Source organism: Scyliorhinus torazame, chromosome 1 (assembly GCF_047496885.1).
Source record: "Scyliorhinus torazame isolate Kashiwa2021f chromosome 1, sScyTor2.1, whole genome shotgun sequence".
Classification (NCBI taxonomy): Eukaryota; Metazoa; Chordata; class Chondrichthyes; order Carcharhiniformes; family Scyliorhinidae; genus Scyliorhinus; species Scyliorhinus torazame.
Window position 1 is genome coordinate 118,155,568 of NC_092707.1, and position 71,568 is coordinate 118,227,135.

The 71,568-nt window shown below is 48.1% G+C and overlaps 2 protein-coding genes and 1 long non-coding RNA gene across 4 annotated transcripts; 1 reads left to right on the forward strand and 2 right to left on the reverse strand.

Annotated features, from left to right (window-relative positions):
* Positions 1-3,523: 3,523 nt before the first annotated feature.
* On the forward strand, positions 3,524-19,055 carry LOC140411317 (CD276 antigen-like). Of its 2 annotated transcripts, none has more exons than XM_072500441.1 (5): positions 3,524-3,652; positions 8,561-8,676; positions 12,006-12,359; positions 13,665-13,949; positions 15,824-19,055. In XM_072500441.1, exons 2-5 carry the CDS (start codon positions 8,604-8,606, stop codon positions 15,931-15,933), a joined length of 822 nt encoding a protein of 273 aa, XP_072356542.1. In that variant the 5' UTR covers positions 3,524-3,652; positions 8,561-8,603; the 3' UTR covers positions 15,934-19,055. The 2 variants fall into 2 exon arrangements, with proteins under 2 accessions (XP_072356542.1, XP_072356550.1); XM_072500449.1 differs by lacking the exon at positions 3,524-3,652 and adding an exon at positions 3,941-4,185.
* On the reverse strand, positions 8,743-10,389 carry LOC140429643 (uncharacterized). The gene is made up of 2 exons (XR_011949152.1): positions 10,355-10,389; positions 8,743-9,028 (listed from the first exon to the last, which is right to left on the reverse strand). It is a non-coding gene; the product is annotated as an uncharacterized lncRNA (long non-coding RNA).
* Positions 19,056-39,657: 20,602 nt separating the features above from the next.
* Positions 39,658-51,792, reverse strand: LOC140411335 (CD276 antigen-like). The gene is made up of 5 exons (XM_072500460.1): positions 51,422-51,792; positions 50,031-50,121; positions 47,913-48,266; positions 45,722-46,006; positions 39,658-42,510 (listed from the first exon to the last, which is right to left on the reverse strand). The coding sequence occupies exons 2-5, from the start codon at positions 50,092-50,094 to the stop codon at positions 42,359-42,361; spliced, it is 855 nt and encodes a 284-aa protein (XP_072356561.1). The 5' UTR covers positions 50,095-50,121; positions 51,422-51,792; the 3' UTR covers positions 39,658-42,358.
* Between the last annotated feature and the right edge of the window lie 19,776 nt (positions 51,793-71,568).

Below are 71,568 nucleotides of genomic sequence, written 5' to 3' on the forward strand. Positions count from 1 at the left end.
GCTTAGCCATCCTCGGCTATGTGGTCCAGAACAGAGTTCTGGGGCCCAATCCCGACCGCATGCGCCCCCTCATGGAGCTCCCCCTCCGAACTGCCCCAAGGCCCTCAAACGCTGCCTGGGGTTCTTTTCGTACTATGCTCAGTGGGTCCCAAACTATGCGGACAAGGCCCGCCCACTCATACAGTCAACCCATTTTCCCCTGACGGCCGAGGCTCAACAGGCCTTCGCCCGTATCAGAGCTGATATCGCCAGGGCCGGGATGCACGCAGTAGACGAGACACTGCCCTTTAAAGTAGAGAGCGACGCATCAGACGTCGCCCTAGCTGCCACCCTCAATCAGGCAGGCAGACCCGTGGCATTCTTTTCCCGCACCCTTCATGCCTCAGAAATTTGGCACTCATCCGTCGAAAAAGAGGCCCAAGCTATCGTTGAAGCGGTGCGGCATTGGAGGCATTACCTGGCCGGCAGGAGATTCACTCTCCTCACTGACCAACGGTCGGTAGTCTTCATGTTCAATAACACACAGCGGGGCAAGATCAAGAATGATAAGATCTTGAGGTGGAGGATCAAGCTCTCCACCTACAATTCCGAGATTTTGTATCGCCCCGGTAAGCTCAACAAGCCCCCAGACGCCCTATCCCAAGGTGTTATGCCAGAGCACAGGTGGACCGAGTCCGGACCCTGCACTGTTAGACGTTTTAGTTGCTGTGATATGAAGAGTCCAAAGTTCTGTTCCTTTTTCACAAACACACATTTATTTCATTCCAACAGCCTTTGCACAAAACTCTAACTATACATCACCTGACAGAGGCCACCTGAAGCCCCTTTACATATCAGTGTCAATTAATGGATACTTAAACATAAATGAGACAACTAATTGCAATGTCTCTTAACCCATTACTTAACAGCCTTTGTCACCCGGGAGTCACACGGTTGTACCATTTCATAAAGGCCCGCAATCTACCCTACTCCGTCGAGCAATTACGGACAATCACCAGGGACTGCCCGGTCTGTGCGGAGTGCAAGCCGCACTTCTACCGGCCAGACTGTGCGTGCCTGGTGAAGGCCTCCCGCCCCTTTGAACGCCTCAGCATGGATTTCAAAGGGCCCCTCCCCTCCACCGACCGTAACACGTATTTTCTCAGTGTGGTCGATGAGTACTCCAGATTTCCCTTCGCCATCCCATGCCCCGATATGACGTCTGCCACCGGCATCAAAGCCCTCAACACAATCTTCGCTCTGTTCGGTTTCCCCGCCTACATCCTCAGTGACAGGGGATCCTCCTTCATGATGAGCTGCGTCAGTTCCTGTTCAGCAGGGATATCGCCTCCAGCAGAACGACAAGCTACAACCCCCGGGGAAACGGGCAGGTAGCGAGGGAGAATGGGATGGTGTGGAGGGCCGTCCAACTGGCCCTACGGTCCAGGAACCTCCCGGCATCCCGCTGGCAGGAGGTCCTCCCTGATGTACTACACTCCATTCGGTCACTACTCTGCACCGCCACTAACAACACACCCCATGAACGCCTTTTTACCTTCCCCAGGAAGTCCACATCCCGAGTGTCGCTCCCGACTTGGCTCGCACCTCCAGGACCCGTCCTGCTCCGTAGGCACGTCCGACTCCACAAGGCGGACCCGTTGGTGGAAAGGGTGCAACTGCTCCATGCAAACCCCCAGTATGCCTACCCCCACAGCCGCCAGGATACTGTCTCCCTCAGGGACCTGGCACACCCCCGGCCAGGCACCACCCTCCCCTCCCCTGGCGCTCCCAGCAGCAACCCCCCCCCCGGGACCATCCGTCCTCCCCCTGCCCACGCCTGAGAATGAAGAGGATTTTGGCATGTTCCCGGAGCCTCCGGACATCAGACCAGCATCGGCATCGCCGCCACCACTACGTCGCTCCCAGCGGCACACCAAGGCCCCGGACCGGTTAAACCTCTAACTGGTCCACTGGACTTCAAAATACTTTTTTTTCTCTCTTTTTTTTTCTCTCTATCAAATGTCAGTGTAAATGTAAAAAGGAAACCATTTGTTATATATAGTTCTCCACCACCCCCGCCAGACTCAATTTTAACAGGGGGTGAATGTGGTAAACCACTGTTGCATCTCTATTAGGTGATGGATGGTAGGGCCTGTACTACAGGTACGTTGGTAGTCCCTGCCTACTGGCCCTGCACAGTAGGCGGAGTATAAATATATGTGTCCTCCATGCTGCAGCCATTTTGCCAGTTGCTGTGGGAGGCCACACATCTTAGAGCAATAAAGCCTCAGTTGTACCCAACTTGGTCTTTGTGCAATTGATCGTGCATCATTCTGCATATTGCGCACATAATGGGGGGCACGGTAATACAGTGGTAGCACTGTTGCTTCACTTTCTCCTCATGTTTGCATGGGTTTCCTCCGGGTGCTCCGGTTTCCTCCTACAGTCCAAAGATGCGCAGGTTAGGTGGATTGGCCATAATTAATTTCCCTTAGTGTCCAAAAAGGTTAGGAGGGGTCCATAAGACTTAGGAGCAGAATTAGGCCACTCCGCCCATTTAGTCTGCTCCGCCATTCAATCATGGCTGATATTTTTCTCATCTCCCATTCTCCTGCCTTCTCCCCATAACCCGATTAATCAAGAACCTATTTATCTCTGTCTTAAAGACACTCAGTGATTTGACCTCCAGTCTTCTGCGGCAAAGAGTTCCACAGATTCACCACCCTTTGGCTGAAGAAATTCCTCCTCATCTGTTTTAAAGGATCGTCCCTTTAGTCTGAGATGGTGTCCTCTGGTTCTAATTTTTCCTACAAGTGAAAACATCCTCTCCACGTCCACTCTCCCCAGGCCTCGCAGTATCCTGTGAGTTTCAATAAGATCCCCCCTCATCCTTCTAAACTCTTTGTTTTAAAGGATCGTTACGGGAATAGGGTGGAGGTGTGGGCTTAGGTAGGTGCTCTTTCCAAGAGCCGGTGCAGACACGATGGGCCAAATGGCCTCCTTCTGCACTGTAGATTCTCTGATTTGCTGCTCAGTTTCCCGCTGACTATCTGGGGGTCTAGAATAAACACCTATTCCTTTTTTGTTCCTAAGTTCTACCCACAAAGCTTCATTTGATGCCACCCCCAAGATATCCTCTCTCCTTGCTGCAGTAATTGACTCCTTAACTAATAGTGCAATGCCTCCCCCTCTTTTGCCCCTTTCCCTCCTGAAGATTCTGTATCCCGGGATGTTAAGCTGCCAATCCTGCCCTTCCCTCAACCACGTCTCTGTGATGGTGACTATATCATAATTACACATGTCAACACTCGCGCTTAACTCATCTGTTTTGCCTGTAATACTCTGGGAATTAGAGGCCATTCAGCCTTGTCTTACTCTCCTGAAACTTACTACCGCTGTATTTCCCTCTGACTTGATTACTTTTCTATGTTATACTGTGTCCCTATTCTCCTAACAGTCTGCGTCCCCAGAATATGTTGTACCATTAGCTGGTACAGGAAAATCACACCAAAACCTTGGCAGTAAACATGAAGAGTAAAATATTTTCCTGTTGCTAAGGAAGCTGCGAAACAAGTGACGCATTCTCTGGATCCGCCCCCCACAATTCTATCAGCTCAGGATCTTGTTGAGTTGTGGCACTTGGAGAAGAGGTGGCGCGGTGATCGCACGTGAGGTGAGGCAGCGGCTGGGTCGCTCAATCATGTCCCCGGGCCGCGGGAACCCCCGGCTTCAGTTGTCAACGGCTCCCATTCAAGCGGAGCCACCGTTGGACTCACACCGTGCCGGCGGCACAGAGCCTGCGCAATGCCGGCGGTGGCGGGACAGAGCCTGCGCAATGCCGGCAGTGGCGGGACAGAGCCTGCGCAATGCCGGCGGTGGCGGGACAGAGCCTGCGCAGTTCCGGCGGTGGTCTTATTGGGGGAGATACCAAGAGAACTTTAGACAAGGAATTGAATTCGTTTTAATTATATTTTTCTAAGTTCCTGTGTATGATTCAAAAACATGTCTATAATCAATAATTTGGCTGTGTTTTATTCTCATCTGGCTCAATGGTGATTTTGATTTAAAGAAACTGCCAATTGAAAGCTTTGTTTTCTGGACAGATGCATAGTTACTTGGTGTTTTTTTTGTTTTATGAATAATTTATTGAGGGCAGTGATGTGTTGGGTACTCTACTACACAGACGAACCAACACGGTTGCGAATGGTACAACTCAGTTTTATTACTAACATTTATTTACAGTGGTAAACTGGTAACTGAGGTTTGATCATAACCCTAGAATCTGTGAACCTATTCCTAATACTATCTTGTAGTGGCACTCAGCACATGGCGGATGTCTGAGTGGCTTGCTATGAGCTCTGTGCCCTGAGCTGTCTCCTGCTGGAATGCCCAGGAAGTGTCGTGTTCCCTGTTTTGTACTGTGTATGCTCTTGCCTGTAATTGGCTGTGGTGTTGTGTGTGTGTGTTGATTGGTCCGTTGATCTGTCCATCAGTATGTATGTATGTATGTTTGTGCTATGATGTTTACCTGAATATCATGACAGGCAGGAGCTTGTTGACACTGCGGGAAATGCAACAGGTTTTGGTTGTGAAATCTGGCTGCCCATATTCCAGGGAGACCTCATGGAAAGTTTCCCAAAGTGAAGTGAGAGTCAAAGCCCCAAGTGGGCGGCCACACCGCAGCTTTTTAAAGTTCATTTACGGGCTGTGGGCGTCGCTGGTTAGGTCAGCATTTCTTGCCCATCGCTAGTTACCTGTCAGAAGTTGGTGGTGAGTTGCCTTCTTGAACCGCTGCAGTTCTTACGGTGTAGGTACATCCACTGTGCTGTTTGGGAGGGAGTTCCAGGATTTTGACCCAGCGACAGTGAAGGAACAGTGATATATTTCCAAGTCAGGGTGGTGAGTGACTTGGAAGGGAACCTCCAGGTGGTGGGGCTCCCAGGTATCTGCTGCTCTTATCCTTCTAGATGGTAGGGGCATCGGTTTGGAAGGTGCTGTCTAAGGAACCTTGGTGAGTTACTACAGTGCGTCTTGTAGATGGTACACACGGCTGCCACTGTTCATCGGTGATGGAGAGTTTGAATATTTGTGGAAGGGAGAGCAATAAAGCAGGTTGCTTTTTCTTGGAAGATGTCAAGCTTCTTGAGTGTTGTTTGAGCTGCACTCATCCAGACAAGTGGAGAGTATTCCATTACATTCCTGACTTGTGCCTTGTTGATGATAGGCTTTCGGGGGGGGGGGGGGGGGGCGGTCAGGAGGTGAATTACTCATTGTTGGATTCTGGTCGCCACAGTATTAATATGGCTAGTCCAGTTCCGTTTCTGGTCAATGGTAACCTCCAGGATGTTGATTGTGGGGATTCAGCGATGGTAATGCCATTAAATGTTATGGGGCAGTAGTTAGATCCTCTCTTGCCTGGCACTTGTGTGGCACGAATACTTTCAGAGGCTCTGTGATGTTGGCATTGTGCTGATTCTATGTGTGTGCAGGGGGGATTTGGGCTGGTCTTGTATGGTGTTCAGTACAGAGAGTGAGCAGCTGTGCTAAAAGGTTTTGCGCACGAGCAGTGGGAGGGAGGCACAGACAGAGAGAGTTTTAAACTTGAGAATTTGAAGCAGAGTGGGAATTGAATTTGTGAGTCTTTCCCTCTTTGCTGTTTTATAAGTTTAGTTGTTCAGTTAAAAGGTTAATAAGGAGCTGCTGCACCCAGATAGCTGAGTGGCAGTTAACTGTCCATCACCTGAAGCCTGACTAGGAGTCAAGAGGTATTGATTTTTTGCTTTTGAAGCTTAATTGGTGTGTGAGACATCTCAGACCTATTGTGAGCAGTGTTTGAGTATTGAGAGCAGTTTTGTGCCCCTTTTTAAAGGAAGGCCTGCGGCCTTGGAAAGGATCCAAAGTAGGTTCACAAGAATGATCCCTGGAATGAAGAACTCGTCACATGAGGAGCGTTTGAGGACTCTGGATCTGTACTTGTTGGAGTTTAGAAGGATGAGGGGGATACTGCGAGGCCTGGATAGAGTGGACGTGAAGAGGATGTTTCCACTAGTACGAAAAACTAGAACTTGAGGGCAAAGTCTTAAACTGAAGGGATGATCCTTTTAAAACGGAGAGGAGGAAGAATTTCTTCAGCCAGAGGGTGGTCAATCTGTGGAACTGTTTGCCGCAGAAGGCTGTGGAGGCCAAATCACTGAGTGTCTTTAAGACCGCGATAGTTAGGTTCTTGATTATAAGGGGATCAGAGGTTATGGGGAAAAGGCAGGAGAATGGGGATGAGAAACATATGGGGTTGCAAAACAGTATAGAAATTCCTTCAGGCTTCCTTAGCCCTTGCCGGCACCTTCCTTCCCCACCTTAGCCCAAGCGCCACCTCTCCACCTTAGCCCTCACCACACCTCCATTTGGCCCTTCTCCCTCCCCCCCCTCCCCCCACTCCACATTGGCCCTACCCCCCCGACCTTAGCCCTCGACCCTCCCCCACCTTAGCCCTCGACTCCACCTTAGCCCTCGACCCCCCCCTCCAGCTTAGCCATCGACCCCCCTCCACCTTAGCCCTCGACCCCCCTCCACCTTAGCCCTCGACCCCCCTCCACCTTAGCCCTCGACCCCCCTCCACCTTAGCCCTCGACCCCCCTCCACCTTAGCCCTCGCCCCCATCCACCTTATCCCTCGCCCCCTCTTATCCCTCGCCCCCTCTTCTTAACACTCGCCCCCCTCCACCTTATCCCTCGCCCCCCTTCACCTTATCCCTCGCCCTCCGTCCACCTTATCCCTCGCCCTCCGTCCACCTTATCCCTCGCCCTCCGTCCACCTTATCCCTCGCCCTCCGTCCACCTTATCCCTCGCCCTCCGTCCAACTTATCCCTCGCCCTCCGTCCACCTTATCCCTCGCCCTCCGTCCACCTTATCCCTCGCCCTCCGTCCACCTTATCCCTCGCCCTCCGTCCACCTTATCCCTCGCCCTCCGTCCACCTTATCCCTCGCCCTCCGTCCACCTTATCCCTCGCCCTCCGTCCACCTTATCCCTCGCCCTCCGTCCACCTTATCCCTCGCCCTCCGTCCACCTTATCCCTCGCCCTCCGTCCACCTTATCCCTCGCCCTCCGTCCACCTTATCCCTCGCCCTCCGTCCACCTTATCCCTCGCCCTCCGTCCACCTTATCCCTCGCCCTCCGTCCACCTTATCCCTCGCCCTCCGTCCACCTTATCCCTCGCCCTCCGTCCACCTTATCCCTCGCCCTCCGTCCACCTTATCCCTCGCCCTCCGTCCACCTTATCCCTCGCCCTCCGTCCACCTTATCCCTCGCCCCCCGTCCACCTTATCCCTCGCCCTCCGTCCACCTTATCCCTCGCCCTCCGTCCACCTTATCCCTCGCCCTCCGTCCACCTTATCCCTCGCCCTCCGTCCACCTTATCCCTCGCCCTCCGTCCACCTTAACCCTCGCCCTCCGTCCACCTTATCCCTCGCCCTCCGTCCTCCTTATCCCTCGCCCTCCGTCCACCTTATCCCTCGCCCTCCGTCCACCTTATCCCTCGCCCTCCGTCCACCTTATCCCTCGCCCTCCGTCCACCTTATCCCTCGCCCTCCGTCCACCTTATCCCTCGCCCTCCGTCCACCATATCCCTCGACCTCCGTCCACCTTATCCCTCGCCCTCCGTCCACCTTATCCCTCGCCCTCCGTCCACCTTATCCCTCGCCCTCCGTCCACCTTATCCCTCGCCCTCCGTCCACCTTATCCCTCGCCCTCCGTCCACCTTATCCCTCGCCCTCCGTCCACCTTCGCCCCCTCCACCCTAGCCTTCACCTCATGTTACAACACATGATGATGTCACTGTCCACCGGCGCAGGATGAATATCGGCAAATATGGAAGCAGGTGAGTTCCAAACTCCCGTAATGTTTTCTTTGGCCATTGGGGGGGGGTTGATGGCGACAGCAGTAGACTCCCGATTATTGATGGCTGACAACTCTGCAGCAGATGCAGTGTGTAAATGTCATGATTAGCCTTCGCAACTAATGCTGCATCATCAAATATCTAGAGCTTAAATTCTCAGGAATATGACAAATCATAATTGGCATCCCTATTTGCCCCTGGTTGTTGGTGAGGTCAATCATTTAATGTAAGCAGCAACTCATAATTAGAAAGCACCTACCTAGAAATAATGAAATGTCTCCAGGAGCTGCACAGAACATTATTTAAAAAACCCTGACATGGAGTCAGAAAATATTAGGTCAGATGACCAGATGGTCAAAGAGGTAAGTTTTAAGAAGTGTTTTAAAGTGAGGCACAGAGATTGATAAGTGTATGGAGGGAATATCAGAGCTTGAGGCTGAGGCAACTGAAACTACAGTCACCAATGATGGAGCAATTACAATTGGGGATGCACAAGAAGCCAGGATTACAGGAGCACAGATACCTTGGAGTTTGTGAAGCTCACAGAGATGACAGAAATAGGGAGGGGCAAGGTCATGGAGGGACTTTAAAACAAGGTTGAGAATTTTAATCGACTTCCATTGACGTTTATGTTCTCTTGATAGGTGTTTGATATTTCGACTGGTATTCATGTTCTTTTATTTTGATAGGTGCTGATTTTGATAGGTGTCGGGAGTAGGAGATCAAAGTGTTATGAAAAGTAACCAAAGTATTATGAGAATTCTGCTTGCAGTTTTGTTCACAAGTGGATTCAGTTCAACTGTTGGTAAGAGAAAGTTTGATGGAAAGTCTTACATGTGTTAGTAAATAATTTGTATAGTTTAAACTGTAATTTTCTCCAGTCACCAACAATACAGTTTATTTAAGACCATAATACAGAAGCAGGCCATTCAGCCTCCGTCATTCAATGTCATTAGTTGGCTTATTTGATATAATCAAATCAAACAGTGGTTGGCACTGTTGCTTCACAGCGCCAGGGTCCCAGGTTCGGTTCCCAGCTTGGGTCACTGTCTGTGCGGAGTCTGCACGTTCTCCTCATGTCTGCGTGGGTTTCCAGAAGACGTGCTGTTAGGTAAGTTGGACATTCTGAATTTTCCATCAGTGTACCCGAACAGGCGCTGGAATGTGGCAAATTGCAGTGTTAATGTAAGCCTACTTACATAGAACATACAGTGCAGATGGAGGCCATTCGGCCCATCAAGTCTGCACCGACCCACTTAAGCCCTAACTTCCACCCGATCCCCGTAACCCAGTCTAAACTTTTTGGTCACTAAGGGCAATTTATCATGGCCAATCCACCTAACCTGCACGTCTTTGGACTGAGAGGGGAAACCGGAGCACCCGGAGGAAACCCACGCAGACACTGGGAGAACGTGCGGACTCCGCACAGACAGTGACCCAGCAGGGAATCGAACCTGAGACCCTGGCGCTGTGAAGCCACAGTGCTATCCACTTGTGCTACCGTGCTGCCTGACAACTTGTGACAATAAAGATTATTATTATAACCCTCAACTCCACTTTTCCGCCTTATTCCCATAAACCTTGATTCCCTTATGGACTGAAAATCTGTTTATCTCAGCCTTGAGCACACTTAATGACCCAGCCCCTACAGCCCTCTGTGGTAAAGAATGCCACAGATTCACGACCCTATGTGGGAATAAATTCCTTCTCATCCCAACCTTAATTTAAGTCGAGCAAAGGAAGTAAGGAGCTCAAAGTGTCAAAATAGTACACTGTGTTGTAAAGTTTTGTATTTTGGACAGAAGAACTCAGACTTTATGGCACACAAAAGATTGCATGAGTTCATTTTGATTGGTTCGTTGGTGGCCAATGGATTGAACAAAAAGAACAAAGAAAAGTACAGCACAGGAACAGGCCCTTTGGCCCTCCAAGCCTGTGCCAACCATGCTGCCCGTCTAAACTAAAATCTTCTACACTTCCTGGGTCCGTATACCTCTATTCCCATGCTATTCATCTATTTGTCAAGGTGCCCCTTAAATGTCACTATCGTCCCTGCTTCCACCACCTCCTCCGGCAGCGAGTTCCAGGCACCTACTACCCTCTGTGTAAAAAAAAAAAAAAACCTACCTCGTACATCTCCTCTAAACCTTGCACCTTGCACCTTAAACCTATGCCCCCTAGTAATTGACCCCTCGACCCTGGGATTGGCCCGGGACAATATTCTGCCTGGCAACCGACAGCAATTGGTTCCTGTCAGGTGGGGGTTTTTGGAGAGAAGCTGGCAGAATCCACTGGACCCTTAAGGTGGAAGCGTCTCTCTCTCTCTTTTCTCTCTCTCTCTGCTGTCTACTGTCTGAAGGCAGAAGCTTCTAGACACTGAAAGAAGAAGTTGTCTCTCTCACTCTCTCGAATACTGCCTGTCTACTATTTCTGAGAGTCCACAGTGAAAACCATAACAAGCTGAAAGAAAAGATAACACCCACCTGAAAGCCTAGACTGGAGAGGAACTAACTGGAAGACATCCATCTGAAATAAAGACTCTAATCCTTTTACTTTCATCATTACATTACACACTTTGAGCAACCAGCATTTGCTACTGATGTGGTTGCTGTGAATCACAATGGGGTCCACCAGCTCCCACATAATACATCGCCTGGCCCTGCAAACCTATTTTATTTAACTAGATTATCAATTATCACCCCCAGAACCCAAAAAGATGTGCAGAGTAGGTGGATTGGTCATGCTAAATTGCCCCTTAATTGGAAAAAATAATAATTTAATTTTTTTTCTCTAAAATTTAGAGTACCCAATTCATTTGTTCCAAGTAAGGGACAATTTAGCGTGGCCAATCCACCTAACCTGCACATCTTTGGGTTGTGGGGGCGAAACCCACGCAAACACGGGAAGAATATGCAAGCTCCACACGGACAGTGACCCAGAGCCGGGATCGAGCCTGGGACCTTGGCACCGTGAGGCAGCAGGGCTAACCCACTGCGCCACCGTGCTGCCCAGGGAAAAAATAATAATTGGGTACTCTAAATTTATTTTTAAAAAGGAATAGTTTGGTTGTTGTTTTTGACCAGCTCAAACGCGAATGGCCAAAGGGCCTTTTCTGTGCTGTACGTCTCTAAGACTCCATATGAGGGTGGATCATGTTAAAGAACTGGGGCAGCACGGTGGCGCAGTGGGTAGCACTGCTGTCTCACGGCGCTGAGGTCCCAGGTTCAATCCCTGCACTGGGTCACTGTCTGTGCGGAGTTAGCACATTCTCCCTGTATTTGCGTGGGTTTCGCCCCCACAACCCAAAGACATGCAGGCTAGGTGGATTGGCCACACTAAATTGCCCCTTGATTGGAAAACAAATTGGGTACTCTAAATTTATTTTTTTTAAATGTTAGAGAACTGAACATTTTTAATTTCAACCCAATCAGTATAGAGAAGAATAGTATAATAATCTTTATTAGTGTCACAAGTAGGCTTGCATTAACACTGCAAGGATGTTACTGTGAAAATAAGTGCAATAGCGTGAAGTCAGCTTAACAATGAAATAGACACAAGAGGATCCTTCAATCCTGGATACTGACATTTTTCCTCAATGATCTTAGTCAGCCAGTGAGGCTCTCGGAGTGAGATTGCCAATTTAAGGGCAGGTTTGTATTCTGTGTTCATGGTCAGTGGGGACTCCAATGAAACTGTCTATGTGGCACCATTGCAAAGGAGATTCTCATTCTCTCAACTTAAATTAGATTCATCCCTGGATCCCAGAATTGAAAGACCAGTGTTTAATCAACTGCCCAGTCTAATCCCTCTGTACCACGTATTTACATAATTTGTGTTTCCCTCAATGGTGTTTGTACACACATGGTTATTGAATTAAGATTTATATATGTACTAATATTTGGGTTTTGGGCACTCTATTTAAATATTGGTTTTGCACCTGTTAATGCTACCTCATTAGTTGTTTCTTATCCCCTGTCACCTTTCCAAAATACAGAGGAGGTGATAACTTAGTTTTATATTTGGAATGTATTCAGGATTAAATCATCTCATAATAACTATCCTTTAATGTAAAAGCTTAACAGTAGATCTCCTCTTCATTTGCTGGTGTTACTGATCTATTCTTTTTCTTCACAGCTCAATTTAAGGTCCATACGTCAGGGACACCAGTGACTGCTATCTACGGCCAGTACACGGTGCTGAGGTGTAGCTTTACAGTTCAGGATGCATCATCACTTGAAGGACTGGTCATCAATTGGCAGCGCGTTGAGACGGAGGAAGTTGTTTATAGTTATTATTATGGAAAGGAGCAACTGAGTCGCCAAAGCTCTCGGTATTCTGGGAGGACAAGCTTGTTCCTGGAGGAATTAAAACACGGGAATGCCTCAATGAAGCTGGAACGAGGGAGAGCAGAGGATGCTGGACAGTACAAGTGCTTTGTCAGTAATATAAAAGGAAGTGACCAGGACACACTGTCACTAATATTTGCTGGTACTTGCTTATTTCTGTGGTTTCTTTTGTTCTCTGTCAGTGCTGTAAATTAAAATCATTCTTCTTAACCACCTGCATTGATCCAGTGAGTCTAACTGTTGAGGGTCTGCAGTGCTTCAATTTGTGTTCTAAATCTCCTGAAAGAATTTCAGTAAAATGTGGTGAATCTTGTGGATTTACTTATCAGATACTATTTTAAGTGGTTAGAACAGTTGCTTCACAGCGTCAGGTTCTCGGCTTGGGACACTGCAGAGTCTGCACATTCTTCCCATGTCTGCGTGGGCTTTCTCCAGGTGCTCCGGTTTGCTCCCACAAGTCCTGAAAGGCGTGCTTGTTAGGTGAATTGGACATTCTGAATTCTCCCTCTGTGTACCCGACCAGGCACTGGAATGTGGCGACTAGGGGCTTTTCACAGTAACTTCATTGCAGTGTTAACGTAAGCTTACTTGTGACATTAATAATGATTATTACTAAAACTTATTTACATTTTCCCATCTGATGTACTGATCAAATTATGTTGGAAACTGAGTTCAGAAGCTGCCAATTCAGGGTAGGAAGATGGTAATTCAGAAACTCTCTGGAGTAGTTATGAAATTACAAGTTAATTTTTGTGCCCATCTGTTTAAATTGTTTCTGAGGAACTTTATAAAACAGCACTCTTCACCAACTCAGAGGCTCTACTTTTTCAAGAAGATCGAACTGTTACTTTGCACGCAGTCTATGTGGACTTGATATGCAGCAGTTATGGAGCGTTTCTTCTGCTGGGTGATGATACCACATGACAACTCATTTCAACATGAGTACCTGTTTTTGACCCAGTTCAACTATTTCTTAATGCTCTAGTGGCTGGTTTAGCACACTAGGCTAAATCGCTGGCTTTTAAAGCAGGCCAGCAGCACGGTTCAATTCCCGTACCAGCCTCCCTGAATAGGCGCCGGAATGGGCGACTAGGGGCTTTTCACAGTAACTTCATTGAAGCCTACTTGTGACAATAAGCGATTTTCATTTCATTTAATTTCTAACAGCTGGACAGTATTCGATACGGAATCTTGCTTCTTGCTCTATCAGTTGTTGGCTAGATTATTTGTTTGCAATATTTTAAGTATCTTTACAAATTGATCGCTGAAATGGTAATAACTACTATTGGTCTGTTTGTACTAGCCATTGTCACGTCGTTTCTGAATATTTAACGCTTTTATTGCTTTATTCAATTACTGTAATTAACAGGGAAAAAAATCCAAGTTGGCATTATTTTTGTCAAATTTCTTTCTTGTTCCTAACGACTTGTTTGCATTTACTCTGCAGCATTTTACAAGGAACCTGACTTTTTTATTCAACTAAGACCCTCTGGGGCAGTGTTCAAATTTGAAACCCAAGGTTATCCGAAGGCTTCTGTTTCCTGGTACAATGAAGAAAATGAGGATATTTCTCCATTGTCTGAAACTTTATACCAACAAAGTGGAGATGGCCTCTACTTACTGCAGAGTATTCTGGAAATTGGTGATGCCAATAGAAGCTCTAGCTACACATTTAGATTAAGGAATGATGAGCTACACCATTCAGTTTCTCGAACATTTGTTCTTTCGATAGGTAAGTTAACTTATATATCCTGCACCCTCCGTACTCATGACCTCTCCAGAAGAGTCATATGGACTCGAAACATCAACTCTATTTTCTCTCTCCATCGATGCTGCTAGACCTGCTGGGTTTTTCCAGCATTCTCTGGTTTTTTGGGGGTTTTTTTTGTCAAAACCTTGTGTTGTGTTGTGATACAATGCTGCATTATTACATATTGAACTCTGTACTTTTGGGTAAAGTGAAGGAAGCATGGACTGGATTTTCAGCCTCTGCTGGGGTTTGGATCTGAGGCAAGCAGGAGCTAAAAGTAGCTCTACTGGTTAAGCTATTGACTCCCCTTCTCCCTCTTGTCTCTGGAGGCAGAATCAGGGACTCACAGCGGTAAACAACTGTTCAGGCTCACATGGAGCCTAATGATGCTAATTATAGGAGGCCAACTAGGTTTTACCAGTCAGTCCCCAGGTTCCCACAGCTAATGGGAGACAGTTTTTGTCCTTGGAGACAGGAGCAGCCATTGACCACACTGTGTAGACAGAAAATTCAGACTCCTGTTTAAGTTCTTCAGAAAGTTATTTTTGTTCCCAAGTTTTCTCTTGCAGAAGACTAAATATCTACATCTTTTTAATTTTGGCTGCATAATTCTTTCTCTTGACTTATCAATGTTCTCCAACTCCCTACCTTTCACCATAATAAATGGAACTGCTTCATTATTTGGGTTTCATTCCTTTCCTCATTTCTGACAAATGTCTTTTTTAAATACCTTACTCTCTTTTGTTTTGAGTCAGATAGTGATTTAAATATTGCTCCTTTATTTAGGAATGTCTCCAGAATATATGGGGATAGTTTTTTTCTCTCTTTGCTATTTTGTATTCCCCCACCCTAAGTACACTTTAGCTCCTCCAAAACGTTACTGCCCTAATCCAATCCTGCACTAAGACCTGCTAACCCTCGCCCTGTGCTCAATGGCCTACCTTAGCTTCTGGTCAACACAGCGCCTCAAATTTAAAATTCTAAGTCCTTTTCATAGTTTTGTCCCTCCTTATCTCTGTAATCGTCCCTAAGCTTTGACCCTCTGAAAACTCTTCATTACTCCTAACTCTGGCAACTCAGAAATTCATTAGTGATATTACCCTACCATTGGCTGCTAGTGGAGTTCTCTCCCTAAACCTACATCTATCTTGTCCCTTCTCCTTTGAAACATTCCTTAAAATCCACAATTTTTAACCAAGCTTTTACCCATCCCTCTGGATATGTCTCTTTGCAGGTATCAGCCGTGCATCAGTGGTAGAAGTGTGTTCAAGTCCCACTGCAGGGACATCAGCACCAAACCTTGGTTGACAGTCCAACTGCAGTGTTTAGGGAGTTGCTGATCAGAGGCTCCACCACACCGGCCCGATTTCTCACATGGACGTAAAGATCACATGGCACTGTTGTGAACAATAGCTGAGAAGTTATCCCCAGTGTCTTAACTGTTATCATTCAGTCATTTAAATCATTTAAAAAAACAAATTATCTGGTCGTTACCCAGTCACTGCTTAGGAGGCTTGTTATACGCACATTGGCTGCTGTTACTTTTCCTATATTACAACAATTACCTGACTTCAAATGCATTTCAATGGCTGTAACATGTTTTGAAAAGTAGAATATAAATACAAGTCCTTATTTTGGCTGATTTATTCCAATCTGAAATGCCTTGCGATGTTTTGGCTTTGTTCCTGATTTAGGCTGTTATTACACTATCCTATGTTTTTAAAAAAATCATAAACTTGATTCTTAAAGCTGGTTACTCTTTTATGGTGGCTATATTTTAATCTATGAGCAAAGAAAACCAGCTTAACACTGAAACCACTGCCTTAATGTTCAGCAATTATTTTCCTTTTCCACAGAAATGAAAACCTCTGAAGCTCATGCAAGAAATCGATGGTTACTTGCAGTCACTCTCCTTATCGCTGAATTTCTAATCATTTTAGTTCTGGTCAGAGCTGTGTACAAGTAGCGTCAACTGAAAATTGAAGATAAGCAGCATATGGCAAGCCTTGATGGAACACTCAAGAAAATATATGGAATTAGAGACTGCCATATCCTACAGCTTTGAAGACAGATGGAATTTGCTCTTCACGGCCTTGTCCAAATTTAAATGTTATTTTAACCTTTTTCAAACTATTGAAAAGCATCTACGGATCAATAATTTTCATATTTGTAATTTGCAGGTCCGTACTAACCTAATTTTTCGCTAGTATAACCCAGCAATAGCTTATTTGAAATCTAGCCTACCCACACACAAGTTCTAAGTAATCTTATCATCTGCTCACCTTGTAATTCTAGTTTGACTAAAACACTTACCCTTTTTGCTGCCTTTTTATTGCAGCATAAATCAGGCCTCAAAATCTGTCAGTTAAACCATGCCTGTCCACTAGTGGATGATTTTAAAGGTACCTTGCAGCTGTTCACAGAGTCTGAGTTTCAGAGCAGCCTTTGCTATCTCAGCTCACAATACTAAAATCCCATCTCATAGCATTGTCACTTGACTAATAATCCAGAGACCCAGGTTCAAATCCCACTATGGCAGAGGATGACATTTGAATTCAGCAAAAATCTGGAATTAATAGTCTAAAGATAATCATGAAACCATTGTCCTAAAACCCCATCTGGTCCACTAATATCCTTTAGGGACAGAATCTGCCGTCCTCATCAGGTCTGGCCTACATGTCACCCACAGCAATGTGGTTGACTTTTAATTGCCCTCGGAAATGGCCTAGCAAAGAACATTGCAGCACAGAAACAGGCCCTTCAGCTCGGCAAGCCTTATTTAGACCCACTACTTATTGCCCAAACGATCTGTATCCCTCCATTCCCCGCCTGTTCATGTGTCTATCAAGATACATCTTAAACTCTATTGTGCCCGCCTCAGGCACCTCCACTGGCAATGCGTTCCAGGCACCCATATCTCTTTGCGTGAAATACTTTCCTCGCACATCTCCCCTAACTTTCCCCCTCTCACGTGGAACCTGTGCCCCCTTGTAATTGAGTCTTCCGCCTGGGAAAAAACTTCTGACTATTCACCCTGTCTTTCCCTCTCATAATTTTGTAACCTCAATCAGGTCTCCCCTCAGCCTCCATCTTTCCAATGAAAACAATCCGAGTTTATTCAATATCTCCTAATAGCTAACACCCTTCAAACCAGGAAACTTCTTGGTAACCTCTTGCACTCTCTCTGCAAAGCATCCATGTCCTTCTGGTAGTGTAGCGACCAGAACTGCATGCAATATTCCAAATGGGGCCTAACCAAAGTTTTATACAACTGTAACATGACCTGCCAATTCTTGAACTCAATGTCCCAGCCAATGAAGGCAAGCATGCCATATGCCTTCTTGACCACGTTATCCACCTGCATTGCCACTTTCATGGAACTATGGACATGAACCCCCAGATCCCTCTTATGTGAACGCTCCTAAGTGTTCTGTCATTTACTATATAATTCACACCTGATTTTGATTTTCCAAAATGCATCACCTCTCATTTGTCCAGATTCAACTGCATCTGCCCAACTCTCCAATCTATCTATATTCTGCTGTATTCTCTCACAGTCCCCTTCACTATCTGTAACTCCACCTATCGCAGTGTCATCTGCAAACTTGCTAATTAGACCATTTACATTTTCCTCCAGATCATTTATTTATATATATATATATAGGAACAACAGTGATCCCAGCACTGTGGAACACCACGAGTTACAGATCTCCATTCTGAAAACCTCCCTTCCACTGCTCCTCTGTCTTCTGTTGCCAAGCCAGTTCTTTATTCATCTAGTTCGCTCATCCCGAATCCCATGTCACTTTACCTTTTGTACCAGTCTTCCAGGAGGGGCCTTATGAAACGCCTTACTAAAGTCTATGTAGATGACATCGACAGCCTTTTCCTCATCAATTAATTTTGTCACCTCCTCAAAAAACTCTTATCAAGTTGGTAAGACATGACCTTCCCCGCACAAAACCACGTTGCCTATCACTAAAAAGTCCTTTTGCTTCCAAATGTGAATAGATCCTGTCTCTCAGTATCTTCTCCAACAACTTCCCCACCGCTGGCGTCAGGCTCACCAGCCTATAATTACCTGAATCTCTGCTTCCCTACTTAAACAAAGGGATAACATTGGCTATTCTCCAGTCGTCTGGAACTGCCTGCGGTCAAAGATGATGCAAAGATATCTGTTATGGCCCCAGCTATTTCCTCTCTTGCCTTCTTCAGTAACCCGGGATATATCCCATCTGGCCCAGGGGACTTGTCTACCTTAATGCATTTTAAGATATCTAACATTTCCTCCTTCATTATGCTGACATGTCCTAGAGTATTCACACACCCATCCCTAACCTCAACATCCGTCATGTCTTCTCCTTGGTGAATACCGATGCAAAATACACATTAAGGATCTCATCCAGTTCTTCTGACTCCATGCATAACTTCCTGCTTAGCAAACCATTTGGTTCAAATGCATTCAGGGACGGGCAATAAATGCTGGCCCAGCTAGCGATATGAACATTGTATGAATGAATTTTTTAAAAATTATTTAATAGAGTAATATATTTATCTTCTGCTGGATCATAAGATATTAAAGTTTAGATTTATTTTTGATTCTATTAAACTGAAAATATGGGGGTTGATTCTCCATCCGTGTTGTGCCTGGCAAAATCCCACTATGTCGGGAGAATTCCAGAAGTGGCCCAAAATGGGATTTGCACTGGATTCCAAACAGTTTCTGATGCTCTCTGCCCTCTCCAGGTGGCCTGATCTGATTCATGCCCTCGCACCTCGTTTCCTGACAGATACTACACTTTGCAATTCTTTGGGAGAATTGCACATTGCACCCATGGTATAAGAACAAAGAACAATACAGCACAGGAACAGGCCCTTTGGCCCTCCAAGCCTGTACTGGCCAAGATACTAACCTTGTTCAAAACCCTCAGAACTTCCTTGTGCCGTGTACCTCTATACCCATCCTATCCATGTATTTGTCATGTATCTATCAAGCAACTCAATATACTTGATACGGCGTGAGGGAGGCTTTTGGAAATATATGCATTGTTCATTTTTTAAAATAAAATGAATTACACTTTTTTGTTACTTTGTATTTTTGTATGACATCTCTGCCCACAACCTGTAAAAGTAAAAAAAACTTTGCTATCTTGTGTCTCAGCTGCATTGTTACAGATGTGATTATACAGCAGCTGACTCATGATGAATTGCTGTTAGCCATCTCAGAAATTGATACAGTAAATCATAAAATATTGTGCGGATAACGCAGGAATTTCAGAACACACGTAGTAAAAGAGTATCTGACATAACAACATTTAGTGTGGAACTGGGGAACAGAACTGCCCACAGTGTGATGTAAAGAAACATGAGCTGAGACTAGGGTCAGTTGTGGACTGGACAGAGACCAGAGTAGAAATCTGCTTGGAGTTAGCTCATGGCTTGGACTACATACTCTCTCTCTCTCTCTCTTTATATATATATATATATATATATCTACATAGTTAGGTGTTATTAGTAAGTATTTCAACAGGCAAGGCACACAACTCAATCTTTCATCAAATTTAACTCCCCCCTGATGCTTTTTAACAATTCTAAGTTGTGTATTCATGTAATACCAATTTTAAAAATGGAGACGAAACTGGTTAGAATCATTTGTTTATGTTCTCAGCTGTTAATCACGAGTGATTAACATGAGTCATAAAAGCATACAGAGGATCAGGAGTCACCCTTGAAACTGCTTTGTCATTCATCAAGCTCATGACTAACCGACCTAAACTCCAAACCTCTGCTCAATTCTCACATCCGATTGTTGAGTCCAAAAATCTATTAATCTCAATCTCGGTTATGTTCAATGGCTAAATAGCCACAGCCCTCTGGGGTAGAGAATTAGAAACCTTCAGCTCTCGAGTATTTTTTGAAATAAATTTAGAGTACCCAATTATTTGTTTCCCCAAAAAGGGGAAATTTAGCGTGGCTAATCCACCTAACCTGTACATCTTTGGGTTGTGGGGGTGACACGGGGAGAACAGCCCTCTGAGTAAAGAGATTTCTCCTCATCACCTTATTCTGAGGCCCTTGCCCAGTGGCAGCAGACTGGCATTTTTGGGGGCCCTCTGGGGAAGTAGTAACGCACACCCAATGATGTCAAGCCCCGCCTCAAATGACATCAAACCCCTCCCCAATGACGTCAATGCCCTCCTGACAGTCACACTGTCACCATCGGACATTCCCCACACGATGTAGCAGGGTGCATAGTCCGTACCTCACCCATGCTGTCCCTTCCACTGAACCACATACCTTGAAAAGGAACCTTCCGGTGAAATGTCTATCAGATGAAATGTTACGCGTTCGTGTCCACACGCCCCGCCCCCTCTCTCCTTTATCCCAATTATAGTCATACATGGAGCTCATGAGAATTTGGAAAGAATATGCCTTCACATCTTAACAAAAGTTCCAACATTCTGCCCGCAAAACATCCAATTTACTGATCGACCCCCCCACTCCCCATCTCCATATCTCTGTGTGCAAATAAGTTCAGCATTCAAACCCGGAGTTCAAAAGCCACTCATTAAACTATAGGAATCAGATTTCTGAAATGGAGTGTTGTTGAACGTATCAAGTATTCGATAAAATAACCACTCGTTGAAAAATTAAATGAACAAGATGGGGTTATTGGCAAAATATTTATCGAACACAGGCAAACCCGACTGATCTAATTTATCACAAATCCTCCCTGCCCCCGTCACTGAGCATCTCACTTCAAAACAACTTCACTGTGATCACATGGAAATTAATCTCGATCAAATGTACTGCAGGATGCAGCAAAGTCCCGTCGCATAAAATGTCCCTTTTTCAGCACGTCGTCCTCGACAGAAAAGATTGCATGCTCTGATTGTGATCTATCTGCGGCATACGAGGTTATCATCACTCAAGGGAGCCATGGTGCAGTGCATTCTCGGGCGTTCTCTAACACAGTGATTTTCACAATGGGGCTCGCGACCCGAGGATGGGTGGGTCGCTAAATGGTCACCCAAAGGGTAAATTCTCACTGCAGTACAGTGTATGACCACACGAGGCTGATGAAGCAGCCGATGCCGTGAACTTCCTTGCCTTTCATTTCTGGGCCAGAGTGTAGTTGGGCAGTTTGCAGTCAGAGACCTGTAAAACTATCTTTGGGTGGCATATCCTGCTACTGTGTTCAGCGTCAAGATCTGCATTATTCTTAGGAGTTCAGTGTGTCACTAAAAACCCCGTACGTCTTTTGTCATTCTCTCAGTTAACCCGGACATGCAGCCTCTTCCAACCCTACATGCCCCTATGTCCACCCCTTCCACTTCCAAATTGTCTCTGCACACCGGGGCTCTTGTCCTTCAAGGATGCTTCTTTTTTTTCATCACGTCCCCCGCCACTATTCACCCCCTCTTCCCAGGTACTCGTCCCTAAGCATCTCTGCCGTGTGGCTACATGGACTCCACTGGCTGAATCGTTTCCTCTACAGCAAGGACTTTTACATTTACATTGATCGGTGTTTGAATTGTTCACCAAAGATGGTCATTAGCTGGCGACTAAAGTACACTCATGTATACAGGAGCCGGTAAAATGTTGTAGGTGTATGGAATGGAATGTGTCTGCACGTTTTGCATGTTTGCCAGCTGAGCTGTGTCCAGCATTGATTTTTTTTAGCATGCTTTCAGTTTGTTACATAATTACCTGGGAAACGGCACTGACAGGCGTCCAGTGACATTCTGCCTGATCGTGTTTTTCGTTCAACAGTTAAGGCCCCTGTTTCTGAAATTAAATTTCCAATCCGAGGTCATGTTAGGTTTTGAACGTGTGAGTGAACATGCCTAATAATCTTTCCAGCGCTTGCGTGCAATTTTCCAAATGCTGACAAAGAACATAGAACATAGAACATAGAAAATACAGCACAGAACAGGCCCTTCGGCCCACGATGTTGTGCCGAACCTTTGTCCTAGATTAATCATAGATTATCATTGAATTTACAGTGCAGAAGGAGGCCAATGGGTGTGAAGAAATAACCCTGAGTTACACCCTTCATCAATGGGTCAGGGTGGATCTGCGGTTTAAGGTGAAACAGCAGCTCAATTTACAAATTTACATTCAATAATACAGAAATGCCAACAATGATTGTGCCTTTTTAAAAGTAATTGTGGAGAGTCTTTTGTGAATGTGGTGTGGGTCGTGATAGTCGGCCATTCTGTAAATGTGGGTTGCTCGAAAAAAAGTTTGAAAAACACTGCTCTAACACACGCAGATACAAATCAATGTCCATGTCCAGCTCGATTTTTTGTAACTCCAGGTTGAATCAGACCTCTTATGCATCAGTTGGTACTTCCCATGCATCAGGAACTGGTTAATATTTCTAGGTGCCCTCATGCCTGGTGCCTGATTGCTGCAGATGATAGCTGGGCACAATCTCACCCAGAGGCAGATTTAGACTGATTGGTGCTGCCACAAACACCTCAGCCACCTCAGTATGGGACCCTGCATTGGCAGGGCCCTGCGCTGCAGCGCTGTGTTTCATGGTACATTCGCCTCGGCTTTTGCCCTTTCAGCCTCTCAGCATCCACCCTGTCAATCCCTCTAAGAATCTTATATATTTCCATGCGGTCACCAAGCTCATTCTACCCAGCCCTTTCTGAAATGGTAAATGTCTCATCCTCGGAATCAATCTAGTCAGCACAACACTGCTTGAACCCTAAGCCAGCAAGGCTTGAATGGGCAGTTACTGGGCCTGGCTAAAACTAAATTCCCAGGATCAGAATGAGCATGTCCCTTAATTTTCTCCCCCGTAGTCCTGTCCATGCCAGGTGACCCTGGAGAGAGAACACTGAGGTATCTGCATGTCTTATTTGGGAGCTCCATAAGTGGAACTTAACAAAGCTGGTGGAGGAGGCTAGGGAGGATCTTCACAAGTGGGATACACTGTTTTTAATGTTGGCGGGGAAGGTCCAAGTGCCGAAAATGAATATTCTGCCGAAGTTCTTGTTTATCTTTCAAGCTCTCGCGATCTTTATACCAAAGGCCTTTTTTTCGGAAAGTGGACATTTCTGACTTTGTATGGGCGGGAAAGGTGCCGAGGGTGGTGAGGACCCTGCTACAGAGGCAGAGGCAGCAGGGGGGGTTGACATTGCTGAACTTGCTTCATTATTATTGGGCAGCGAATGTGAACAAGGTGCAGCGGTGGTGGGAAGGAGAAGGGGTAGAGTGGGCTAGGGTGGGGGAGGAATCTTGTAAGGGGTCTAGTTTGAGGACTTTGGTGACAACAGCATTGCCAATGGCTCCAAGTAGGTATTCAGGGAGCCCAGTGGTGCAGCCCATGGTGAAGATATAGAATCAGTTGAGGAGGCATTTTAGGATAGAAGGGATGTCGGTGTTAACGCCGCTGTGCGGGAATCCTGGATTTGAGCCGGGGCAGGGGGGGGGGGGGGGGGGGGGGGTGATGTGTATACAGGAGGTGGGGCTGGCCAGGGTGAGGGATCTGTATTTGGAGGAAGGGTTCGCCAGTCTGGAGGAGTTAAGGTTAAGGGAGAGGATAGAGCTGCCGAGGGGGAGTGAGTTCAGGTATCTGCAGGTTAGGGACTTTGCACGAAAGATCTGGAGGGGGTTCCCTAGTTTGCCGGGATACACCGTGCTGGAGCGACTGCTGCTTCTGGATGTGGAAGGGGAGGGAAGAATTGGAGGTATATCCAAGTGGCTGAGGTAGTAGGGAGGCGAGTGGGTGGTGAAGATCAAGGAGAAATGGGAAGTGGGGTTGGGAGGGGAGATCAATTGGGAGGTATGGAGTGAAGCACAGTGTAGGGTAAATGGGACCTCTTGTGCAAGGATGAGCCTGATACAGTTTAAGGTGGTGCACAGGGTGCATATGACTCGGGCGAGAATGAGTGGGTTCTTTCAAGGGATAGCAAATTAGTGTGAGTGGTGTCGGTGGGGGACGCAAATCACGCGCACATGTTTTGGGGTTGCGAAAAATTGGGACGATTCTGGACGGGAATGTTCACGGTCTTAGACAGAATAGTGGAGAAGGAGGTGGACCCAGACCCTTTGGTAGCGATATTTGGGGTTTCAGAGAAACCGGAGCTCATGGAGAGGAGGAAGGCTGATGTCTTCGCCTTCGCCTCTCTGATGGGACGGTGATGAATTTTGCTTGAGTGGCGGTCGGCATCGCCACGGGGGTAGCGGCTTGGTTGGGTGACCTGTACGACTTCCTGCGATGAGAGAAGATAAAGTATGAGTTAAGGAGCTCTTCAGGAGGGTTTGAGGAAAGGTGGGGGATGTTTGAGGGGCGGTTCGTCGCATGGGAAGGGGGGTTGAAAAAGGCAAAAAATCTGTACAGACTGTATAGTTGATTGTTGGGAAGTATGTTTCCCGGGGTGTTTATTCGCTGTACATGATACATGTTTGTAATAAAATACATTTTTTTTAAAAGGTATCTGCATGCCTGCTCATGGACATCCATGACCAGTGGGCAGCACAGGGTACAGAGTACCAAATTGACATAAACAACTTTTGATTTAGAATGATGGATTTCTTTGATTTGAATTTATGCGTAAATTATATTAATGATGCCTATTTAAGATAAGTTATTCTGGAGCCATCATTCCGCTGGTGATCTGGAGTACCCCAACCCGAAATATGTAAGATCTGTCAGTCCCTGACATTGTTAATTTTCTTTTTTAACTTTTCAAATGAAGGGGCAACTTTGCCTGGCCAATCTACCTACCCTGCACATCGTTTGGGTTGTGGGGGTGAGACCCACACAGACACGGGGAAAATGTGCAAACTCCACACGGACAGTGACATGGGACTAGGATTGAACCTGGGTCTACAGTGCCGTGAGGCTGCAGTGCTAACCACTGCGCCACCATGCCACCCACTGACATTGTTAAATTAATTGTTGAATTGTGTCAAGTTTAAGGAGAAGCCTGAATTGTGGACATCAATCTCTCCAATTGCTCACAATACCCTCGCATTAAAAAAAAATTCGATTGATTCCAAAATTCCAATGCCAAATGTATGAATATTCCTGGAGATACATTAAAGAAGAGGATATGTTCACAATGAAATAGAACACAAGAACAGAAGATATAGGAACAGGAGAACACCACATGGACTGTCGATTCTGCCTTACCTTTCATCAATGTCATGGCTGATCTTGGAATTCAGATTTCACACCCATTCCCCATATTCATTGATTCCCAGAGAGACCAAATGTTTGTCTATTCCCACTTTAAATATATTCAATGATGGAGCATCCACAATCCTCTATGGTAGAGCAGTCCAAAGATTCACATCCCTTTGAGTGAAGAAATTACTTATCTCAGTCCTAAATGCTTAACCTTTTCTCCTGAAATTGTTTTACATCACCCAGCCAGAGGAAACAACCTTTCAGTGTCTACTGTCAAGCTCCTTCAGAGTAGGAGCAGGAGTAGGCCATTCAGTCACTCGAGCCTTCTTCACAATTCAATTAGGTGATGGCTGAACATTGCCTCAATGCCACTTTCCCGCACTATCCCCATATCCCTTGTTGTCATTAGTATCCAGATATCCATTGTTTTCTATCTTGAACATGCTCAATGACTGAGCTTCCACAGCCATCTGGGGTAGAGAATTCCAAAGATTCACCATCCTCTGAGTGAAGAAATTCTTCCTCATCTCAGTCTTAAACTGCCTACTCTGATTTTAGCCAAGGAAGACACCCTATCTACAACTATCCTGTCACTCTTTATCAGTTGCAATAGTCACCTCTCATTCTTTGAAATTCTAGAGAATACATGCCTAATTGCCTCAATCCTCATTAAATCCAAGGATTAGTCTCCTTTGCAAGTATATCCTTCCTTAGCGAAGGAGAACCCGTTACACAATACAGTCCCAGTCCTGCTAAGGTGCAACCTCTTCATCTTGTACAAGGCCACTTGTCCCAGAACCAATCCCAATGCATCAGAAATCTGATGCCCTCCCTCCTACATCAGTTCTCCAGCCATGTTCAATTGTTACACCACATCAAGTCCCAAATATCCACTTTCCAATAAAATGGTGGAATGTATCGTGTAGAACTTAACATACCTGTTGATGAAGGTAAAGATGAACAGAAGAAACGTGCATAGCAAATAGAAGCAGAAGGAGGCCATTTGGCCCTTCAAGACTGCTTTTCCATTCATTATGATCATCAAGTTCAATACCCTGATCCTGCCTTCCCTCCATATCCCTTGATTCCTTTAGCCCCAAGAGCTATATCTAATTCTTTCTTGAAATTACATAACGCTTTGGCCTCAACTACCTTTGTGGTAGTGAATTCCACAGATTCACTACTCTCTGTGTGAAGAAATTTCTCCTCACCTCAGTCCTAAAAGGTTTACCCTTTATGCTAAAACTATGACCCCGAGTTATGGACTTCCCCATATCAGGAACATTCTTTCCGAAACTACCCTTTCTAATCCTGTTAGAATTTTGTAAGTTTCTATGAGATTCCCCTCTCACTCTTCTAAACTCAAATGAATATAATCCTAACCAACTTAGTCTCTCCTCATATGACAGTCCTGCCATCCCAGGACTCAGCCTGGTAAACCTTTGCTGCCCTCCCTCCATAGCAAGACATCCTTCCTCAGAAACGGACACCAAAACCACACACAATACTCCAGGTGTGGGTTCATCAATGCCCGATACAATTGCATCCCTATTCTTTTACTCAAATCCTCTCGCAATGAAGGCCAACATACCATTTGCCTTCTTTACTGCCTGCTGTACCTGCTCACTTACCTTCAGTGACATGCATGAGGGCACCAGAGTCTTGCTGAGTATCCACCTCTCTCAATTTTTTAGCCATTCAAATAATAATCTGCCTTCCTATTTTTGCTACCGAAGTGAATAACCTCATATTTATCCACATTATACTGCATCTGCCATGCATATGCCCACTCACTCAGCCTGTCCAAACCTCGCTGAAGCATCTCTGCATCCTCCTCACAGCTCCCCCTCCCACCCAATTTTGTATCATCTGCAAATCTGGCGATAATACATTTAGCTCCCTCATCCAAATCATTAATATACAATGTGAACTGTTGGGGGTCTTGGCACAGATCCCTAGTCACTGCCTGCCAACCTGAAAAAGACCCATTTATTCCAACGTTTTGCTTTGTATCTGCTGACCAGCTTTCTATCCATCTCACGGCATTATCTGCAATCCAATGCACTTTAACTTTACATAATAATCTGCTAGGGGAGACCTTGTTGAAAGCCTTCTGAAAGTGTAAGTAAACCGCATCCACCGGTTCTCCATGGTCAACTTTAACAGTTATATCTTCAAAGAATTCCAGTAGATTTGTCAAGCATGATTTTTTTTTTGTAAATTCATGCTGACTTTGTCTGTTTATACCACTGTTTGCCAAATGCTGTGCTATGAAATCCTTGATAATGGACTCTAGCAACTATAGAGACCCCCATTTGACCATGCCGAATTTCAGGAATACTCCATTGGAGAGAATTGTTTCACCTCAACCATAGCTCCTGATGAGGAGAAGACTAAGAACAAAGATTCCAACTTTGCCCCTACTGCTGTTTCGACAGTCAGTGAACTACAACATGCAGGACCAACGTGCAGGGGCAGCACGGTTGCTTCACAGCACCAGGGCCCCAGGTTCGATTCCCAGCTTGGGACTCTGTCTGTGCGGAATCTGCACATTCTCCCCATGTCTGCGTGGGTTCCCTCCTGGGGCTCCGGTTTCCTCCCACAAGTCCCGAAAGACGTGCTGTTAGGTAATTTGGACATTCTGAATTCTCCCTGTGTACCCGAACAGGCGCCAGAACGTGGCGACTAGGGGATATTCACAGTAACTTCATTGCAGTGTTCATGTAAGCCTACTTCTGACAATAATAAAGATAATAATATTATAAACAAAGACAGCAGGAGCAGAAACTTTGATTGAGGTACCGCCCTCAGTCTGAACTGAACGTGAGTGAGACAGTGATGATTCAGCAGGAAGGGATCTGGAATCCCATTGTTATCACAGGAGAACCAAGGTCTTACATTGTACAGACATCAAACGGACAACTGTACAGGAGAAACCGGAAATTCCTACAGAAAATAAATGAAACGTGATCCTGCTCTGAATCAGAAAGTGTAGTTGAAGACAAAGAACCAGAATTCATCAGCAAAGCAACAGATAAAAACAGGGAAAAAAATGTCACAAGAGCTGGAGCAGGACCCTTGTGCTTCAAAATCACCTCTGTACCAGTCACAACATCCAGTGGAAGAATTCCTCCCACAGTCCAAAGATGTGCAGGTTAGGTGGATTGGCTATGCTAAATTGCCCTTAGTGTCCAAAAAGGTTAGGCGGGGTTACTGGGCTACGGGGATGGGGTGGAAGTGTGGGCTTAAGTAGTGTGCTCATTCCATGGGCTGGTGCAGGCTCGATGGGCTGAATGGCCTCCTTTTGCACAGTAAATTTTAATTCCTCATCCTTTTCCTACCTATGTTGTTGGTAACAATATGGACCACACTCTAGGGTTGTTCATCCTCCCCCAGAAGAATGTCCTGTACCCATTCTATGGCATTTTGACCCTGGTGCGGGGAGGTAACACACCATCCTGGAGCAATATCTACGGCCACAGAAATGACAGCCTATTCCCCTAACTAATGAATCCCCTCTCACTATTGTTCTTACACTCTTCTGTCTCCCCTCCTGTGCAGCTGAGCCATCCTTGGTGCCATGACTTGGCTCTTGATGTAGTCTCTCAGAAATTATCAACCTCACCAGCATTCAAAATGGAAGATAGGTTAGCGAGCGAGATTGCCTCAGAGGACTCCTGCATCACTTACCCGGTTCTCTTAGATCGCCTGGCAGTCACCCATTCCCCTTCTACCGCCATACTCCCCATGTGGTGTGACGAGCTCCCTAGACAAGATATCCATGTTATTCTCTCCCTCATAGATGCGCCACCGTGATTCCAGCTGCCACTCCAGTTCCAACACCCAGACAACAAACTGCAGTAGTCAGTGACACCTCCTGCAGATGTGTTTCAGGACATCGAGTTTGTCCATGACTTCCCACACGCTGCAGAGCACACATTAAGTCAGCCATGCTGCCCTGCCATACCTGAACTTTACAAACGATTTATTATAAATAGAATAAGTAGAATAACTTTCTAGTTACTCAGCAATCAGTTTCTTTCCCTGAACCATAGTAATAACATAATAAAAGTAGAATATACAGAAAGGAGCACCTCTTTCCCCGAACCCCCTTTCACCAAATTTCCAACTGGCCACTTTGTACAAACCTCAATCCGTTTGCACATCCACTGAGAACACTATTTATATGAGCCAAGATTCAGATGAGTCAGCTCTGCTCAAAACCAGATTAAACTAACTACCGAATGAGCTAAACATAACTGCTTTCTTGTATGTTTCTGATTGTTATGAACTCCAGACCCAATGCACTCAGCCTCTCATCATCGAAGGGCCCTCCCATTCCAAGGACCAATCTAGTGAATATTCACAGCTATATTCTTTCTTTAACATGGAGACCAAAACTGCCAGATGTGATCTCACCAAAATCCCATAAAATTGTAGCAAAATGTCTTTATTCCTTACTTCAATCCTCTTGCAATAAAAGCAAACGTGCCATTTGTCTTCCTAATTGCTTGCTGTGCCTGCATGCTAACTTTCTACCCTCCTTGTACAAGCATACCCAAAACGGCGCCAATCAGACGGGCATCGCGCCGCCCCAAAGGTGCGGAATGCGCCACATCTTTGGGGGCCGAGCCCCAACATTGAGGGGCTAGGCCCGCGGCGGAGGAATTTCCACCCCGCCAGCTGGCGCAATGGCCTTTATTGCCCCGCCAGCTGGCGCGGAAATGACATGTCGGGGCGGCGCATGCGCGGGAGCGTCAGCGACCGCTGACAGTTTCCCACGCAAGCGCAGTGGAGGGAGTCTATTCCGCCTCCACCATGGTGGAGACCGTGGCGAAGGCGGAAGGGAAAGAGTGCCCCCACGGCACAGGCCCGCCCGCGGATCGGTGGGCCCCGATTGCGGGCCAGGCCACCGTGGGGGCACCCCCCGGGGTCAGATCGCCCCGCGACCCCCCAGGACCCCGGAGCCCGCCCACGCCGCCTTGTCCCGCCGGTAAGGTCGTGATTTAATTTACGCCGGCGGGACAGGCAATTTTTTAAAAAAAATAATTTTTATTAAAGGTTTTCATAAAATATCAATAACAAAATGAGAAAGAAAAAAGAACCCAACAGGGTTAAGTACAAAAAAAAGCAACCCCCCCAAACCCCTCCCCCCCGTACCTGAATAATAAATTAACATTAACACCCCGACTTAAGACAACAGGTGCATACACCCCCTCAGACCCTTCCAGTGTAAATAACATAAACAAAAATAAAGTAAACCCCCCCCCCCCCACCCCCCGAGCTGCTGCTGCCATTGACCAATGTCTAGCGTTCTGCCAGAAAGTCTAAGGACGGTTGCCACTGCCTAAAGAACCCTTGTACCGACCCTCTCAAGGCGAATTTCACCCTCTCCAATTTAATGAACACTGCCATATCGCTGATCCAGGATTCCACGCTTGGGGGCCTCGTATCTTTCCACTGAAGGAGAATCCTTCGCCGGGCTACCAGGGACCCAAAGGCCAGAATTCCGGCCTCTTTCGCCTCCTGCACTCCCGGCTCCTCTGCCACCCCAAATATTGCGAGCCCCCAGCCCGGTTTGACCCTGGATCCTACCACCCTCGACACTGTCCTCGCTAGGCCCTTCCAAAATTCCTCCAGCGCTGGGCATGCCCAGAACATGTGGGTGTGATTTGCTGGGCTCCCTGAGCACCTAACACACCTGTCCTCACCCCCAAAGAACCTGCTCATCCTTGTCCCGGTCATGTGTGTCCTGTGCAGCACCTTAAACTGTATGAGGCTGAGCCTCGCACATGAAGAGGAAGAGTTCACCCTCCCTAGGGCATCTGCCCATGTCCCCTCTTCGATCTTCTCTCCCAACTCCTCCTCCCACTTGCCTTTCAACTCCACCACCGAGGCCTCCTCCTCCTCCTGTATCACCTGGTAAGTTTCCGAGATCTTCCCCACTCCCACACACCACACCCCCGAGAGCACCCTGTCCTGTACTGTGTGTGGCAGTAGCCGTGGGAATTCCACCACCTGCCATCTGGCAAATGCCCTTACATGTAAGTACCTGAAGGTGTTCCCCGGGGGGAGCCCGTACTTCTCCTCCAGCTCACCCAAGCTCGCGAACGTCCCGTCCACAAACAGGTCCCCCAACTTTCGTATGCCTGCCCTGTGCCACCCCGAAAACCCTCCACCTGTTCTTCCTGGGGCGAACCGGTGGTTCCCCCGTAATGGGGTCCACACCGAGGCCCTAACTTCCCCCCTATGCCGCCTCCACTGCCCCCAAATTTTGAGGGCCGCCACCACCACCGGGCTCGTGGTATACCTCCTTGGAGGGAGTGGCAGCGGTGCCGTTGCCAGCGCCCCCAGACTCGTACCCACACAGGACGCCGTCTTCAGCCTCTTCCATGCAACCCCCTCTCCCTCCATCACCCACATGTGCACCATTGTCACATTGGCAGCCCAGTAGTACCCACAGAGGTTGGGCAGCGCCAGCCCCCCCTATCTCTACTCTGCTCCAGGAACACCCTTCTCACCCTCGGAGTCCCTCGCGCCCACACAAACCCCATTATACTCCTGTTAACCCGCCTGAAAAAAGCCTTCGGGATAAACATGGGGAGGCACTGAAACAGGAACAAAAACCTTGGGAGCACCATCATTTTGATTGACTGCACCCTACCCGCCAGGGACAGCGGCAACGCGTCCCACCTCTTGAACTCCTCCTCCATTTGCTCCACCAGCCTTGTAAAGTTAAGCCTATGCAGGGCCCCCCAGCTCCTGGCCACCTGGACCCCCAAATATCTGAAACTCCTCTCCGCCCTTTTTAGTGGGAGCTTGCCAATCCCCCTCTCCTGGTCCCCTAGCTGAACTACGAACAGCTCGCTCTTACCCATATTGAGCTTGTACCCTGAAAAGTCCCCGAATTCCCTAAGCATCCTCCTTACCTCTGGCATTCCTCCCACCGGGTCCGCCACATACAGCAGCAGGTCGTCCGCATAAAGCGACACCCTATGCTCCTTCCCACCCCGCACCAACCCCCTCCAGTTCCTCGACTCTCTCAGTGCCATAGCCAGGGGTTCAATCGCCAGTGCGAAGAGCAGGGGGGACAGGGGACACCCCTGTCTCGTCCCTCGGTGCAACCGAAAGTACTCGGACCTCCTCCTATTTGTGGCCACACTCACCATCGGGACCTCGTACAACAGCCTAAACCACCTGACAAACCCGAACCTCTTCAGCACCTCCCACAGGTACCCCCACTCTACCCTATCAAAGGCTTTCTCAGCGTCCATTGCCACCACTATCTCCGCCTCCCCCTCCCTCGCCGGCATCATGATAACGTTCAAAAGCCTCCGCACATTCGCGATCAACTGTCTCCCCTTCACAAACCCCGTCTGGTCTTCATGGATGATCTGCGGCACACAATCCTCAATCCTCGTGGCTAAGACCTTCGCCAGCACCTTGGCATCTACATTTAGCAAGGAAATCGGTCTGTAAGACCCACATTGCAGGGGATCCTTGTCCTGCTTCAGGATCAAGATCAGTGCCCGGAACATCGTCGGGGGTAAAGCCCCCCCCTCCCTTGACTCATTTAAGGCTCCTAACTAACAGCGGGCCCAACAGGTCCATATATTTTTTATAGAACTCGACCGGGAAACCGTCCGGCCCCGGTTCCTTCCCCGCCTGCATGCTTCCTATCCCTTTGATCAGCTCCTCCAGCCCAATCGGGGCCCCCAGTCCCGCCACCAGTCCCTCTTCCACCTTTGGAAACCTCAATTGGTCCAGTAAATGGCCCATCCCTCCCTCCTCCCGTGGGGGCTCGGATCGGTAAAATCCCTCGTAGTAGTAGTCTTCATTCCCCTGAAGACCCCATTGATGCCAACCCCACTCCGCACCACGCTCCCTCCCCTGTCCTTAACTCCCCCGATCTCCCTAGCTGCGTCCCGCTTCCGAAGCTGATGCGCCAGCATCCGGCTTGCCTTTTCCCCATACTCGTAGACCGCCCCCTGGGCCTTCCTCCACTGCACCTCCGCCTTCCTGGTGGTCACCAGGTCGAATTCGGCCTGGAGGCTGCGCCTCTTCAACAATCCTTCCTCAGGTTCTTCCGCATACCTCCTGTCTACCCTCACCATCTCCCCCACCAGCCTCTCCCTCTCCCCCCGCTCCCTCCGCTCTTTGTGGGCACTGATGGAGATCAGTTCTCCCCTCACCACCGCCTTCAGTGCCTCCCATACCATCCCCACCTCGGACCTCCCCGTTGTCGTTGGTCTCCAAGTACCTCTCTATACTTCCTCGGACCCGCTCGTTCACCTCCTCGTCCGCCAACAGCCCCACCTCCAAGCGCCATAGCGGGCGCTGGTCCCTCTCCTCCCCCATCTCCAAGTCCACCCAATGCGGGGCGTGGTCCGAAATGGCTATTGCCGAATACTCGGTATCCTCTACTCTCGATATCAGCGCCCTACTCAAAATGAAAAAGTCGATTCGAGAATAAGCCTTATGGACATGTGAGAAGAATGAAAATTCCCTAGCCCCCGGCCTTGCAAGTCTCCAAGGGTCCACCCCTCCCACTTGGTCCATAAATCCCCTCAACACTCTAGCCGCCGCCGGCTTCCTACCCGTCCTAGACCTGGAGCGATCCAGTGCAGGATCCAACACCGTGTTAAAGTCTCCCCCCATTATCAGGCCCCCCACTTCCAAGTCTGGGATCCGACCCAACATACGCCGCATAAAACCCGCATTGTCCCAGTTCGGAGCATACACATTGACCAGTACCACCCTCTCTCCCTGCAACTTACCACTTACCATTATGTACCTACCGCCATTATCTGCCACAATGCTCGACGCCTCGAATAACACCTTCTTTCCCACCAAGATCGCCACCCCTCGATTTTTGGCATCTAGCCCCGAGTGAAACACCTGACCTACCCACTCTTTCCTCAGTCTTACCTGGTCTGCCACCTTCAGGTGTGTCTCCTGGAGCATAACCACATCCGCCTTGAGCCCCTTCAGGTGCGCGAACACGCGGGCCCGCTTAACCGGCCCATTCAGTCCCCTTACATTCCAGGCTATCAGCCGGATTAGGGGGCTACCCGCCCCCCTCCCCCGCCGACTAGCCATGACCCCTCCTCGGCCAGCCACGCGCCCGCACCCCACACCCGGCCCGTTCCCCACAGCGGCATACCCCCGTCTTGACCCACCCGACTCGCTCCAGCTCCTCCTTGATCTTAGCAGCAGCAACTCGATTCCCCCCCACCCACCCCCCCACCGGCTAGGACCCATCCTAGCTGGTTTACTCCCCGCATTGCACTTCCGCAAGTCAGCTGACTCCTGCTGACCCCGGCCACTCCCGCCTTCCCTTCGACTCCTCCCATTGTGTGGCACACCCTCCTCTCCCGCTCCCCATTCACAGGCTCTCCCCCTCCGTTCTAAGCGCGGGAAACAATCCTCGCTTCCCCACCCCGGTCCCGCCCCCCCAGACTTCGGCACGGGAAAAAAAATCCCGCGCTCTCCACCTACCAGGCCCCGCCACCAACCAAAACAGTGCCCAACCCGCCCCATCCACCCTCCCCAACCCGAAAGAGAAAAACACAGAGAAAAAGAAACCCAAAACAATGCAAAGGGCACCCCCCCCCCGAACCAAAAATAGGCATAACATATCCACCGCAGTCCCCAATCGCCCATCCCGACCCTCAGTCTGTGTCCAGCTTCTCGACCTGAACAAAGGCCCACGCCTCCTCCGGAGACTCAAAATAATGGTGCCGGTCCTTGTAGGTAACCCACAATCGCGCCGGCTGCAACATGCCAAACTTCACCCCCTTCCTGTGCAGCACCGCCTTCGCTCGATTGTACCCGGCCCTCCTCTTCGCCACCTCCGCACTCCAGTCCTGATATATCCAAACCTCCGCGTTCTCCCACCTGCTGCTCCTCTCCTTCTTGGCCCACCTGAGCACACACTCCCGATCGACGAACCGATGGAACCGCACCAGCACCGCCCGCGGAGGCTCGTTAGCCTTGGGCCTCCTCGCCAACACTCTATGGGCCTCTTCCAGCTCCAGGGGCCCCTGGAAGGACCCCACTCCCATCAGCGAGTTTAACATGGTGACCACATAGGCCCCCACGTCCGGCCCCTCCGGGAGGCCCAGAATCCGCAGATTCTTCCGCCTCGACCGATTCTCCATCTCCTCGAACCGTTCCTGCCATTTCTTGTGGAGCGCCTCATGCGCCTCCACCTTTACCACCAGGGCTGAGATCTTGTCCTCATTGTCAGAGATCTTTTGTTGAGCCTCTCGGATTGCCACCCCCTGGGCCGTCTGTGTCTCCAGCAGCTTATCGATAGAAGCCTTCATCGGCTCTAGCAGGTCCTTTTTAATCTCTCTGAGGCAGCGCTGGATACCCTCCTGTTGCTCCTCCACGCTGCCTGGTCTCTGCCCACCGCCATTTTGTCCTTCTTCCCTCCCTTCTTCTGGTCCACCACCACCTTTTTTGTCACCCCGCTCCTAGTTAAAGCCATATACTGACGGGGAACTATTATTAACTCCTTCCCACACCGGGAAACGTCAAAAAAGTGCCCTTGGGGGCCCTGAAAAGAGCCCAAAAGTCTCGAGAGGGAATACTTTTGGCAGTGTTCGCTTCACCAATCTGCCCCAAAATGTCCGTGGAAACTCCTGAAAAAGGTCTAAGTGTCCGTTCCAGACGGGAGCTGCCGAATACGTGACCTACTCCTCCATGGCCGCCACCGGAAGCCTCGTCCCCGCTTCTTCAGTGGCCCTGGTGAGATCTTTTCACAGTTGTTCCCTCTGCTGTTAGAATTCACTTTTGATAAAGGTCCTCAGGTCAGTTTGCAGCTTTAAGCTTGCCCTTCCCCCGCTTGCATGCTGGAAGGGGCCTTGTTTATCCTGTTTGCAGCCAAATCTTCCACTGCTTCTGCCGGGCCTGGCAGCCAAAAGACACAACACTCCTGGGGGACACCGTCAGGGGAGTGTTGCAGTCCTCTTGCCACACCGTAAAATGTCAAACAAATGCCGTGGGGGCCCTGCAAAAGATCCCAAAAGTCCGTTCCAAGCAGGTGCGACCGAATATGCGACCTAGCTCTGCATAGCCGCACCCGGAAGTCCGGGACAGGCAATTTATCGGCGGGACTTCGGCCCATTCGGGCCGGAGAATCGAGTGGGGGGGCCCGCCAACCGGCGCGGCGCAATTCCCGCCCCCGCCGAATCTCCGGTGCCGGGATTCACGCCAGCCCCCGGCGATTCTCCGACCCGGCGGGGGGTTGGAGAATGTCGCCCCATGAGTTAGAAAGGTCAAGCTTTTCAAAAAATATTCTGCTTTTTATTTGTGAATAAATTGACACTTCCCCACATTATACTGCAGCTACCATCTTGTTACCCACCCACTTAGCATGTCTAACTCCCTCTGCAGCCTCTTTGATAGAATAGAATAGAATACAGTGTGGAGAGAGGCCATTCGGCCCATCGAGTCTGCATCGACTCTTGGGAAGAGCACCCTACCTAGGCCCACGCCCCCGTCCTATCCCTATAAACCCACCTAACCTTTTGGACACTAAGGGGCAATTTAGTATGGCCAATCCACCTAGCCTGCACATCTTTGGACTATGGGAGGAAATCGGAGCACCCGGAGGAAACCCATACACAAGACAGGGGGAGAAGGTACAAAATCTAGACAGTCACACAAGGCCAGAATTGAACCTGGTCCTCGGTGCTGTGAGGCAGCAGTGTTAACCACTGTGCCGCCCTTTGTGTTCCCCTCACAATTTAAATTTCCACCTAGCTTTGTATCACCAATAAACGTGGACACACTAGTCCACTCTGTGCTGCTTCAGGAGACAAATTTAACTGCAAAATCTATTCTGTTCAAGATTGAAATTCCAGGAACTAAATCTTGAAGTGGATAGTAGGAAATGAAGAGGGAAATATTTTCAGAAAATGGGAATTAACATGTGCAGGTACCTTTCAGGATCAACCAATACACATGGAGGCACGAAAGATGATTAACATTGCAACTATCCGTTATTGTTTCAGCAAACTGTATGGAAACATGGATCCTGCAATCCCATAATCCACTGGCTTGGAAAGTACAGCAAGCCAGAGAAGACACAGCACACATAACAGGAATAACCAAACATACACTCAAATCTATTTCAATTCATTTTTGCTTTCTTTATTCATTATCATCATAGGTGTGGTGATCTTTGTGAGGGGTTTCCAGGATGCAAGGCATAGTGATCACAAAGATACACAAAGCTCTTTTGAAGAACTAAACTCATTTTATTAATACTACTAAATGTGAGTTTGACACTTATTCTGAATTGCAAACATACATGTAAGAATTAAACTACACTCACTAACACTATCTCTATCCACTAATTATAACTATTATATCTTAACTAACTCTGCAATAGACTGAATCTTATCTTCTTCAGTTCCAGATTTAGTCTCCTCCCCTTATTTTAAGAGCAGGTGCAATTTATAGTTCCTTAGCTCCCTCTAGTGGTTAGTCTTAACATAACATTAACTCTTCACATGCTGCACATTTGTATAATATCACAATAGGCACAACAATTTTACTCAGGTGTAGTTTTGTCAAATATCTTCAAAATGCAGTCAATCAAATCAAGGTTATCACACTCTGAACTTGGTTAGGAAACAACATTATACTATAACCAAAGTTATCAACAATTGTTTTTATGTAAATCTAGTATTAATGATAGCAGAGACAGATTTACAATGAAACACATTGTGCCACGGCACAGGGCTCCCCGTGCCAGCCATTGTCTGTGGACACCAATCAGAGCCTGATAACTCTGCATGTGCTGATAGGCTCATTGTTGAGCCTATCAGCAGGCAAAGCAGAGTGGCATCAGACTCTGATTGGTTGAGTCCCCTTAGAGCAGGAAAATAGATCGAGTGCCCTTAGAGCAGGAAAACAGACTGGTCCGAATGTTCTTCGCACGCGAGGAATGAGGGGCAACTAGGTGATGAGGGAGAGGCAAAGGCAGATCATCTTGTTTTTCTTTTGTGATTAAAACGCAGCTAGTCAGTTTCTCAACCCAGGGTTGAGGGCACGCCAGCCAGCAACAGCAAGCACTGGGAAAAAGCCATGAGCCAAGGTGAGCCAGCAGGTCAGCAGCCGTCGAGCAGTCAGGGCGAAGGCGAGGGATGGCTCAACCCTGAGGGCTGAGGAGGATAAGCCAGCCAGCAGCAAGAGGTGAGGCACTGAATCAAGCCTTACCAGCCTGTGGAGACAACAAGTGAGGCAGGAGTCTGTCTTGAAGTGGCACGGTGCACAGTGGTTAGCACTGTTGCCTCACAGCTCCAGGGACACAGCCTCGGGTAACTGTCTGTGTGGAGTTTGCACTTTCTCCTCGTGTCTGCGTGGGTTTCCTCCCACAGTCCAAAGATGTACAAGTTAGAGGGATCAATCATGATCAACTGTCACTTAGTGTCCAAAAGGTTAAGAGTGTGAGTGCTGGGGGGAGACTGAGGGGATGGAGAGTGTGAGGAGACAGGGGAGCAAAGGTGTACAGTGAGGGAGGGGGGGGGGGTGCAAGAATGCAGACCTGCACTAACACAGTAGTCAATTTATGTATTTTTGTTGTTTGTACCTTTTCATTCTGTAGGGCGGGGTGGGTGGAGCTGGGAGGGGCGTGCCATTATCAGGGGTGGAACAAGAAATAAAGGTGAGCGCAGGGTCCCACAAAATGTATATCTGCCTCTGAATGGCCAGGCAGACCATTGGTTTCAGGCTATGACCAGTTTCTGCTCTGTTCCCCTCATATGATTTCTCTCTTCCTAGTTTGTAACTTTGGTTACTAAGGATACCGTTTGCAAAAATAGGCTCTCCAATCCAGCGATTTATTAAGTCATGTTGTTGTTCTCCATTGTCTGTGTCCAAGTTGTTAACTTAACATAGGAAATAGGAGCTGGAGGAGGCATAAGAGCAGGAGAAGGCAATCAATCCCCTTAAACTTGCTCCACTGTTCAATATCATGGACAATCTTCTACCTCAACTCCTTTCCCACCCTCCGCCCATATTCCTCAATTCCCTCCGTTCCCAAAGATCTCGTGATCTCAGTCTTGAATATACTCAAATAATTGAGTGTCTATAACCTTCTGCGGTAGAGAATTTCAGAGGTTTATAACCCGTCCAGTGAACATGTGTTTGATCTGGCTTGCATCAGCCAAGAATAAGACAAGCTCACCACCAGATAGACCTTTTATTGGTTCCAGTAGTGTTGCCAGAGAGACAGGAAGGAGTAACCATTTTAGCCTGGACAGGGTGAAGGAATCTTTAATTTATGAGGATCTTAACCTGTCGAACTACACCAAGTTTGGGGGAAGCTTAGTTGATTAATCAAGTCCTGGCGCAATACGACAAGTTGTAAGATTTATAATATTTGTAGACGGTGTTAAGTTGTTCGATTCCTTGTATTATTCGACTGTGTATAGTTGAAGGAATTTATATCATCTCTGCTATTCGGTTATCAGTAGCACTTTGCGAATACTGGAACTCAGCAGAAATTTGCAGTATAAACTCCTCAGGTGCCAAAAAGAATTGTTTTATTTGTAGTCGCTGGATTACAATTTGAAAGTCATTTAAAAGGCAATTCGTAGACAATTCAAAGCTTTCAGAGAATTACAGACATTATCTTTCTTTGCTTAGGCAGACAGCTCGAAAGTAACTTTTAAAAGGTCAAAGTCTGGCAATGAAACATGAAGAGAGAGAGAAAGCTAATCTTCAGCTAAACTCAAACTCAAAGTCAAAAGTGGACTAACATCACTGACACAGACTGTTAAACTGACAACCCCCAAAAGACATCTCTAAAATGGAGACTATAAAGGACAAAACTGACTAAACTAAACACTAAAACCAAACCTACAAAGACAATACTCACAAAGACAACAAAACCCAAAATGGCGGGGAGAAACTTTTTAGTTATACACTTTCATATCTGTCTTAAGTCGTCTAATTACACCCCAATATAATCCTAATTGGTTTGGGTTAGACTCAAACACATTTGATTTGATGGCAAGCCGTCCATCTTCAATGTGCAACATCAGCTTTTCTGACCTAGCTGTTATCTGCATTGTGAACAATGGTGCCTTCATGTTGCTGTGTATTCAATCCCTTGACCTTGACAATTAGCACAAGACAGTGTCAAATTATCTTGCAACTGTGCTGTTTTAATGTCACACTGTCTTTGAAAATATGCATTTGCCAGAACAACGGACCTCAGTAAAAGTGAATTATGCTGTATAAATGGGTATTTAGAACTGGGGCTCAGCATTTATGCTTAAACAGCTATCTTTTACCTATACTAGTTGTATTCGAAATACCTGGCTTCTACACAGGGTTAATAGCGCTAGTGGGTTTGTAGCTTATAAATGCACCTTAAAAAGTATCAAAAGATCCTGAATTTAAGGGCAGCACGTGGCACGGTGGTTAGCACTGCAGCCTACGGCGCTGAGGACCCGGGTTCGATCCCGGCTTTGGGTCACTGTCCATGTGGAGTTTGCACATTCGCCCCATGTCTGCGTGGGTTTCACCCCCACAACCCAAAGATGTACATGAGGTGGATTGGCCACGCCAAATTGCACCTTAATTGGAAAAAATAATAAATCGGGTACTCTAAATTTATTTTAAAAATCCTGAATTTTAAGTAAGCACTGTGCAATATTACAACACAGCCTTTTTAAAGCTTTACCCCACCATTCTTAGCGCACATTTTTCCAAATTAGAGTCGAGGAGCAGCTCTTTTGGAAGTTACTGCTGGTACAGCTAACATGCCCAGTTTACAACTGGGCCGTGGCAAAAAAGCAGCATGTTCAATTTTTAATTGGAGTAAGGTGCTACCATTCCCTTAGTGCCCCTGACTGGCCGGGAGAAATCAGCCTGTGTTGCTCTTCCTAGTTATCCTGTTAACTATTGATTGAGGGTCAATGCTCTGCACAGCATGTCCACTCAGTTTCCAGGAAATACCTCAGAGATTTCCCCAAATTGCCACTATGACATTGGCAGAGATCCAGTTTCCCTTAAAAACACAGGGATTCCGAAATTATTCCGGCAGCAGAGTGGGAAAAGATCTGGAGAAAGATGCAGCACAAACGTTCAGCTCAAAACATGTACTGAATGCTAAAGTAACAGAAACTCAAATTGTTGATTAACAAAACATTAATTGTATTTAATTGTAGCATAAATGTAAAATGCTGTAACAATATGTATTTATACAGTGCTTTAAACAGAGTAAAACATCCCAAGGCTTTGCATCACACATTTTAACACTGTGTCACATAAGATTAGGGAATGTGGCTTAAAGCTGATCAGAGAGGTAGGGTTAAACAAGTATCCAAAAGGAAAAGAGAAAGCGATTGAGAGGGAAGGCTGGAGTTTATGGTCGAAGCTGGTGAAAACACTGAGGTGCACAGAGATGTGATGTAATATAAATATAAAAAGTAACTAATTGTATTTTTTGAAAAAGCAACAATTCACTTCCGGTGGCTCCCGCTTGTGGTGGACTTTTTGGACCTTTTTCCCGGCTAACGGCGGAGCTGAGTGATGTTTTAAAATGCAGGAGAGGTGGAAGAAGAGAGTATCCCACCAGTTTATGGATTCATGGACCAAAAGTGGTGGAAAAAGGAGAGTAGAACGGTCGAAAGTTGGTGTGGAGCCTGCAACACAGGGGAAGATGGCGGAGGGTCAGGGTCTGAGTCTGCCTGCCCAGTGATCGACGGAGTAGTTAGTGACTTTCCTCCACGAGAAGTTTGCCAGCAGAGGAAGGAGAACTTGGAAGACCTGGCCAGGGTGGTGGATCCTATAAAGGCAGGGATCGGCCGCATGGAAATGAGGCTGGTTGCCCAGGGCCAGGCGAGTCGGAAGGTGGAGGCGGCGGTGGGGGAGCACGAGGAGCAGCTTGCCTCGATGGCAGCGGAGATGGTGCTGATGAGAGATCAACAGAAGAGGCTGCAGGACAAAGTGGAGGACTGGAGAGAGAGAGAGAGAGGAGAGGGGGTGGGGGGGGGGAAGAGAGAGAGAGAGAGAGAGAGAGAGAGAGAGAGAGAGAGAGAGAGAGAGAGAGAGAGAGAGAGAGAGAGAGAGAGAGAGAGAGAAGATCCAGCACATTAAGTTAAATGGTTGTAGCAATAAACTCCATCTAAACAGTCTTGCATTTGGAAAAGCCTTCATGGCTGCTTGGACAGGACAGTCTCTAATAACACACATTTTCTTGAATGATCCATCAACCATCTTAGCATCCATTTTGTGTTTCTCTAATTATCGGATGAGATTGTCTCTGGTACAGAGCTCTCACCAGAATTAAAATGATTAAAAATTCAGCGATAAGGAGAGGGACTGCAAATAACCATCGATTTCTTGTACGGGTTTCATAAGGTTTCGGTTCTGTAATGAAGGAAAAATAACTGTTATTAATTAAGGCAGTAGTTTCAGTGTTAGTTTGGTTTTCTTAGCTCATAGATTAAAAATTTCCGAGGCAACATGGTGGGTTAGCTCTGTAGCCTCACGGCGCCGAGGTCCCAGGTTCGATCCCGGCACTGGGTCATTATCCGTGTGCAGTTTGCATATTCTCCCAGCGTTTGCGTGGGTTCCACCCCCACAACCCAAAGATGTGCAGGGTAGGTGGATTGGCCACACTAAATTGCCCCTTAATTGGAAAAAATGAATTGGGAACTCTAAATTTTTTTTAAAAATAGATTATAATTTCCTCATTAGTATAGTGGTTAGTATCCCCAACTGTCATGTGAGAGATCGGGGTTCAATTCTCCGACAGGGAGCTTTGAACTTCTCCTGAAGCTCTCCTGGCGTATATTTTGGGCCAGCACGGTAGCACAGTGGTTAGCACTGTTTCTTCACAGCGCCAGGGACCCAAGTTCAATTCCCGACTTGGGTCACTGTCTGTGCGGAGTCTTCACGTTCTCCCTGTGTCTGCATGGGATTCCTCCGGGTACACTGGTAAGTCCCGAAAGACGTGCTGTTAGGTGAATTGGACATTCGGAATTCTCCATCAGTGTACCCGAACAAGCGCTGTAGTGTGGTGACTAGGGGATTTTCATAGTAACTTCATTGCAGTGTTAATATAAGCTTGTTTGTGACACTAATACAGATTATTATTAATATAGAGTAAATGGGGCTTCCGGTCACGGTGATGTGCTGAGCGGACGTACATCAGATGGTTCTCCTCCCAATCGGACCCAAAATAACGACTTTTCCACGATTCTTGGCTCAAAAAGTCACCCAAAACTCCTTAAAACACAAAAGGCATTAGCAGCGAAGAAGCAAAAGAGAAGATGCCAGTGGTTCAAAGGGCTAGCGAGAAGGCAGAAACAGCAGGAAGGGGCAGGAGCAACGAGCAGACCGACCAGCGGACACACAAGGCGAGATGGAGGCCCCGGCGAAACAAGAGAGGGGGCAATCGGTGACCCGAACAGAGGAGCATGAACAGGCAGCGACGCCCCCCCACTACACCGGAGGAGGGATGGCAGACATTCCTAAAAGAAGAACTGACTGCCATGAGGGAGGCGATCAAAATGGAACTCCAGGTGGTGATGAAAGCGGTGGTGAAGGTGGTGGTGACGGAAACGATTGCCGCCCTCCAGCGCATAATAGACGGCCTGGGAAAGAAGGTGGGATCCCAGGAAAAGATGATCCTTGACCTGGAAAGGGCGGCAACCGACCAGAGTGATCGGATCGTGGCTCTGGAGACTGAGGTGAAAAGATTGGTGGCGGCCCAAGGGAACCTGAGGGGAAAGGTAGAGGACCAGGAAAACAGGTCCAGGTGACAGAACGTCCGTATTGTGGGTCTGCCAGAGAGGGTGGAGGGAAGGGAAGGGACCCAAAGGACTACATCGCCCACATGCTGGGCAACTTCGTTAGGAGTAACAGCTTCCCAAACCCCCCAGAACTCGACAGGGCACACGGCTCGCTCCGGCCAAAACCCAGGACTGGGGAGCAGCCGAGTGCAATCATTGTGAAGCTGCACCGGTACCAGGATCAGGAAAAGATCCTGAGGTGGGCCTAACAGACAAAGTCGTGCTCGTGGGAAGGACACATAATAAGGATCTACAGGATATTGGGGCAGACCTCGCAAAGAAAAGGACCAAATTTAATAAGGTGAAATCGTCACTCTACAAGAGGGGGGTGAGGTTCAGAACGTTGTTCCCGGCCAGACTCTGGGTAACTTACCAAGGAAATGAATATTACTTCGGCACCCCAGCGGAGGCCGGAGAGTTTGTGCAAACCAACAATCTAAAGAAGGAACAAACACGGCAATGATGAGGGCAGAGGGGAAAAAGACAGAAAGTGGAGGACAAAAAGGACCAAGATCTGTTGTATGGATTCGGTTTGTGCGGGACTGTGCTGCCTCATTTTCGGACTCAAGTAGGAGAACAGCAAGAGGGAAGCGAGGAGAAGGGAAACAGGTGAGGGAGCGAGGAAGGAAAAGGAGACAGTTAGACAGATCAGAGACAGGGCGGGACCAGCCCAGGGAGCGGAGCCACCGTACTAGCAGGGAGGGCTAGCACAGGGTGGCGAGCAGTAAAGGGGGCCAGGACAGAAAGGGGGATGAGTACAGGGGCGGGAAAGGGAGGGGAGGCAACAGGGGAAACTCACAGAACAGAAAAGGGGCCAAAAGATAGGAAAGAGTTGGCAACGAGAAAGGCACAGGGCTTAGCAGGCATGGAGCAAGCTGAGGAAATCAAGATGGCGCCGCAAGCAGGCCACTTTGGAGGGGCCCGAAACAAAGGGAGAGCCCAGAGTGCAGGGGCACACCCACGTGGCGTACACATAGTTGCCGGCTATGTTGGCCACCCCCTGGACAAAGGGAAACCCCGGAGCACAGAGGCCCAACCTCATGGGGAGAACGGTGACCGCGGCCATTGTGGAAGGCCCCTTAACAAAGGGAAACCCCAGAGTGCAGGGGCTCATCCAACAGTTAAGTATGGTTGATCCCACAGGAACAGGAGGACAAAAACCTCCCACCAGGATAGTCACCTGGAATGTAAGGGGACTTAACGGCCCAGTGAAAAGATCCAGAGTCTTCGCCTACCTGAAAAGCCTGACATAATCTACCTACAGGAGAAGGATAGATTACTGGTAAGGAAGAGTTGGGTGAGACAGACGTACAATTCATGCTACGGACAAAGGCTAGGGGAGTAGCTATATTGATCAGCAAGAGGACGAGATTTATTGAGACCAGGATGATTACAGACCCAGGGGGACGGTACGTCATGGTCAGCGGTGTCCTAGTAAATGTCTATGCCCCTATGGAAAATAATGAGCTGATGAACATCAATAAATCAAGTACCACCCATTGTGCAGCTGTTCATGTTTCTGAAACAGAAACACCTGGTGGATCAAAAATAACTCTGAAGAACTGAAATGAGAGTTATGGTTTACAAGGTGGCCAATGGCAGCTTCTGTATCCAGGAATCAAAACAGTCACCCACAGACTGAGAAAGCCCAGCTGGCTATCTGTAACTGGCAACAATTCACTTCACCCAAATATTCAGAGCTCAAGATGTGCAATTCAGCATTCTGGTTCAAGACTATGGGGGGTCCTGAGCACTGAGGGTGCAGGATATACAAGATAACCTACCTTTCGAAAGGCCAAATGTTCGAGAAACTGATTGGTGTAGCACATCATTCCTTAATCTAAATGTGTAGTTAGAGCTTCTATTGGCATCACCAATTTCCAGAATACTCTGCAGAGAGTAGAGGCCATCTCCACTTTGTTGGTATAAAGTCTCAGACAATGGAGAAATATCCTCATTTTCTTCATTGTACCAGGAAACAGAAGCCTTAGGATAACCTTGGGTTTCAAATTTGAACACTGCCCCAGAGGGTCTCAGTTGAATAAAAAAGTCAGGTTCCTTGTAAAATGCTGGAGAGTAAATGCAAACAAGTCGTTAGGAACAAGAAAGAAATTTGACACACATAATGCCAACTTATTACAATTAATTAATTACAGTAATTGAATAAAGCAATAAAAAGCTTTAAAAATGTTCGAAATCAATGGCAAGTACAAACAGACCAGTAGCAGTTATTACCATTACAGCGATCAATTTGTAAAGATACTAAAATATTGTAAACAAATAATCTAGATATGATGTGTAAAATGCTACAAAACCCAGCCAGCTGCTGTTAAAGATTCAGGATTGAGTAGCGTGATGTCCAGCTGTTTAGATTGCCAATGAAGATCATTAAGAAATAGATGAACTGGGTTAAAAACAGCTACACGTGTTAAACTAAATGGGTTGTCATGTGGTACCATCACCCAGCAGAAGAAATGCTCCATAACTGCTGCATATCAAGTCCACATAGACTGCGTGCAAAGTAACAGTTCAATCTTCTTGAAAAAGTACAGCCTCTGAGTTGGTGAAGAGTGCTGTTTTATAAAGTTCCTCAGAAACAATTTAAACAGATGGGCATAAAAATTAACTTGTAATTTCATAACTACTCCAGAGTGTCTCTGGACACCATCTTCCTACCCTGAATTGGCAGTTTCTGAACTCAGTTTCCAACACAGTTTGATCAGTACAGCAGAAGGGAAAATGTAAAGGAGCTTTAACAAATAGGATCTGATAACTAAATCCACAAGATTCACCAAATTTTACTGAAATTCTTTCATGAGATTTAGAACACAATTTGAAGCACATATTTCCTCTCCCTTTCCCTGCCATTTGTCCCTCCTCTTGCCCCTGTAGGACTCTTTGCTGAGGAAACTAGTGCTATGCTCGGGTAATAGTTTAAATCATCATTATTCGTACATAACCCTCAATAATAAATTTTAGGGGATTTTCACCCATGAAGTTGTCACATTTCAGCTTAAACCTGGAGCCGGCCACATAACCCAGCAGGTTGGAGAACAGCCAATAGAATTGACCATCTGTGGTGATTGTGCCTTTAAGAGAAATACAGCAGAAGGGGGTCACATGGCTTGGGGGACCAATTGGAGTGGGTAATCACTCCAGGGGGTAGGGTTTCAGAATCCCTACAGTGCAAAAGGAGGCCATTCGTCCCATTGAGTCTGCACTGCCACTCCGAAAGAGCACCCCACCCACATCCACTCCTCCGGGCAATCCCTGTAACCCTACCGAACCTGCACATTCCTGAATACTACGGGCAATTTAGCATGGTCAATCCACCTAACCCACACACCTTTGGAGTGTGAGAAGAAACCAGAGCACCCGGAGGAATCCCATGCAGACACGGAGAGTACGTACAAACTCCACACAGTCACCCCAGGCCAGAATTGAACCCGGGTCCCTGTTGCTTTGAGGCACATCCTCAGTGGTTAGCACAGTTGCTTCACAGCTCCAGTCCCAGGTTCGATTCCCATTTGGGTCACTGTCAGTGCGGAGTCTGCACATTCACCCAGTGTCTCTGTGGGTTTCCTCCGGGTGCTCCGGTTTCCTCCCACAAGTCCTGGAAAAATGCTGTTAGGTGAATTGGACATTCTGACTTCGCTCCCTGTGTACCTGAACAAGCGCTGGAATGTGGCGACTAGGGGATTTTCACAGTAACTTCATTGCAGTGTTAATGTAAGCCTACTTGTGAAACTAAAGATTATTATATTATTACATTACACCATCCTAACTGAGATGTGGCAAGGTCAGCAATTACACCACAGACATTGTTGGAGCAGAGATGAGCTGATCCACTTGGTCTGTACTGTTTGCTGCAGACCCTCAACAGTTAGACTCACTGGTTCATTGCAGGTGGCTAAGAAGTATGATTTTAATTTACAGCACAGAGAACAAAAAGAAAACACAGAAATAAGTAAGTACCAGCAAATATTAGTGACAGTGTGTCCTGGTCACTTCCTTTTATATTACTGACAAAGCACTTGTACTGTCCAGCATCCTCTGCTCTCCCTCGTTCCAGCTTCATTGAGGCATTCCCGTGTTTTAATTCCTCCAGGAACAAGCTTGTCCTCCCAGAATACCGAGAGCTTTGGCGACTCAGTTGCTCCTTTCCATAATAATAACTATAAACAACTTCCTCCGTCTCAACGCGCTGCCAATTGATGACTAGTCCTTCAAGTGATGATGCGTCCTGAACTGTAAAGCTACACCTCAGCACCGTGTACTGGCCGTAGATAGCAGTCACTGGTGTCCCTGACGTATGGACCCTAAATTCAGCTGTGACGAAAAAGAATAGATCAGTAACACCAGCAAATGAAGAGGAGATCTACTGTTAAGCTTTTGCATTAAAGGATGGTTATTATGAGAAGATTTAACCTTGAACACATACCAAAGAAAAAACTAAGTTATCACCTCCACTGTATTTTCTCCCCTTCCCTGGATGGGTTGATATTTCCTGGTGCACTGTCTCACCCACTCAAGCAGCTGAACTGAACATTGCCTCTAACACAAGAGCCTCTAACACAAGAGCCTCTAACACAAGAGCCTCTAACACAAGAGCCTCTAACACAAGAGCCTCTAACACAAGAGCCTCTAACACAAGAGCCAAGGTACTGCCTTTAACACAAGAGCCAAGGTGCCGTGATACTGAATTGTACCACTTGGATGTTGGGGGGGGGGGGGGGGAGAGATTCTGCAGCAATCAGTTCAGGACCAAAAATCCGTCTTTTAAAATCTATTAATGCCAGTGGGCACTGGTCTCCCAATTCAGGAGGGTCCAAATTTACATGAACTTGTTGAGCATCGACTATGGAACAAATCTGGTATCTACTTGTGTGGGCGCCTGTTGTCAAACCGGGATCTCTGTTCACCCAAAGAGTTACTGTGGGAGCAGAGAAAACTTTCAGGAGTTATGACGATATTAAAAATATGGAATGGTGAGAGAGGACAAGAAACAGACGAATAACCAACTTCAACCCATACAACATCTAGAGTACCGAAAGCCCAAACATAAATAAATTAAATAAATCTGAACGCAGTAACCATGTACGTACAGACAGCTTTGGGGGAAACACAGATATTAGATGCCTGGTACAGAGGGATTGTATTGGAAATTGGTTAAACATTGGTCTTTCAATACAGGGATGAATCTAATCCAGGTTTATTTGCAATGGTGCCACATGGACAGTTTGATTTGAGTTCCCACTGACCATGAGCACAGAATACAAAGCTGCCCCTAAATTGACATTCTCACTCTTGAGAGCCTCATTGGCTGACTAAGATCCTGGGAGGAAATGTGTCAGTGGTCTAGGAGTGAGAGATCCTTTTGTGAGATTTCGCTGAAGGCTCATCATTAGGCCGACAGCTTCATTCTACCCTAACAAAGTGCTCTATCCTGATAGGATTGATAGATTGGTGTTGGAAATGCTCAACAAGTCAGCCAGCATCTAATTTCAGGTCGAGTTCTGATGAAAGGTCACTGGGCCTGAAATGTGGACTTTGTTATATTTCTCAAGTTCTGCAGATATTCAGCAACTATAATGTTCGGGGCTGGTTTAGCACAATGGGCTAAACAGCTGGCTTGTAAAGCAAAACATGGCCAGCAGCGCGGGTTCAATTCCCGTACCAGCCTCCCCGAACAGGCGCCGGAATGTGGCGACTAGGAGCTTTTCACAGTAACTTCATTTGAAGCCTACTTGTGACAATAAGCGATTTTCATTTTCATTCATGTTGAAATGGAAAATGTTCAGCTGCTGCCCGACATAAACTCCCTCACCTCAAAATTGGCATCAAAATACTAACTTCAATTTAAACCATAACATAATCAGAAAACTACAGAACAAGCCAGGCTGTTAGTTCTCGAAATAGCTTGGTACTTTTCCACTCAATGTCCAAACATATCGATGTTGGAAACACCCATTAAAATGAAAGAGAGTTACAAACAAAACATGTCGCTTTTTGCCCAACCGCTAACTGGTGAAAAGGATTTACAGGTTATTTACCAAAATGTGTATAAGAGAACAGTTTGATTGAAAGTCTTACCAACAGCTGAATTGATTCCAATCAAGAGCAAAACAGCAAGCAGATTTCTCAAAATACTTTTCATAACACTTTAATCTCCTACTCCCGACACCTGTCAACATAAGAGAACATGATGAACAGAAGATCAAAGGGAGGGTTCGAAGTTGGGTGAATGAAGAAGGAATTGAGAAGCAGCTTGAAGTTAAATCGATCCCAAATGCTCCTTTGAATTAGCCAGAATGCCTTTGTCAAACGATTTGGCCAAAGTAACAATCACAGCTCAATTCACCAGACATGATACAGGAATGCAACCTCAATGTGTCACGAGTCCCATGTCATATCACGACCCCTGACCCAGTACTGCATGTAGTTTTCCACCACCACCCTGTAGTGATCTCTACATGTGATCTCTACACAAGGGGTTAATGTGTAATCAGTAGCACCACATGATCACTAGAAGGTCGGACCAACAGGGGTACAAAATGCTGCCACATTGGGTCTCTGTCTGTCTCTCTCGGGGGTGCACTGTGACCAGGGCAATAGCAAAGTAGTTCAGATGGCTAGTGGAGTTACATATAGTTACTGTAGTTAGATCTTGTTAACCTTATCACTAGTATCAAAGTTAAAGTGAAGAACTCATGCAATTATTGTAATAGTTGCTCAATAAACCTTTTCTTACTACTAGATGAGTTTGAGTCTTCATCGAGATTCAGAAGACCTCTTCATTAGCAAGGATTGAGAAGCACACGTTACCTATCACACAGGTAACAAAACACACCCCACCCCATATTTTTAATTTCCAGCGTTTACAATATATCAGCTGATGTATGACACTTTGCAAGACACCAATAACCTCTTTATGGATTGACCCGTTTTCATCCATCAGAATGTTGATCCCAGCAACTGAACACACTGATTGGCACAAATTCCAAAATGAGCTTTTTAACGTTCGCGAGGCATGAATGACAGGAGAAATGCTGACATCTTTGTACGTGGGGACATAACATCTGCATGTTGGCAGCTAAGGGATTCCCGAACTTCTTTCGGTCCTGGCTGCATTGGCTCCTAGTATTGGTCACTGATAATGGCCACGCAGTAAATAATTATATTGCGTGGTACCGGAATATCACCGATATTCTCCCTGTCAGCCAAACTAGTAGTGGTTCGAGCCTCTGATTAACTAACATGGTTTTATAAAAGCAAATTACTGCCGCTACTGGAATCTGAAACAGAAAATACTGGATAAGAGCAGCACATCTGACAACATGGATTATGCCGAGTCCAACATGCCCCCCCCCCCCCCCGACAACAAGAGGAGCCTCTTTAATTTCCCCCCTTCCCCCATTCTCCTCATTTCTTCACTTTGTAAACGACAACAAATTAATTAATTAATGAATCCCCGCTTTCTTTACCTCCACACAGCCTGCGGCTCCTCTCCACTCCGCAACGTCACCAGTGGTGGCAGATACTGGAGTTGCCGGTTGAACACAACACTGAGCGTTTCCGTCAACACGTCACGTGGGCGGGGTTTAGCGCGCTCCCACCCCCGCCGGACAATCCGCCGCTGAGTCGGGTCCGGAGGATCACTCTCTGGCGGGACGTCCGGGAAGTCCAGCCCCATGGCCCCTTTCTGACTGGCTCCGTCCACACCCAGGACAGCCGCCGCCTGAAACTACTGGTGAGAAGACATCCAGGAACTTCCCAACATGTATTCACCATTTACAACTCTGCTCGGGGTCCAGAAGCGCCGCGCTCCTTCCAGAAACTTCTCTGATCGGACATGCCTGACAGTGCGAGTTCGAGGCTGGCCTACACGTTGAAGAACTCCCAATGACGTACGCCCGCCCCCCAGTGACGGTAAACCCGCTCCGATTTGACACCAAATGGTCCTGAAAACAGACAGTAAACACCGTTTGCACGTCATTAGTGGGCCTGACCCGGTATTCTCCACCTCCGATGGGCTGAATGCCTGACAGCGCGCTACACTTGCCCTTTTAAAAATCAAGAAACCGGCATTGTGGTTGATGAGGGAGAGAGCTAGGCGGTAGGACATGGAGAGGCCGACTGTGGGCTGCTGGGTCGGACACTGGCCTGGGTAGGGGGGCCCTACCAGGGCCGGGAGCGTTGACAAGAGAACAGACCCTGTGGCCAGGGTGACCCCCCCCCCCCCCCCCCAGGGACAGGCAGTGTCCAGGCACAGGCGGCCATTACCGCGGCCTTTAAGGCAGCCATCTTGCGTACCTTATTGACCACCCACCTTGGCCCCTGGTTCTGCAGAGTGATACTGGCAGTATGCGTGCCCCTACCCCTGCTCCCCATCCTCCGCCATAACCGGGTGCCACCCATTGGGGGGGGGGGAATCACGCAGCCCACCCAAGGGCGATGTGTAGCCCCTACGGGGGGGTGGGGGGGGACAGGATAGGGGCTGTGGAGCAGGTATGGTTGCCAGGGCCAGAGACCTTGATAGTGCCCAGTGGACCTGGTTGGGTATGGGGATACACACCACGCTAACATGTCAGCCTTTCACCCCACCCCCTGCAGAAAATGGATATTGGAATTCAACCAGCAATGAAGGCCTTTCCCCGAGTCCGCACAGCCCTCAGGGATGCCTTGTGGCTGTACGAGCTGGAGCTGCTCGAGAAGGAGGAAGCTGCAGCAGTGGAGCCTGCAGCAGAAGAAATGGAGGCAACCGCCCAGGATGGAGAGCTGGCCACCAACAGCCCGCGGAGGAGGAGTTGCCAATAAGGCGCCCCATGAGACCTCGGTAGCACCTGTCATTCAAGCACCTGCTGGACCGGCAAGCCGTCAAAGACTCCGGCTGAGTAGGGAGACAGTGCAACATATCTGCCAGATCATGGCACACCTGGCACTGTGCGGGTATGGGGGAGGACACCTACTCCCGGTGGCCATCAAGGTGACGGTCACCCAGAACGTTTACCCCACGGGTCCCCTCTCCGGGATCTCATAGTGCTTGCAGCACAGGTGAATCCACGGCTTCAAGGAGGTCCTATAGGCCCAATTGGCATAATACATCCAGTTCTTTTTCAGAAAATATTTTATTGAGGCATTTATAATTTTAACATTTTAACCAACAGAGAGATCAAACATGCAAAAAACCCCACAACAAAATACCCAACTCCCCCCAGCCCTAAACCCTAACTACCCATACATTAGATTCCTTGTCCTTATTTGTCACTTCAATGCCTCCCCCTTCCCCTCCCCTCTCGTGCTGATGGTCAATTCTCCTTGAAGAAGACGATGAACGGCTGCCACCTCCGAGCGAACCCCTGTAATGAACCCCTTAAGGCAAACTTAATTTTCTCTAGCCTAAGAAACCCTGCCATGTCACTGACCCAAACCGCCGACTTTGGAGGTTCCGAGTCCCTCCATCCCAGCAAAATCCGTCTCCAGGCCACCAGGGAGGCAAAGGCCAAAACGTCGGCCTCCCCCCACCACCCCCCCGGGCTCCCGGATCTTCCGACACTCCAAATATTGCCATCTCTGGACTCAAAGTCACCCTCCCTTACAGGACCTCTGTCATGACATCTGAAAATCCCCTCAGCCTCGGATACACCCAAAACATGTGTACCTTAGTGTTGGGTGGGGTTACTGGGTTATGGGGATAGGGTGGTGGTGTTGACCTTGGGTAGGGTGCTCTTTCCAAGAGCCAGTGCAGACTCGATGGGCCGAATGGCCTCCTTCTGCACTGTAAATTCTATGAAATTCTACGTACATGGTTCGCAGGACTTCCCCCACACCACCCACACCTGTCCTCCACCTCAAAGAATCGACTCATCCGGGCGACAGTCATATGAGCCCTGTGGACCACCTTGAACTGGATCAGTCTAAGCCTGGCACACGACAAGGATGCATTGACTCTCCTCAGGGCCTTCTCCCATAACCCAACTTTTAACTCCCCTCCCAACTCTTCCTCCCACTTCCTCTTCATCTCCCCAATTGGAACCCCTTTCCACTCCATCAGTTCCTTATATATCTCCGAGACCCTCCCCTCCCCAACCCCTGTTTTTGACATCACCTTATCCTGTACCCCCCTTAGTGGGAGGCAAGGGAAGCTCGGGACCTGCCTCCGAACAAAATCCCGTACCTGCAGGTACCGGAACCCGTTCCCACCGGGCAACTCAAACTCCTCTAGCTCCTCCAAGCTCGGGAAACTCTCCTCAATGAAGAGATCCCCAAATCTCTCAATCCCTGCCCACTGCCACCTCCTGAAGCCGCCCCCCCCAGAGGGAACCGGTGATTATCACAAATCGGTGACCACACCGACGCACCCCTCCAGCCTCATGTGCTGCCTCTATTGCCCCCACACTCTCAGGGCTGGCACTACCACTGGGCTTGTGGAGTACCGAGCCGGCGAAAACGGCAGAGGTGCTGCTAACAAAGACTCAGACTCGTGCCCTTGCAAGATGCCACCTCCACTCGCTCCCACACCGACACCTCCCCACTATCCATTTCCTAACCATTGATGTAGCACTTAATAAAGTTCGGAAGGGCCAAGCCCCCCGCCCCGCTACCCGCTTCCAGAAGGACCTTCTTCACCGTCGGGGCTCTCCCGGCCCATATAAAACCCAAGATCACCGCATTCACCTTCCTAAAAAATGCCTTCGGGATGAAGATTGGAAGACACTGAAACACGAACAGCAATCTCGGGAGGACTATCATTTTCACAGTCTGTACCCTCCCCGCCAATGACAGCGGGAGCACATCCCACCTATGAAAGTCCCCTTTCATTTGCTCTATCAACCTGCCCAAATTTAGTTTATGAAGCTCACCCCAGTCCCTTGCCACTTGAATCCCCAGGTACCTAAAGCTCCCTGCCACCATTTTGAATGGCATCTCCCTCAGTCCCTTCTCCAGCCCCCTTGCCTTGGATCGCAAAAACCCCACTCTTGCCCATATTCAGTTTGTAACCTGGGAACCGGCCAAATTCCTCCAGTATCCCCAAATTCCTGCAATTCCCCCCAACGGGTCTGTTATATAAAGGAGCAAATCGTCAGCATTGAGCGAGACCCTATGTTCCACCCCCCCCCCCCCCCCCCCCTCTCACTATCCCCCGCCAAACTGTCGATGCTCTCAGCGCCATTATCAAAGGCTCTATGGCCAGGGCAAACAGTAGTGGGGAGAGTGGACACCCCTGTCTCGTCCCCCGACACAGACTAAAATATTCTGATAGAACCTGGTTTGTCATTACATTCGCCACCGGTGCCTAATATAGCAACCGGACCCAATCCACAAATCCCTGGCCAACCCCAAACCTCCCAGGACATCCCACAAATACTTCCACTCCACCCGATCAAAGGCCTTTTCTGCATCCATGGCCACTACCTCCTTGACCTCGCGCCCCTCCGCAGGCATTATTATTACATTTAATAGCCACCTAATGTTGGACGTCACGTGTCATCCCTTCACAAATCCTGCCTGGCCCTCCCCTATTAGCCCCGGAACACAATCCTCTCTATACGTGTGCCCAAGATCTTTGCCAGCAATTTTGCACCCACATTTAGCAGGGAGATTGGCCTATACGACCCACAGCTCTCCGGATCCTTATCCCGCTTCAAAATAAGGGAAATCGCTACCTGCGATAACGTTGGGGAAGCTCTCCCAGCTCCTTTGACTCATTAAAGCCTTTAACAGGAACGGCCCCAACAGCCCAGAAAACTTTTTATAAAACTCAACTGGGTATCCGTCCGGCCCCGGGGCTTTGCCCGATTGCATCGCCCTCAACCCATCTATAACCTCCCCAAGCCCAATTGGGGCTCGAAAATCCTCCACCAACTCCTCATCTATCCTCGGGAACTCCAGCACCCCCAGAAATCCCTTCATGCCCTCCCCCCCACCCCCCCGGCTGGGGGTTCCGATTCATACAATTTACTATAAAACTCCCGAAACACATCATTCCCCCCTGCTGGATCCAGAATCACCTCCCCCCACCCCCCGTAACCCTCACTTTTCCAATCTCTCTCGCCGCCTCCTGTTTCCTCAGCTGGTGCACCAGCATCCTTCTGGCTGTTCCCCCATACTCATACACCTCCCCCTTTACCCTCTTCAGTTGTCCCTCCGCCTTGCCTGTGGACAGCAGCCCAAATTCCAGCTGCAGTCTCTGACACTCCTTAAAAAGCCCATCATCCGGAGACTCCGCGTACCTCCTGTCCATCTGTAAAATTTCGCCTACCAATCTCTCCAACTCAGTCCGTTCAGCCTTCTCCTTATGGGCCCAAATTGAGATGAATTCCCCCCTAATAACCACCTTCAGTGCCCCTCACACCACCCCAGCCAAAGCCTGACCTGTGTCATTGATTTTTAAATATCCTCGAATTGACTCCCTCACCCTCTCACACGCCTCCTCCGCTAACAGCCCCATCCAACCTCCATTGCTGGTGCTGAGCCTTCCCTTTGCTGACTTACAAGTCCACTCAGTGCGGGGCGTGGTCTGACGCCATTATTGCTGAATATTCAGCAGAGGGCAGTAGAGCGGAGCTGCTGATTTGGCTGTTGCGGGGAAAATTTGCATCAGTGCATTGCGGTCACCGTATCTTGAAGGTGGTTTGTGGAGGAGCTGTTGTCAAATGACAGTTAAACCCGAAACACTTCTTCAGTGTTTCCCTCCCTACCTCCTCCTCTAACCAAAAAAAAAAGACAATTACTGTAAGGATCCCAGCCGAGTAAAGATCAAGAGGGAGACTCGAGGGCAGGTAGAAGTAGAAAGAAGTTGAACTGTGACGTCACAGCCTGCAGTTGAATCCGGTCGGATTGAGGACAGAGTGACTGCTGGTGAAAGAGCGCGAGGAGAGCGGTGGGGACTCAGTGAAAGAGCGCGAGGAGAACGGCGGAAACTCAGCGAAAGAGTGCAAGGAGAGCGGCGGAGACTCAGTGAAAGAGCGTGAGGAGAGGGGCGGGGACACAGGATAAAAGAGCGCGAGGAGAGCGGCGGAGACTGAAAGAGCACGAGGAGAGGGGCGGGGACATAGGATAAAAGAGTGCGAGGAGAGCGGCGGGGTCTCAGGATAAAAGCGCGAGGAGAGCGGCGGGGACACAGCTGCTAGAGAAGTGGCCTTCAGATTTTCGGCGGGAGCAGTGGCCAGGGGTCTGTCGGGAAGGTAAGGTTATCCTTTTTAATAACTTTTAAAACTTACCTTGAAGAGTGACATCACAGCAAAGCAGTGACCTGATTGGCTGGTAAGGAAAGTGCTCCAATTAGCAGTAATTTTAGGAGAAATTTAACTCTTCATGTGTTGGTAAGTATTGTGATTGGTAAGTAAAATCTTTATTCCTTTCACTTATTCATTATTTGATATTATATTTGGAATCAGTTAAGGTAAAGTGTAAAAATGGCAGGAGATCCCAGACCGTGTTATGCTCCTCGTGCTCAATGTGGGAGTTCAGGGAAGCGGCCGATGCCCCTGACTCCTTCATGTGCGGGAAGTGTGTCCAGCTGCAGCTCCTGTTAGATCGCATGACAGCTCTGGAGCTGCAGATGGACTCACTTTGGAGCATCCGCGATGCTGAGGAGGTCGTAGTTAGCACGTTCAGTGAGTTGGTCACGCCGCAGATTAGGATTGGTATGGGAGACAGGGAATGCATGACCAAAAGGCAGACAAAGAGCAGGAAGGCAGTGCAGGTGTCCCCTGTAGCCATCTCCGTCCAAAACAGGTATACCGTTTTGGATACTGTTGGGGCAGATGACTCACCAGGGGAAGGCAGTAGTAGCCAGGCTCATGGCACCATGGCTGGCTCTGCTGCACAGAAGGGCGGGAAAAAGACTGGCAGGGCTATAGTCATAGGGGATTCAATTATAAGGGGAGTAGACAGGCATTTCTGTGGTCAAAAACGAGACTCCCGAATGGTATGCTGCCTCCCGGATGCACGGGTCAGGGATGTCTCAGATCGGCTGCAGGACATACTGAAGGGGGAGGGTGAACAGCCAGTTGTCGTGGTGCATATAGGCACCAATGATATAGGTAAAAAACGGGATGAGGTCCTACAATCAGAATTTAGGGAGTTAGGAGATAAGTTTAAAAAGTAGGACCTCAAAGGTAGTAATCTCAGGATTGCTACCAGTGCCACGAGACAGTCAGAGTAGTAATTCAAGAATAGTCAGAATGAATACGTGGCTTGAGAGATGGTGCAGGAGGGAGAGGTTCAGATTTTTGGGACATTGGAACCGGTTCTGGGGGCGGTGGGACCCTTACAAATCGGATGGTCTACACCTGGGCAGGACTGGAACCAATGTCCTAGGGGGTGCTTTTGCTGACACTGTTGGGGAGGTTTTAAACTAATGTGGCAGGGGGATGGGAACCAGATTAGGAAGTTAGAGGTCAGTAAAGAGGCAGCAACTAAAGCCAGTAAGGTACTAGATAATAAACTCAATGTGACTAAGGGGAAGAGTAGACAGGGAAGAGATGATGAACGCAAAGGGACAGGTGGTCTGAGGTGCATTTGTTTCAATTCAAGAAGTGTAGCAGGTAAGGCAGATGAACTTAGGGCTTGGATTAGTACCTGGGAATATGATGTTATTGGTGTTACTTAGACTTGGTTGAGGGAAGGGCAAGACTGGCAACTAAATATCCCAGGGTAAGGTGCTTCAGGAGGAATAGAGAGGGAGGTAAAAGGGGTGGGGGAGTTGGATTACTGGTCAGAGATGATATCACAGCTGTGATTAAGGAGGGCACGAGGGAGGATTCGAGCACTGAGGCAATACGGGTAGAGCTAAGAAATAGGAAGGGTGCAGTAACATTGTTGGGACTTTACTACAGGCCTCCCAAAAGCGAGCGTGAAGTAGAGGTACAAATATGTAGACAGATTATGGAAAAATGTAGGAGCAATAGGGTGGTTGTGATGGGAGATTTTAACTACCATTGAATGGGACTCATGTAGTGTTGGAGGCGTAGATGGAGCAGAATTTGTAAGGAGCATCCAGGAGAGTTTTTTAGAGCAGTATGTAAATAGTCCAACTCGGGAAGGGGCCATACTGGACCTGGTATTGGGGAATGATCCCAGCCAGATGGTTGAAGTTTCAGTCGGTGATTACTTTAGGAATAGCGATCACTATTCCGCAAGTTTTAGAATACTCATGGACAAAGACGAGAGTGGTCCTAAAGGAAGAGTGCTAAATTGGGGAAAGGCCAAGTATAACAAAATTCGGCAGGAGCTAGGGAATGTGGATTGGGAGCAGCTGTTTAAGGGTAAATCCACATTTGAAATGTGGGAGTCTTTAAAGGAAAGGTTGATTAGAGTGCAGGACAGACATGTCCCTGTGAAAATGAGGGATAGAAATGGCAAGATTAGGGAACCATGGATGACGGATGGAATTGTGAAACTAGCTAAGATAAAAAAGGAAGCATACATAAGATCTAGGCAACTTAAAACTGATGAAGCTTTGGAGGAATATCGGGAAAGTAGGACAAATCTCAAACGTGCAATAAAGAGGGCTAAAAGGGGTCATGAAATATCTTTGGCTAACAGGGTTAGGGAAACTCCCAAAGCCTTTTATTCATATACAAGGAGCAAGAGGGTAACTAGAGAAAGGATTGGCCCACTCAAAGACAAAAGAGGGAATTTATGCGTGGAGTCAAGGGAAATGGGTGAGATTCTTAATGAGTACTTTGCATCGGTATTCACCAAGGGGAGGGACATGACGGATGTTGAGGCTAGGGATGGATGTTTAAATACTCTACGTCAAGTCGGCATAGGGAAGGGGGAAGTTTTGGGTATTCTAAAAGGCATTAAGGTGGACAAGTCCCCAGGTCCGGATGGGATCTATCCCAGGTTACTGAGGGAAGTGAGGGACAAAATAGCTGGGGCCTTAACAGATATCTTTGCAGCATCCTTGAGCACGGGTGAGGTCCCGTAGGCCTGGAGAATTGCTAATGTTGTCCCTTTGTTTAAGAAGGGTAGCAGGGATAATCCAGGGAATTATAGACCTGTGAACTTGATGTCAGTGGTAGGCAAACTGTTGGAGAAGATACTGAGGGATAGGATCTATTCACATTTGGAAGAAAATAGACTTATCAGTGATAGGCAGCATGGTTTTGTGCAGGGAAGGTCATGTCTTACAAACCTTATAGAATTATTTGAGGAAGTGACAAAGTTAATTTATGAGGGAAGGGCTGTAGATGTCATATACATGGACTTCAGTAAGGTGTTTGATAAAGTTTTCCATGGCAGTGGAAAAAGTGAAGTCGTACGGGGTTCAGTGTATACTAGCTAGATGGATAAAGAACTGGCTGGGCAACAGGAGACAGAGGGTAGTGGTGGAAGGGAGTGTCTCAAAATGGAGAAAGGTGACTAGTGGTGTTCCACAGGGATCTGTGCTCGGACCACTGTTGTTTGTGATATACATAAATGATCTGGACGAAGGTATAGGTGGTCTGATTAGCAAGTTTGCAGATGATACTAAGATTGGTGGAGTTGCAGATAGCGAGGAGGACTGTCAGAGAATACAGCAAAATATAGATAGATTGGAGAGTTGGGCAGAGAAATGGCAGATGGAGTTCAATCCAGGCAAATGCGAGGTGATGCATTTTGGAAGATCTAATTCAAGAGCGGACTATACGGTCAATGGAAGAGTCCAGGGGAAAATTGATGTACAGAGAGATCTGGGAGTTCAGGTCCATTGTACCGTGAAGGTGGCAACGCAGGTCGATAGAGTGGTCAAGAAGGCATACAGCATGCTTGCCTTCATCGGATGGGGTATTGAGTACAAGAGTCGGCAGGTCATGTTACAGTTGCATAGGACTTTGGTTAGGCCACATTTGAAATACTGCGTGCAGTTCTGGTCACCACATTACCAGAAGGATGTGGATGCTTTAGAGAGGGTGCAGAGGAGGTTCACCAGGATGTTGCCTGGTATGGAGGGTGCTAGCTATGAAGAAAGGTTGAGTAGATTAGGATTGTTTCCATTGGAAAGACGGAGGTTGAGGGGGGACCTGATTGAGGTCTACAAAATTATGAGAGGTATGGACAGGGTGGATAGCAAAAAGCTTTTTCCAAGAGTGGGGGTGTCAATTACAAGGGGTCACGATTTCAAGGTGAGAGGGGGAAAGTTTAAGGGAGATGTGCGTGGAAAGTTTTTTACGCAGAGGGTGGTGGGTGCCTGGAACACTTTGCCAGCGGAGATGGTAGAGGCGGGCACGATAGCATCATTTAAGATGCATCTAGACAGATATATGAACGGGCGGGGAACAGAGGGAAGTAGATCCTTGGAAAATAGAAGACAGGTTTAGATAAAGGATATGGATCGGCACAGGCTGGGAGGGCCAAAGGGCCTGTTCCTGTGCTATAATTTTTTTTGTTCTTTGTTCTTTGTATTCAGCATCCACCACCTCAGCCAGCAGCGTCTTATCCATAACAGAAATGTCTATCCAGGTATACACCTTATGCACATGGGAGTAGAACGAAAACTCCTTACTCCTTGGTCTCCCATACCTTCACAGATCAACCCCCAGCTCCCAAGTGCCCCATGAACCCTGGAGCTCCTTTGCCATAGCTGATACCTTCCCAGACCCAGAACTTGACCGGTACAGCCATGGATCCAGGACCGTATTGAAATCTCCTCCCATAACAGTCGATGTGAATCTAGGTCCGGGATCTTCCCCAGTGTCTGTCTAACAAACTCAACGTCATCCCAATTCGGGGCATATATATTTACCAATACCATGGCCATTCCCTCCAGCTTCCCACTAACCAGAACATATCTAACCCCTGGCCGCTTCTATATTCTCCACCTCGAATGCCACCCGCTTATTAACCAAGATTGCCACCCCCCTCGTTTTAAAGACTAACCCTGAACGAATACCTGTTCAACCCATCCCTTCCTTAACCTAATCTGATCCCCCACCTTCAGATGTGTCTCCTGCAACATGGCCACGTCTGCCTTCAGTTGCCTCAAGTGCGCGCGCACACAAGCCCTTTTGACTGGCCCATTCAGTCCCTGACCGTTCCATGTGACCAGCCTGATCAGGGGGCACCCTGCCCCCCTCCCCTGCCGATCAACCATAACCTCCCCTAGGCCAGTCTGTGGCCCATGACCCACACCTCCCTGGCCCCACTTGGGCAACTACCGACATCAACCCTCCTTTTCCACTTTGGAAGACCCCTCCCTGTGAACAGTAAAATCCCCACATCCAACACCCCCACTCCCCCTCCAATCCGCCCCCCACACATCGATCTTCAGCTCACCCCCCAATTTACTTCCATGATCTAGCCCACCCAGCTAGCTTGGCAGCCCCCGCCCATGTCGCCTAGCATCCTACCCTCCACTGATTCCCCTCCCCCCACGATTAGTGCAGTCAAAACAAAGACAAGAAATACAAACAAACAATCCCTCCCAAGGTGCGAACACAGAGACCCACCCCTCATCCCTTCACAAAGCACTGTAAAACAGCCTAACCCCAAACAGAACAGAAAAATGAAAGAAATCCAATCAACAAAAGCCCAAAGTTTTTTGCAGCATAGTTCAGTCCTCCTCAATCAAAGTTCAAGGTCTTCCTTCTCCTGTCAATCCATCTCCTTCATGACATCCGCTGCCTCCTCTGCCGAGCCAAAGTACAGCTCCCAGCCCCATAGGTCACCCATAGGCGAGCCAGGTACAGTACACCAAACGTAACACCCTGCTTGTAAAGGGCCAACTTGGCCTTATTAAAGCTCGCCCTCCTCTTCACGAGCTCTGCTTCCAGTTCTTGATACACCCGAATCTCGACGCCTTCCCAAGTGCATCGCCTCGTCTGCCTGGCCCACCTCATGATGTGTTCCTTGTCCAGGAACCGATGCAATCGTACCACCATTGCCCTCGGCGGCTCACCCCCCTGGGGTTTGCGCATCGGTTCCCTGTGGGCCTGATCCACCTCCAACGGCCGCTCAAACGCACCTTCCCCAAGCTGCTTCTCCATCATCTTCCCAACGTACGCACCCGCATCCGATCCTTCGATTCCCTCCGGCAAACCCACGATCCGGATGTTCTGCCTTCTAGAACGGTTCTCCAGGTCCTCCACCTTCTCCAGCAGTCGCTTCTGCTGGTCACGCATCAGCCCAAACTCTGCTGCCATCAAGGTGGACTGTTCCTCATGCTCCCCCGCCTGCTCGTCCAACCTCTGGATCGCCTGTCCCTGGGCTGCCAGTCTCGTCTCCACGCGTCAGCCACTGCCTCGATTGAGTCCACTGCTCGGGCCAGATCCTCCGAACTTTCCTTCTGCTGTTGGATGAACTTCTCATTCAGGAAGCTCACTGAGCCGGCAGGGCCAGACCCTGCCCATCTGCCCTCTCCGCGTGCGTTGTCCGCTTCTCACTCGCCAATACCAACTGATTCGCTTTTTTCCGGGCACTTCTGGACCACAGCTCCATAAACTAGGGGTCACTCTTTTCTACTCTCACTTCTGCACCTTTTTCCTGCAACAAACTAACGTAAAGGCCACAAAAAGACCACCATGAGCGGGAGCTGCCAAATATTTGGATTTTGTTTATTGTCACGTGTACCGAGGTACAGTGAAAAGTATTTTTCTGTGAGCAGCTCAACAGATCATTAAGTACATGAAAATAAAAGAAAATACATAATAGGGCAACACAAGGTACACAATGTAACTACACAGACACCGGCATTAGGTGAAGCATACAGGGGTATAGTGTTAATCAGGTCAGTCCATAAGAGGGTCATTTAGGAGTCTGATAACAGCGGGGAAGAAGCTGTTTTTGAATCTGCTCGTGCGTGTTCTCAGACTTTTGTATCTCCTGCCCGATAGAAAAACTTGGAAGAGTGAGTAAACCGGGTGGGAGAGGTCTTTCATTATGCAACCACTCACTCCATGGCCGCCACCAGAAGTATCATAATACATCCATTTCAATGTGGACCGAGTGCACCAGGATGCCCAGGCAGCAGGGTTCGCCGCCATCAACGGGATGCCCCGGGTCCAGGGGGTGATCGACGGAGTGCATGTCCCACTACGAGCACCTGAGATGACAGGCCACTCTACATAAACCGAAAGAGATTCTACTCAATAAATGTGCAGCTGATATGTGACCATAAGATGTGCATAATAATAATCTGTGTTGCTTCACAGCGCCAGGGACCCGGGTTCGATTCCCAGTTTGGGTCACTGTCTGTCCAGAGTCTGCACGTTCTCCTCGGGTGCTCCGGTTTCCTCCCACAAGTCCCATATGACGTGCTCTTCGGTGAATTGGAAATTCTGAATTCTCCCTCAGTTTTCCTGAGCAGGCATCGGATTGTGGCAACTAGGGGATTTTTACAGTAAATTAATTGCAGTGTTAATGTAAACCTACTTGGGATACTAATAAAGATTGTTATTATTGTTATTGTTGTCCATCATTCAATAGGATCATACTGATCCGGCATTCCTCATGTCCACTTTCCTGCCTTTTCCCCATGACCCTTGATTCCCTTACTGATCAATAATCTATCTATCTCAGCCTTAAATATACACAAAAACTCTTCCCGCGCACCTCTGTGTGGCAAAGAGTTCCAAAGACTCACACCCTCAAAGAGAAGAAATTCCTCCTCGTCTCAGTCTTAAACTGGCATCCCTTAATTCAGAGACTCTGCCCTCTGGTCCTAGACTCCCCCATGAAGGGAAACATCCTCTCAGCATTTACCCTGTCAAACCCTTTAAGAATCCCATATGTTTCAATGAGATCACCTCTCATTCTTCTAAATTCCAGTGAGTAGAATCCCAAACTGTTTAACATTTGCTCATAAGACACTCCCTCCATACCAGGGATCATCCTCGGGAACATTCTCTGAACCGCCTCCAATGAAATAATATCTTTCCTTAAATAAGGGGACCAAAGCTGCTCACAGTTCTCCAGATGTGGTCTCACCAGTACCTTGTACAGTTGCAGCAAGAGTTCCCAACTCTTAAACTCCAACCCCCTTGAAATCATTCTATTAGCCCCCTTGTTGTGTCTGTGTGCTAACTTTCTGTGTTTTGTGTACAAGTACCCCCAAGACCCTTTGTGTTACAGCTTTCTGCAGTTTTTCTCCATTTAAATAATTTTGTCCTCCCTTCCAAAATGTACAACTTCATATTTTTCCACATTATACTCCATTTGGCACCTTTTTACCCATTTATTTAACCTATCAATATTTCTTTGAAAACTGTTTTTGTACCCATCTCGCAACTTGACTATCAACCGATTTTTGTGTCTTCTGCAAATTTGGCTGCAGTACATTTGCATCCTTCCTCCAATTCATTAATATATATTGTAAACAGCTGCTGTCCCAGCACTGATCCCTGTGGAACCCTGTTGGTTACAGGTCACCAACCTGAAAAAGAACCCCTTATCCCCACTCACTGTTTCCTGCCCATTAGCCAATTCTCTATCCATGCCAATACACTATCTCCAACACCATGGGCTCTATCTTATGACGTAAACTTTTGTGAGGTACCTTATTGAACATCTTCTGGAAGTCTAAATACAGCACATCTACTGGCTCCCCTCTATCCACTCTGGTTGAGACTTCTTCAAAAATCTCTAATAAATTAGTCAGACACGATTTCCTTTTCATGAAGCCATACGGACTGTTTGATTAGATTATGATTTTCCAAATGTACTGCTATGACTTCCTTAATAATTGATCCAACATTTTTCCACAATAGATGTTAGGCTAATTGGCCTAGAGTTATCCACTTTTTGCCTCCCTGCCTTTTTGAATAGGGTTGTCACATTGGCAGTTTTCAAATCCTCTGGTAGTTCTCCAGGATCTAAGGATTTTTGGAAATGTACAACCAGTGCATCCACTGTAGCTACTTCCTTTAGGATCTTGGGATGCAAGTCATCAAAGCCAGAGGACTTTTCTGCCTTTAGCCCCATTAGTTTGTCTAACAGTACTTCTCTAACGATTTTGATGGTATTTAATTCCTCCCCCATATTCTTTAGCCTCCCCGAACAGGCGCCGGAATGTGGCAACTAGGAGCTTTTCACAGTAACTTCATTTGAAACCTACTTGTCACAATAAGCGATTGTGTTAATGGGATGTTCGAAGTATCTTCCACTGTATAGACTGATGCAAAATATCTGTTTAACTCCTCTGCCATTTCCTTGTTCCTTATAACTATCTCCCCAGATTCATTTTCAAAGGGTCTTATGTTCACGTGACCTCTCTCTTCTTTTGTATATTTAAAGAAGTCCTTATGGTCAGTTTATAGATTCCTTGCTAGTTTGCCCTTGTAGTTTATTATCTCTTTTTTATTATATTTTTAGTCCTCCTTTGCTGGATTCAAAATTTATCCCAGTCTTCGGTCCGTTTTTGTCCAATGTGTGCAGGAGGGTTTCCTGACACAGTATGTAGATAGGCCAACGAGAGGCGAGGCCATATTGGATTTGGTACTGGGTAATGAACCAGGCCAGGTGTTAGATTTGGAGGTAGGTGAGCACTTTGGTGATAGTGATCACAACTCGATTACGTTTCCTTTAGTGATGGAAAGGGATAGGTATATACTGCAGGGCAAGAGTTATATCTGGGGGAAAGGCAATTATGAGGCAAGACCTAGGATACATCGGATGGAGAGGAAAACTGCAGGGGATGGGCACAATGGAAATGTGGAGCTTTTCAAGGAACAGCTACTGCGTGTCCTTGATAAGTATGTACCTGTCAGGCAGTGGTCGAGTGAGGGAACCGTGGTTTACTAAAGCAGTCGAAACACTTGTCAAGAGGAAGAAGGAGACTTATGTAAAGATGAGACATGAAGGTTCAGTTAGGGCGCTCGAGAGTTACAAGTTAGCTAGGAAGGATCTAAAGAGAGAGCTAAGAAGAGCCAGTAGGGGACATGAGAAGTCTTTGGCAGGTAGGATCAAGGATAACCCTAACGCTTTCTATAGATATGTCAGGAATAAAAGAATGACTAGGGTAAGAGTAGGGCCAGTCAAGGACAGTAGTGGGAAGTTGTGCTTGGAGTCCGAGGAGATCATAGAATTTACAGGGCAGAAGGAGGCCATTTGGCCCATCGAGTCTGCACCGGCTCTTGGAAAGAGCACCCTACCCAAGGTCAACACCGCCACCCTATCCCCATAACCCAGTAACCCCACCCAACACTAAGGGTAATTTTGGACATTTAGGGCAATTTATCATGGCCAATCCACCTAACCTGCACATCTTTGGACTGTGGGAGGAAACCGGAGCACCCGGAGGAAACCCACGCACACACGGGGAGGATGTGCAGACTCCGCACAGACAGTGATCCAAGCCGGAATCGAACCTGGGACCCTGGAGCTGTGAAGCAATTGTGCTATCCACAATGCTACCGTGCTGCCCACCAGAGACAGGAGAGGTGCTAAATGAATATTTTTCGTCAGTATTCACACAGGAAAAAGACAATGTTGTCGAGAATACTGAGATTCAGGCTACTAGACTAGAAGGGCTTGAGGTTCATAAGGAGGAGGTGTTAGCAATTCTGGAAAGTGTGAAAATAGATAAGTCACCTGGGCCGTATGGGATTTATCCTAGGATTCTCTGGGAAGCTAGGGAGGAGATTGCTGGACACATTGCCCTTGGTCCCCAACTCCAAATCATCTATGTAAATTGTGGGCCCAACACTGATCCCTGAGGGACACCACTAGCTACTGATTGCCAACCAGAGAAACACCCATTAATCCCCACTTTTTGCTTTCTGTTAATTAACCAATCCTCTATCCATGCTACTATTTCCCCTTAATGCCATGCATCTTTATCTTATGCAGTAACCTTTTGTGTGGCACCTTGTCAAAGGCTTTCTGGAAATCCAGATATACCACATCCATTGGCTCCCCGTTATCTACCGCACTGTTAATGTCCTCAAGAAATTCCACTAAATTAGTTAGGCACGGCCTGCCCTTTATGAACCCTGCATCCTGGAAGGCAGACGTGTCATCAGGAGAGAGAGAGTGAACTCTTTGAACGAGGTTTAGCAATTTGCACACCTGTGCGCCAATCAGAGAGTCCTTCGAGGAGCCCACGATCTCGAAAGGAAGGATGGCTTTTTGTGACTTGTGCGTCACTTCGAGTTGGCATGAGCCGGTAGCAGGAATGATGTTGTCATTGTAGTCCAATAGCTGGCAGGCCGATGTGAGAATGGTTGGTTTGACACGAAGGCTTTGGAAAGCAGACCACGCCATGAGATTGGCGGAGGCACCAGTGTCCAGGCGGAATCGTATTTGGGTCCGGTTGACCGTCAGTGTGGCACACCACTCATCGTGTGGATCGATGCTGTATACCGACAGCGGCTTATGTCTTTGCTTCGGGGACAGGCTGTTTTTCGTTATGACACCGACTTGAAAAGGCGCCTTCGGGTCCTCGGTGTCACTGCTGTGTGGGAGGTCATAATCGGACTCGGTGACCACGGGTTGAATTGCCCGAACATTCCTGCGAGGCTGGCTGAAGCGATATGAATTGGAAGGCTGAGCTGCTCGACAGCAGGCAACATAGTGGCCAAGTCCTCCACATCGTAGGCATTGTCAAGATTTTGCGGGGCATTGCCGCTTTAAATGGGCGGAGCCACAGTTGCCGCACGTCGTGACGTCAGCACGTTCGCTGCGCCACCGCGCATGCACGGTGCGGTCCTGCGTGGTTCGCGCCTGCGCATTACGTTCCTCCATGTCGCCGTCCCCTCGTTTGGTGCGTACAAGCGCGGGAGTCCGCGAAAAGCACGCAAAATGGCCGCCCTCATCCAGGCTGAGGCCCTGGAGGTGTTCAATCACTTGGACCCATTCCGCCTCGTGGGGACCTTGCCGCGCCGTTTCAGCCGCTTGTACATGGGAGTACCGACTGGTGGCATTTTCATGTAGGACACAGGTCTCGATGGCGGTCGCTAGGGTGAGTTGCTTTACTTTGAGGAGCTGCTGACGTAGGGGGTCCGACTGAACACCAAAAACGATCTGGTCGCGTATCATGGAGTTGGAGATGGGCCTGTAGCTGCAAGATTGCGGGAGTACTCGTCAACCACGTTGAGAAAGTACACGTTGCGGTCAGTGGAGGGGAGGGGCCCTTTGAAATCGACGCTGAGGCGCTCAAAGGGGCGGGATGCCTTCACCAGGTGGGCCTTGTCTGGCCGATAGAAGTGCAGCTTGCACTCCGCGCAGACAAGGCAGTCCCTGGTCATGGCCCTGACCTCGGTGGAGTAGGGCAGGATGCGGGCCTTGAAGAAGTGGAGAAGCCGGTTGACCCCCGGGTGACAGAGGTCACTGTGGATTGCCCGAAGTCGGTCATCTTGCGCACCACGCATGTACCGTGGGACAGGGCATCTGGGGGCTCATTGAGCTTCCCAGGACGATACACGATATCATAATTATAGGTGGAGAGTTTGATTCTCCACCTCAAGATTTTATCATTCTTGATCTTGCCCCGCTGTGTGTTGTTGAACATAAAGGCTACCGATCATTGGTCGGTGGCGAGGGTGAACCTCCTACTGGCCAGATCTATATACCACCCCGAGGGGGCGTAGCCACAGGCGGAGCCCACAATGGCATCAACATAATACAATGCAATACAGTGGTGAATTGTAGCAGCAATATGTTCACCACAAGTCAGACCATCAATCGGTACACACAGCTCGACGCGTACCCCCTCCCACGCATATCTGACATGGTCAATCAGATTGCGCAGTATCGGGTCTTTTCCACAGTGGACCTGATGTCCGCCTACCACCAGCTCCCCATCCGCCCAGAGGACCGCCAATACACTGCGTTTGAAGCAGATGGCCGCCTCTATCACTTCCTTAGAGTTCCTTTCGGTGTCACTAATGGGGTCTCGGTCTTCCAACGTGAGATGGACCGAATGGTAGACCGGTATGGACTGCGGGCCACCTTCCCATACCTAGATAACATCATCTGCGGCCACAATCAGCAGGACCATGATGATAACCTCCAAAAATTCCTCCAGACTGCCAAACTCTTTAACCTCACGTACAATAAGGAGAAATGCGTGTTCCGCACCAACCGCTTAGCCATCCTTGGTTATGTCGTGGAAAATGGAGTTCTGGGGCCCGACCCCGACCGCATGCGCCCCCTCATGGAACTCCCCCTCCCCCACTGCCCCAAGGCCCTAAAACAATGCCTGGGGTTTTTCTCCTACTATGCCCACTGGGTCCCTAATTATGCGGACAAAGCCCGCCCACTCATTCAGTCCACAGTTTTTCCCCTGACGGCTGAGGCCTGCCAGGCCTTCAACCTCATAAAGGCAGACATCGCCAAGGCCACGACGCACACGGTCGACGAGTCCCTCCCCTTTCAGGTCACGAGCAATGCATCGGAAGTAGCTCTGGCCGTCACCCTCAACCAGGCGGGCAGGCTCATGGCCTTCATTTGCCGCACCCTCCATGCCTCCGAAATTCGGCACTCCTCTGTTGAAAAGTAGGCCCAAGCCATTGTGGAAGCTGTGAGACACTGGAGGCATTACCTGGCCGGCAGGACATTCACTCTCCTCACTGACCAAAGGTCGGTTGCCTTCATGTTCAATTACACACAGTGAGGCAAGATCAAAAATGACAAGATCTTGAGGTGGGGATCGAGCTCTCCACCTATAATTATGAGATTTTGGATCGCCCGGGGAAGCTCAATGAGCCCCCTGATACCCTATCCCGCGGTACATGTGCCAGCGCACAAGTAGACCGACTCCGGGCTCTCCACTATGACCTCTGCCACCAGGGGGTCACCCGGTTCTTCCATTTCTTCACGGTCCACAACCTGCCCTACTCCATTGAGGAGGTCAGGACTGTCACCAGAGACTGCCAAGTCTGCGCGGAATGCAAGCCGCACTTCTACTGGGCAGATCGAGCGCACCTGGTGAAGGCCTCCCGCCCCTTTGAGCGCCTCAGCATGGACTTCAAAGGCCCCTCCCCTCCACCGACCGCAACACATACTTTCTGAATGTGATCGATGAATACTCCCGGTTCCCTTTCGCCATCCCGTGCCCCGATATGACTTCTGCCACGGTCATTAAAGCCCTCCACAGCATCTTCACACTGTTCGGTATCCCCACCTGCGTCCACAGCGATTGGGGATCCTCTGTTATGAGCGATGAACTGCGTCAGTTCCTGCTCAGCAAGGGCTTTGCCTCGAGCAGGAAGACCAGCTACAACCCCCGGGGAAACGGACAGGTGGAGAGGGAAAACGGGACGATCTGGAAGGCCGTCCTGCTGGCCCTGCGGTGTAAAAATCTCCCGGTCTCCCGCTGGCAGGAGGTCCTCCCCGACGCGCTCCACTCCATCCGATCGCTCCTAATGGTAGTCTGTGTAGAGGTATTACGGTACCTAGTAATGCTGGAACACCAATGGTAGATATTGTATGTTTCCCATTGGTTAAGCTGTATGGTAGCTCTGCCCTGCAAGGCGGGGTATAAGAGCCCGTGCCGCCCCAGCAGCCTTCATTCTGTACCTGAGCTGCTGGGGGAAACATCTAGCTTATTAAAGCCTTCAGTTGGACTACAACCTCGCTTTAGTGGTCATTGATCGTGCATCAAATTAATAAGCTAGTTTTTTTTAAAAAGAAAGGATGGAGCTCTGAATCAAGTCGGAGTGTCTGCAACTCAGCCCCCACGCGGCAAACTCAACGGCAACCTTAA

Coding starts and splice junctions, on each gene's coding strand:
- LOC140411317 (XM_072500441.1), top strand. CDS start 8,604: ATGAAAAGTAACCAAAGTATTATGAGAATTCTGCTTGCAGTTTTGTTC. Junction 12,360..13,664: donor ACTGTCACTAATATTTGCTG/GTACTTGCTTAT, acceptor TTTACTCTGCAG/CATTTTACAAGGAACCTGAC. Junction 13,950..15,823: donor AACATTTGTTCTTTCGATAG/GTAAGTTAACTT, acceptor CCTTTTCCACAG/AAATGAAAACCTCTGAAGCT.
- LOC140411335 (XM_072500460.1), bottom strand. CDS start 50,094: ATGAAAAGTATTTTGAGAAATCTGCTTGCTGTTTTGCTCTTGATTGGA. Junction 48,267..50,030: donor TGGAATCAATTCAGCTGTTG/GTAAGACTTTCA, acceptor TTTTCGTCACAG/CTGAATTTAGGGTCCATACG. Junction 46,007..47,912: donor ACTGTCACTAATATTTGCTG/GTACTTACTTAT, acceptor TTTACTCTCCAG/CATTTTACAAGGAACCTGAC.